The 72,089-nt window shown below is 43.9% G+C and overlaps 1 protein-coding gene across 1 annotated transcript; it reads left to right on the forward strand.

The window, feature by feature from the left end:
• Positions 1-20,209: 20,209 nt before the first annotated feature.
• Positions 20,210-21,223, forward strand: GPR12 (G protein-coupled receptor 12; the record flags this gene model as incomplete). The annotated part of the gene is made up of 1 exon (XM_080798974.1): positions 20,210-21,223. The coding sequence occupies exon 1, from the start codon at positions 20,219-20,221 to the stop codon at positions 21,221-21,223; it is 1,005 nt and encodes a 334-aa protein (XP_080655100.1). The 5' UTR covers positions 20,210-20,218.
• Between the last annotated feature and the right edge of the window lie 50,866 nt (positions 21,224-72,089).

The following is a 72,089-nucleotide window of genomic DNA, read 5'->3' on the forward strand; positions in this document are numbered from 1 at the left end:
GGGATTGTAGAGAATGCATCATGAACTTGTATTCCCAATTGTTTTGACTTGCCCCATAAAAATCAGTTGCTACATCTTCTTTTTCCCTTCTGCTTATGTCTTCCTTTGTTCATGTTATTGGTCTGATGTTGGAATTTTTCCCTTGTCCTCCCCCAGTCTTATCATTCTTAAGTACCTCAGGTCTAACCACCAAACTAGTTTTCACTTGAGAATCTGGTAGTTGCAATCTCCTTTGTGCACAGAGAACATTCTGGCACAGAGACAAGTGGCCTGGACTTGGCTTGGAGGCTTCTTATAAAGCAGATTTCTGTCTTAACACAGCTTTGCAGCCACAACCTGAGCGACTTACTAAAAAATATAGGGCCTCCGGGGTTTGATGAGCTAACACTAAAATTCCAGGTGCTGCTGCTGCCTCATCCCTCATTTATTGGTTAAATCAATGAGGGATTAGCCAACGGTTCCTAAGCAACCGATCTCATAAGGCTGCATGAGAGCTGCGTTCCGGTTGCAGACGACTTTCTGAAGGAGCTTGGAGTTATATACCGTCCTCTGTTTATGCCAGGAGAGAAAATCTTCAGAACACCATCCCGTAGGATGTCATCGGATGTTTCCAACAGCAGGTGTCCATCTTATACCACTCCGGTGTCCTCAGCAGTGGGTCGTGGCTCCAGGTCTCAGGCAATTCACTCTGAAATTAGTAATCTCTTTGTGCAACCAAATAAATAGCATTATTTACAAGAGCCAAAGTGGGGAAGCAACCCAGGTGTCCACTGACATGTGAGAAGATCAACCAAACATGGCATATGCATGCAATAGAACATTACTCAGCCCGAATGAGGATGGAAGTTCCAACCCTGCTACAACATGAATGAATTTGGAGGACATGATGCTAAGTCCTAGAAAGACAAAGAGCATATGGTTCCTCTTATATGGGGTATCCAAAGTCATCAGATTCCCCAAGACAGCAATTCCAATGGTGGCCGCCAGGGGCAGGCGGGAGCAGGGAGCAGGAGCTGTGGCTGAATGGGGATGGAGAGTTTCAGCTTTGCAAGATGGGAGAGTTCAGAGATGCCTTGCACAAGGGGAATATACTTCACACTAGTGAACTGCACACTCAAAGAGGGTTCAGATTGTAAAACTTGTATGTATCTTACCATAGTTAAAAATAAAAACAAAAACTAGCTCCTAAAACAAAAAAAGGCAGGGGGAGGAAAACCTGACACGTTACGACATGCATGAGCCTTGGGGACATATAAATAAGCCAGATCCGAAAGGACTAATACTGTACGGTTCCACTCACAAGAGGAACCCTGAGCAGTCACATTCCCAGAGACAAAGAGTAAAATTGGCCGCCAGGGGCCAGGGAAGGGGCAAGGGAATAATAGGGAACTGTTGTTTCATGGGTGCGGGTTTCTATTTGGGAAGACGAAGGGGTTCTGGAAGTGGGCGGGGAGTGACAGCCTCCCAACAAAGTGAGTACGCACGCTGCTTCTGAACCACACACTTACAAACTGATAAAATGGCCCATGTTGGATTCTATATTTCTACCACAATAAACAAAGAATGGTTAATGCAAATGAAGATAACTCCTGGGTAGCAGAAATGCTTTCTGCTTCAGGTACTAATGGGAGCCCCAAATGACAGAACCAGGCGTTCACATACACCTAAAATTAAAAAGCAAGAGGAACAACAACAACAACAAATGGGAGCAATCCCCTCCACGAAGAAAATCTTCAAAACAGGCTCATCCAGTTTGCTTTTGTGTGTAAACATTCTGAATTTACAGCAGGAATGACTTTGAAAGAGGGACACCAAGTGAATCTCAGCTGTAAGAAAACTAGGACACAGTTATCATTTATAGAAACAGGTGCAACTGGTTTTCTTTGGGATTTTTTTTTTCTTTAGGGTTTTTATTTTTTCCCCTCCACTCTCTTCATGATAAATAAAAGCAGGCGCCATTGTCAAATGAACCAGGAGTCTTTGGTCACAACTGTTGGCAAATTGCTAAATTCCATGAAGGTCAAGTTTCTCTCAAATGCCTGTGCACCCTGATTTCTTGGCCCTATTGATACCTCTGGCCCCAGCGTCGGCATCCACTCCATTGTTGCGCATAGGAGTGAGGGTTCACAATGCACACAATTATTCCTTGGTGGAGTCTCCGCTGAGTCAAATGCAACTGTCAAGCCCTTTCCACCTTTTCCAATGCTGTTTCTCAACCGTGGCCCCACAGAATCACCTGGGAGATTTTTAAAACCCCAATGCCCAGGCCTGCCCTTCAGTCAAACAAAATCAGAATCCCTGGGGCTGAGATCCACAGTGGAGATCACTGTTTTACAGTAACTCTATAATCTTTTATATGGTATCTGTGAGAGTAATAACACTACTTTTCACCTTAAGAATATGTCCTCTGTTTTCTGTCCTCTATTGTGCTCTTTCCTTTGAAAATCCCACCAGTAATACTATGAGAAGCTCATATCCCACTCCCACTTCTCAAAATAATTGGTTGAATTATAAACTAATAATTGGCTTCCAGTAGACATATATTTACTGAGCACCTACTATTCTAGACCCTGGGGATATATTGGTGAACAGACAACTTGCTGACCTTCCTGGGAGCTCACTTTCTAGAGGAGGCAGACGTACCCCTTTTGGCCAGAACATTCATCATTTCCAGCTGGCTGTCTACGACTCACAGTTGAGTTCCTCTTGGGGAGCTGTCTCCCGGAAGGCCAGCCTGCAGCCAGTGATTGGTCCCTGAAGAGTAGTGTGCAAAGACCAGGTCTTCTCCCCTCGATCTGGGGCAATCCGGAGCCATCCAGAACTTCCCCTTGGGATTGGCAGAGGCTTCTGGTACCACTGAACCCAGGGCTCCCTTTGTCCAGGCCTCCTTTCCTTGCCCCCACCCTTGCATATGTTGATTCCAGTAACTGTCCAACATGCAAAACCCCATCTTAGGTAGTTTCCCAGGGAACTCGCCTCAAGTCTGGGATGGATATTAGGACACAGTAGTGGAGGTGGGCGAGTTGGAGTGGTTGCAGGTGTCTGTTGGAGGTAGAGCTATGGATTCAATGTGAGCTGTAAGGAAAAGAGGAAGAAGGGATGCTTCCTGGGGTTGGGACCCAAGCAGGTGATGCTCATGCTATTTTCTGATTCTCTGGGGGAGAAACACTGGCTACAGAATTTTTGGCATGTTCCAAAATAAGGGCTTCCAACTACACTTTGTAAATTAGTAAATGCTCCCTTAGTAATAGCTATTCATTTTTCATGTTCTAAGCAGTTTAGGTATATTGAATACCTTAACTCATTAATTTTCACAGCAGCCCTACAAGGTAGGTATTGTTTCCATGTTCCTGAAAGCCCTCAGATTCCACCTCTCACCATTTGCTTCCTCCAGCTCCAGTCAATAGGCTGCCTTGACTTTCTCCCCTTCTTGGCATGCACCTTATGCTCTGTGACCTGAGTGGACTCAGGCCCTTTGTATGTGCTATCCTCCACATAGAACCTTTTCCCCCCACTGCCACCTCCACCCCTGTGTCACCTTCTTCAGGGATGGCCTCAAAAAATCACTTCCTCAAAGTGGTTTCTCTTGTCCTCCCAATGTTAATCAATTGGGTTTTCCTGGTCTCAAAGAATCTTAAAATATTTTTTATTGATTAACTCTATAGTATTTACTTTATTGAATGAGCCTATGATATTGAATATTTCCACTTTATTAACCCTATAACATTTCTTTGATGATTCACTATAATTATAATTAAATGACTATTTGTGCAATGAATCTCTTTTCTCATATATTTTAAACTTCATGAAAGCAGGTACTGTTTTGCTCTGCTCTTTCCCCTAGCTCAATTCCTGGCACCTATTAAGCTCTAAAGAAATATTTGTTGGATGAATGATGGAAATATTGAGACTTGATGAGATTACAAAAGTTTCCAAGGTTGTTAGTTTGTGGCAGAGCTGAGATGTGAACTCAGGTATGTTTTACTCCAAAGGTCAAAATACATCATAATTTGCTGACCTAAGTTGGGTAGGCTAACCCATCTAACTGGCCAATAATGTGAGTTTGAGCCCCACATTGGGTGTAGAGATTACCTAAATTAAAAAAAAAAAATAGAAGCAATAAACAAAATGTGGTGTATTTATGTAAGAATGCTTCCCCCAAACTAGATTAAAACATGAGTTCCTCTAACTCCCGGGCTTCATTGGGACCTCTCCCAGAATAGCAAGGTAATAGTAATACTCCCTCCACTCAGGCAATTCTAAAACAGATTCAAGTTCACATGTGTACTCAACATGATGCTAAAGAATGGGGGTGGGACGGGTTGGGGTAGAGGGACAGGAAGCCATGAAAATGAATAGTCAACTAGAATTCTCAGAAACTGAGATGGGAGTGTTCTAACAGATACGATCATTCCTAATTGACAAAAATATCCACCAGAAAAACCTCTTTTATTTCAACCCTCACAACAAATCTTTTTAAAATGGGTTAGTCCATGGGGGCATCTGGGTAGCTCAGTCGGTTAAGCATCTGCCTTTGGCTCAGGTCACGATCCCAGGGTCCTGGGATTGAGCACGTATTGGGCTCTCTGCTCATTGGGAAGTCTGCTTCTCCCTCTGCACCTCCCCCTGCTCATGCGCTCTCTTTCTCTCTCACTATCTATCCCTCTCTCAAATAAAAAAATAAAACCTTTTAAAAAATAATACAAAATGAGTTAGCCCACTTTCCTGCAAAAATAAATACTATTTGCTAAACAAAATCCAATTTTTTAGTAAGGATAGAATCTCATGGGGACCCAAGGAGACAGCTCTGCTTTAATGGGAACTTGGAGAAAGCCAGGCACATAGCAGAGAACACCTTGGGTCAGTGAGCTCAGGACAAATTCTGCCTTTTCCTAAGACTCAGCTGGTGAGTGGGACCAGGGCGATTAATCCATGTGGACCTGTGTGTCTTCGTCTGAAAAATGATGATAATGGATTTAATTTAAGTAATCTCTGCACTCAATGTGGGGCTTGAACGCATGACCTTGAGATCATGAGTCACATGCTCTACTGGCTGAGCCAGCCAGACACCCCTTGAGGAAGCATTCCTGAGCTCTCGTACATATTAGCTTAATCCAGATATTATTTTCTAAGAAATTCTGCTCACTGATTTCATGATCCACTAATGGATTGCAAGGGTGGTTTGAAAACCCCCACCCTTGCCCCAGATTAGTGATTCTCAACAAAGAACTGGCTGAGTATGGATAAACCTTTAAAATACACAGGGATTTATTTATTTTGAAAACTAAAGGTCATGTTATCTTTGTCACTTGACTCATTCTTCAAAAAGCTCAGTGAAAACCCCCACTTTCTCATTGAGAATTCTAGAGTGGCGGCCATTCTGGTTGGTTGAGGTTAATTTAAAACTTCCCCTTCCTTTAGGTACCATAGAATTTACATCAGGAGTAATGAGGGATCAGCGCTCAGTAGTACATAATCAAGCCAAAGGCGTGGGCAGTGAAGAGAATGCAGAGGGGAATGAGGAATGAATCCTTTCCTCTTCTGTGACTTAAGGCAGTTGAAGTGGTGGTCTCCATGATTCCTTCCAGTTGCAATTTTCTATGAGTAAATTACTGTGCCTACAACCCTTAGGTCTGAAATGACCTGGCATTTTCAAAGGGTCTGGAACTTCATGGGTGTCAGCAGAGAAAGGTGAAAATGTTCTGCTCATTCAGGAGCAGGAGGTGAGACCTCCTGACCTCTTTGCACCCATCCTGGACAATGAACCCTCCTATCAGTCCAGGGTTACCGGAAATATGGGTGACTCAAGGGCTGGGCTGAACCACAGAAAGACAGCAGAGATCTTGCCTTTGAGACCTTCAAACAAGTGTATTATATGAAAATCTGCCAGCTCATTTTCTTTGTATCTTGGGGACCTAAACAAGCATCAGTGTGCTGGGATTGAAAATCAAGCTCCCTAGCCCAGATCACACCCCAGAATGTCAGCTGTGCCTAGCACCTCCCCAAACCTGGAAAGGCATTGCTGCTCTTATGAACTGGAAAGTTTAAGACTCACACAAAAGGATGAGGGCTAGCTTATCCTCGAGTTAGGGAACAGAATAGGGTCCCTTGGCTCCCAGTCCAATCCTTGGGTACTTATCCTTGTGTCTGAATGGAGGGAAATTCTCAGGAATGAAAAAACAGTATCTTACTATCGAGTCCTTCATGAGCACCTATCACATGCCAGGCTCTGCTCTAAGAGTTTCATGTGCATTAATTAATTCAATTTTAAAATACAAACCCTATGAAACTGATACCATTTTTATCCCCGTTTCCAAGCTAAGTAGACTCAGGGTGGTAGATGGGGTTTTTTCACTCCCTCCAGGCCCAAGGTTACTTTCAAAGTTCGAATTAGGGAGTATGGAGCTAACTGTGTCTTACTGAACAAAACCAAGATGGCCTTTGCCTGGGCTTCTCTGAGTCATGGATAAATACGTTAGAGAAGGAAATGAATTCAATTGAGCTAATTCAAATTTCATGCCATTTAATTTTAATGGGAAGAATATTAGCCCATAAATAACACTTTTAAAGAGTTGGAATATGAATATGCAATTCATTGTTGGGCTGAAGATATTATTTCAACATCATTTAATCTGATTCATCTCAGGGGAAATGAAGGAGACATTTTTAGTGGCCGCAGAGGTAGTTGACTGAAATTCTAATAAAACTGACAATGGATGAATAAAGCATTGTCCCATGACCGAAGACCAGAGATGAAGCACCTTGGAAGCATCTGGGGGCCCAGCTCAAGGCAGATATGTGACCCCTTCTCTTTTCCATGCTTAACGTTCCCAGGAGTCAGGTGGAGAAGTTATGATGCTGATCACAGCAGGTGACTGCTGAAATTGCTGCCTGCTCTTCTTTCTCCCTCACTACTGTGAGCCCTGTGATGGAAGTCATGGCCTTGAGGGTCTTTTAGCCCTCTTGAGGAGCTTCTAGCCCAATGCCTTTGAAGGAATTATTTTCTTAAGAATTTATTTATTTATTTATTTATTTTAGAGTGAGGAGGGGGATGGGCAGAGGGAGAGAGAATCTGAAGCTGACTCTGGGTTGAGCGTGGAGCCTGACTTTGGGCTCGATCTCCCAACCATGAGATGATGACCTGAACTGAAATCAAGAGTTGGACGCCCAACCAACTGAGCTACCCAGGCTCCCCTGAATGAATTATCAATGCTGATGGCCAGCACTGCCGAGTGCAGACACTGACCTCTTCCCTCAGATACATTCCTCAACCTAAAAGGACTTTGGTGTCCTGTGGGTCCACCCATACCTCACCCTGCTCATCCAGCAACATTCATAAAATAAACCAACTACGTATATTTCTGACTTTCACCAACCCCACAGCAGCATTTCCAGATAAATTCTGGGAATGTTCAAGAACATTCCAAGGGAGATAAGGAAAGGTTTCCCTGAGAAGAAAGCTTGTAAAACTCTGGGTTAAATTCAAAGAAATGTTTCTTTATGGAGGATTTATTACAGCCTTTGATATGCTACCAAGTGCTATGATATTCCTAGGAGGGCATGCAGAATTCAGATTTTCTTAGTTTGGGTTTCCTCAGAAGCAGACCCTGAGACAAAGATTTAGTATAAGTAATTTATTTTGGATCTATTCCTAGGAAACACGTAGGGGTGAAATGAGACAAGAAAGAGAAAACTGCAATAAGCAAGTTTTTAAAAGCTCATTACCTGTCATGGACTGAACGTTTGTACCCCCTCAAAATTCATGATTTGAAGCCCCAGCCCTCAGTGTGGCTGAATCTGGAGATAGAGCCTTCATAGTGTAATTAAGGCTAAATGATGTCATAAGGGTGAGGCCCTGGTCCAATAGGATTTGTATCCTTGTAAGAAGAGACACAGAGAACTTGCTCACTCTTTCCACTTGCGTATATGTCCCAAAGAAAGGCCGTGTGAGGACTTAGTGAGAAAACAGCCATCTGCAAGCCAGAGAGAGGATTCTCATCAGAACCCGAACTCAGCAGGAACATTAAACTTCGATTTCCAGCTTCCAGAACTGTGAGAAAGTAAACTTGTATTTCAGTCATCCAGGCATTTCGCTCTGGCAGCCCCAGCTGACTAAGGCGTTCCCACTGTGAGTGTCTGGAGCTTAGGCCTTCCAAGAGTCAGAGGAAAACATGCACCAGAGACATGGTTAAACCACAGGGAAACAAGTCACAGAGCTTGACTTTGAAATCTCCCAACAAGAAGGCGACCCAGAGCAAGCTCTCTGTGCTGGAGGAGTCCCTGACAAACCTGAAACGGAGTGAACAACGCAACCACAGCCATTTACCCGTCATCCCAGCTGTGGTGGCTTCTTCAGTCTGAGGAGATTATGGCGACTGAGTTACCTGAGACCCAGGGAGGAGGGAGCTGGGGTATGTATATCCCAGTCCCTGTCAGTCATCTGCAGATGGCTGCTCCAAGGCCATACACTTCCTGGCACTTCCAGTCTGCAGTGCAGGTGGCAAGGCGGGCTCTAGACCAAAGAAAGTTCTCAGGTAAGAGATGTAGGTACTGCTTGCTGGGAGTTGGCTAGTGGGCCTGAGGGGCAAGGAGACATGTCTAGACATCAACAGCACCTGGATTATTTTCCAAGCATGTACTAGTACCATGTGGAATAGTTAGGCTCCTTGACACCAATCAGAAAGCTCTGCTCTAGACCAATTTCAAACCCTCTGGAAAAACTTGGTTTCCTGTCAGAATCTGTCCATCTGCTTAGACTCATCTATATTAGTCTGCTTGAGCTGCCATGACAAAGTACCCCAGGTTGGGTGGCTGAAACAACAGTAGTTTATTTTCTCATGGTTCTGGAGGCTAGAAGTCCGAGATCAAGGTATCAGTGTGGCTCGTTCCTTCTGTGACCTCTCTCCTTGGCTAGTAGGTAGCCATCTTCTCCCTATCTTCCCTTGGTCTTCCCTCTTTCTGTAACCCTAACGCTAACCCTAACCCTAGTCTCCTTCTCTTGTAAGAAGCCCAGTCAGATTGTGAGGCCCACCTTCATGACCTCACTTGAACTTAATCATCTCTTTAAAGACCCTGTCTCCAAATACAGTCATGTTCTGAAGTACTAGACGTTAGAACTGGAACGTATGAATTTTAGAGGGACACAATCCAACCCATAGCACCATCTTACCCCCACTGGCATCAAGGAAATTCACTTGAAAAAAACCAAAGTCCTCTGAAGACAGCCGGACTTGCCTCAAACCTGATCCCATAGATGGGCATGGCTGAAAAAACACATCACTGTGAGGGGGCGTTTCTCAGTCAGCTGAGGCCCATCCAATAGGCCACGGAGAGGCTTGCTTGGTCATCAGACACTTAGGGTCCCCAATACATTGGGAAGACCTGCCCTGCAGTGAGAGACAAGATCTCAGTCCAACCTTGCAACATCCAAGTCTCCTAACTTCCCCTCCCAATTCCATGATCCATTCGTTGGACATAAGGCCCTTCCATACACCAGGCCACCTTCTAGGCACCAGAGAAACAACAAGGAACCAAATGGAGGAGGTAGTATTGTGGGGAGGGCACAGATAAACAAGATGGAAAGAAAGACAACGCCTAGCATATCAGCGGTCATCAGCGCGAAAGAGAGAAATAAAGTAGGAGGAGGACACTGTGGTGTGTTGGGGGCTCACAGTGTGGACAGAGGGCTGAGGCCTCACTGAAATGTGGCATTTGAGGGAAGACCTGAGGGAGGCAGGGGCCAGTGATGGGGCATTGGGGAAGAGCCTGGTGCTGGCAGGAAGGATGGTGACATGAGGGCTGGGTGGTTAAGGACAGCATGAGGCCCTGGCTTCACTCTGGGTGATAGGGGGCCCCATTGAGGGCTTTGGTGAGGAGGAACATGACTTTACAGAGGTGCATGAAGAACAGGCTGCAAGAGAGTGAGCACACGGGTGGGAAACCAGCTGCAAAGCCCTTGGCAAAATCCAGGTAAGGGATGACAGTCATTTGGATGAAGGTGATGGCAGTGGAAGGAGGAGAAAGTGAGAAGCCATATTTTTTTTCCTTTTTTATAATTTTTATTTGACCACTTAATAGTTAATTCACTATTTGAATTCATCTCCTGTAACATTTCTCTTTTTATTTTTTTTTAAGATTTTATTTATTTATTTGATACAGAGAGAGAGATCACAAGTAGGCAGAGAGGCAGGCAAAGAGAGAGAGAGGAGGAAGCAGGCTCCCTGCCGAGCAGAGAGCGCAATGTCGGACTCAGTCCCAGGACCCTGAGATCATGACCTGAGCTGAAGGCAAAGGCTTAACCCACTGAGCCACCCAGGTGCCCTCTCAGTCTTTTTAAAAATAGACAATTTTTAGAGGTGTTTTAGGTCCACTGCAAAATTGAGCCGAAAGCTCCCATATACCCCTCCCCCCCACATGCACACAGCCTCCCTATTACCAACATCCCTCACCATAGTGGTCCATTCATTACCATCCATGAACCTGCACTGACACGTCATTAACACCTAAAGTCCGTAATGGACATTAGTATTCATTCTTGGTGTTGTACATTCTGTGGGTTTGGACAAATGTACAATAGCATGTATCCCCCATTGCAGGGTCACACAGAGTAGTTTCATTGCCCTAAAAGTCTTCGGGGGGGCACCTGGGTGGCTCAGTGGGTTAAAGCCTCTGCTTTTGGCTCAGGTCATGATCCCAGGGTCCTGGGATCGAGCCCCAAGTCGGGCTCTCTGCTCAGCGGGGAGCCTGCTTCCTCCTCTCTCTCTCTGCCTGCCTCTCTGCCTACCTGTGATCTCTGTCCGTCAAATAAATAAATTTAAAAAAAAAACAAAACTCTTCGGGGCTTCCACCTATTCCTCCCTCCCTCCCCACAAACCCTCGGCAACCACTGATCTTCCTATCGTCTCCGTAATTTTGCCTTTTCCTGAATGTCATATGGCTGCCATGTAGCTTTTTCACACTGATTTCTTTCACTGAGTGACATGCAATGTAAATTTCCCCCTTGTCTTTTTGTGGCCTGGGAGCTTTCTTTCTTTTTTTTTTTTTAAGAGCTAAATAATATTCCACTGTCTGGATGTACACAGCTTATTCATCTCTTCACCCACTGAAGGACATCTCGCTTGCCTTGGAGTTTTGACACTTAGGGATTCTGGAAGTATTCTGAAGGGAGGATCAACACGACTTCCTGACAGGTTGGGGGGGTTTGTGGGTGATGACTCCAAGAAGGCTGCCCCGGTATCTGGCCAGGGCAGCTGAAAGAGAGGAATCACTCAAATCCTTGCTCACACAGGGGACAGGGAGGTGACATACACTGCTGATGGCCACAGCAGTGATCATAACTCTGGTGTGCAGACCCTCAGCTTTGTGCCAGGCTGGGATAAGCATACTGTGTGCTTTATCTCGCATCACACACCAGCCCTAGGAGGTAGATGCTATAAACCTTCTCATTTTACAAATAGATGAGTGGCTTATTTGCTCAAGGTCAAGTGGGTATGTGCACACTTGGCTCCCGAGACAGTAAATATTTATTATACGATAGCTGACATTTAATGCAAGTGCATCAGTCTAGTTAATGTAGATCTCCCCAAACCATGGTACATTCACAGAGAAATTAATATCACTGTGGAAGCCTTTGTGGGAGGCAGCTAGCTGGCCATTTCATTGATGATAACAGAACACGGTGGCAGGGACTGAGTCCTTCTCATTCCCATAAAGTGAAGAGCTCATGACACAGGTTGGGTGTTCCCTAAACACGAGCTATGAGTTTGGAGAGGTCAAGAATGTTCCTGAGTGCCTAAGAGAAAACTGTATAACTGGAAACCTTACCTGTACATTTTCGCTGTGGATGTGACAGAAAGTATTAAAACTCTTCTAGGATTTCTTTGAGTAGATACAAAACCATCACGTCTATCAGTGGTTTTCAAGAGCCATCTTCTGACCAATCTGGGCTGTGATGTTTCCACCCATCTGGAAAATGGGTGTTCTGCAAAAATCAGAAACATGCAGGGAGTTTTCATTAAACCAAATGTATTTCACTTAAAGCACTCTCCTGTTGTTTGAGATTCATCTTTGTGTGTGTATGTGTTTGTGTGTGTGTATGCTTAAAATGTCCGTTTAATATAAAATAATAGTAAAGTTTGCTTACTTAAATGAACTTATTCCAGCAAAATAAAAGTTTGGAAACCCATGTCAGTCTCCCCATTTTGTCATTGTTGCTGCTGGTTGTGAAATTTACCAACCCAAGGAATCCAAAGTTCTGTCGATCTTCCATAATTGACATAAACTCAGTCGACTGCAAAGCAGTCAGAAATGTGAGCCTCCAATGTAGAACGATCAAGAGTTAGGACAAGTCAATTTTGTTGCCAGGCAAAACATGCATTAATTACCCACCACACATTACCCTGAGCTAGGCAGGCCTCATGCAGAGACACCAACTCAGAACGAATCATTTTCCTTCACTGTTACCGAGACCACTGCCAAAGCTGCCCTAGTCACACAGGGTCACACCTGTGTACACACCTTGCAGAAGTCAGCCTGTAAATTTAGCAGCCACAACCTGTTCATGCTGTTGAAGGAATCACATAGCGGGGAAGATACAGTACATTCTACATAAGCTGAGGGCAGGGTGTTGAGCCAGCACCCTGGGACCTGGTTATTTCTTCCTCTCTTCCTGTTCCTTCTCCGGTTTCTTTGACCAGCATTTTAAGCCAGCATTTCAAGAACCACAGGATGGGGGACATGCCAAACAATCATGTTTTGTCTAAGATGTATTGATTATAATTGGCTCCCTGGGCCTCCTGACATAGTAAAAGAAAAATTGGAAACCAAGTAGCACATCAGCAAAATACACTGTTTTTCTACTTCTAGCTACCCACCGAGGATCTTTCCATTACCTCTTTTAAAGAAAGAAGGAGCATTCAGTAGGAGCGTGCCAGCATTTTAAAACCACATTAGAAGAAAAGGCTGCGTCTTTGCTCACAGCATACATTTCCTCCAAACCTCATAGGGAAGTCCATCAGATACAATGAAATGTAGGTCGCAAGAAAAGAGAGAGGCTGAGAACACATGATTCATGAGACATTGAGGGGTAGGTCCCCTAGGAGCGCTTCTTTGCAAAGAAAGTGCATGTTGTCAAGCTTGTCTGCAAAGACGTTTAACTCTTCAGCTCAAATACAAAGCATTTACGTTGTGTGAACAGTGCTCGCTCTTCAATGATTCAAAAAAATCAATACCAAGCCTGATCACTCCATTTCTCTCCTTGAGTTCCTGTGCAAACACAGCCAGAGTGTCAAGGCCCAAGAAAAGAACTTTCCAGGACCTCTGCCCCGTGTTGCAGGACACCGTTGAGTGAGTGACATACGACCGTTCCTGGCTACGAGGTCCAAACTCAGGGTTGGCGGTCCTTGTTACAAGGCTGGAGGAGAGCAATCTCTTTTCTGCCTACAACCTGAATGGGTTGCCCCATGAACACCTCCTCTTTATAGCCAAATAGTAGCCCTCTACTGGCTTGAGTGTTAAAATTAAGATGACCTTAAGGCGTCCTCTAGTGATGTGATGAGTCCCCAAAAACATGTCTCAGGTTCAGCCTCCCTCTCATCCCATGCCCATCTACCTTAGGAGGAAATGCTGGCCCTGTCCCTCAGGGGGTGGACCTGGCACAGACACAGTGCCCGGCTCCTGACCCTCCACGCTTCGCAACTGAGAGAAGGTCTCAGGATTCTACCGAGAGGCGCAGACTCGCCTCCTCCCCAACTCATGGCCAACACCTGTGCCCATGTTACTAAGTGAAAGAAGCGAGTTCAGAAAGGCTCCGTATGGTGGGGTTCCAGCTACATGACATTCTGGAAAAGGCAAACCACAGATAGTGTAAAAAGATCAGTGGTAGACAGGGGTTGGGGAAAGTGGGAGGGAGGGACGGGTGCAGCAAAGGACATTTTCAGGGCTGCTCTGTATGATGCTATGATGATGGAGACATGACATTAAGAATTTGCTAAAACCCGCAGAACATACAACACTGTAAGTGATTGCTAATGGAGACGACAGACTTTAGTTAGTCATGGTGTGTATCAAAAAAAACAAAACAAAACAAAACAAAACAAAACCTAAATTTATTCTGGAAGTAAGAAGTCAAAAGTGGGTCTCTACAACTGTGTTCTTTCTAGACCTCCAGAGAGGATCCATCCCATTGCTCCTTCTAGCTCCCAGAGGCTGTCTACACCCTTTGGCTCCTGGGTTCCTTCCTCTGTCTTCAAAAAAGATCCTTTAAAGGGATGTTTATGGGGCCCCTGGGTGGCTCAGTCGCGTAAGTGTTTGACTGTCAATAATCTCTACTCAGATCTTGATCTCAGGGTCATGAATTCAAGCCCTGTGTTGGGCTCCATGCTGGATGTGAAGCCCACTTAAAAAAAAAAAAAAAGGGAAGTTTGTGATTATATTTAGGGCTCACCTGGATAATCCAGAGTAATCTGCCCATCTGGAGATGCTTAATCACTTCCACATTACAAAATCCCTTTTGCCATATAAGGTAATACTCACAGATTCCAGAGGTCAGGACATGGCTGTCTTTGGGGGCCGCTGTTCAGCTCCCACAGGGACAGAGAGGCAGCAGGAGGCACTGCAGGAAAGGCCGGTGCAGAAGGAGGGTCGATGCACATCTGAGGGTGAACAGGAAGTGTCCCTGCCTGACCATTTACATCATAAGATGTGGAGACCAGACCGACCAGTGGCTCAAAATCCAAAGAACATTTAAAACGATTTCTCCATACAACAATGAGTATAAAATACTTCCAAAAGTAATTCCTTGAGTTACTCTGGGGAAAAAAAATCCAACAGATGCATTAAAAATGTATATTATCAAAAAAAAATTCATAGTATCTCTCTCTGGATTTGAGAGTACAGGTAATTTTACTTTTTAGTTTTAATTGCAGGCAGCAAACTTTCTGTAATAAATGTGTATTATTTTATAATCAGAAAAATACTTCTTTTTTTAATTAATACAATTCTAAAAACATAAAAATATGTGCAGAAATGAGGCGATGTTACTACTGACAACAGAACTCTTCTTTCTCACACAGAATCTCAGACTGAATATTGTCTTTATGGGGTATGTCCTTCCTTTTTTTATCTCCTTGTTACTCCCATAAAATATATTCCTCCTCTATTAAAATGGGAAGTTTGAAGGGTCTTATGAAAGGGAAAGGAGGGGTATATTATGATTTTTCATAGAACCCTCATTGCCCTTAAGTAGCAGTCAGAGTTTGTTTAAATAGAGACTTAAATATTAAAATACACTTTGATCCAGCCTTAGGAACATCCCTAATAGAAATGCACACATATCTGCATTAAATGACATGTACAGGGGAGCCTGGATGACTCAGTGGGTTGAGCCTCTGCCTTCGGCTCAGGTAACGATCTCAAGGTCCTGGGATCGAGCCCCGAATCAGGCTCTCTGCTCAGCAGGGAGCCTGCTTCCCCCTCGTTCTCTGCCTGCCTCTCTGCCTACTTGTGATCTCTGTCAAATAAATAAATAAAATCTTTAAAAAAAATAAATGACATGTACAAGGATGTTCATCATGGTTTTCTTCACGATAGCCAAAACCAGACAGCAACACAGAGTGACCAGTAGGAGAATGGATTAAGAAATTGTGGCACAGTGTGTGATAAATACTACAGAGCAAGGAAAAAGAATCAACTCCTAATCCACATAACAGATCAATAAATCTCACAGAAATAATGTTGAGTGAAAGAAGTCAGACACGGCAGCATACATACTGTGCAATTCCCTTTATGGAGTGTTCATAAACAGGCAAACCCAATCTATGGTGTTAAACTTGAGCACAGTGGTTTCCTTTTCCTAGTGGGGATAATAACAGACGTGGAGGCAGAAGGACTGCTTTGGGGCAGTGGTGATATTCTATTTCTCAGGATGGTTAGAGATGGCATCAATAAGTTCATGTGGGATCCCTGCCCCAACCTGTACGTGTGTGAAACATGCAGTTCCTACATGTAGACTGTACTGTAAAAAAAAGCTTACTTTAAGTTAGAGAAATAAATAAAAATTAAGCTTTAATTTGAAGTCCTGTTTTATTCTCAGGTGTGATATAAGCCTTGGCTGGGCAGAATGAGGCGTAGCTCATCTCAGTTCCGATCAGCGCACCAGTTAATCAAACATAGAAACTGACGTGCAGTCATTAACACAGGCAGTGGAGAAACCAACTAGCAGCATTTTGACAAAGACACCACGTCCTCCATACAGCCCTGGCTCCGTTTATGACTTGCTCCAGCCAGTAATCTGGGACAGCCCACAATCTGTAAATTCATTCGCAAGGAAGGGCCAGGAAATGTGGGTACAAGGTCCAATTTAGCAAAGACCTTGTGTGCATTTAAGATGGGCACAGAGCCTTTCTCACAGAAAACAGTAATTGTTAGTATGGGCTGTGAAAATGCCAGGCTGTGCTTAAGGTTTCTGGCCAAAGCTCCATTAAAAAAAAAACAAAAAAGCAACAAAAAGGTAAATGATGAAAAGACAGGAAACCTCACCTACTGAAGGCATCTGCTCCAGTGTCCTATGATGGAGGGTGGAGGAATTGAGAATGCAGCCTTGCAGACCCATGCAAACCCTCCTGATCTGCCCACCGGATTCCAAGCTGCAGAGGCCCCCTGGCTTCCCACTTCACTTTTCCTGTGGGGAAGTGCCCATTCAGCAAAGTTCAGATGGAGCCCCACCCCTGCAGGACTCTATGTAGGCTCCAGGCTTTGCCAACAGATTCATACCATCCCATCAGCCTCACGGTCGGTTCAGAGCTGGGCACACACAGCAGGCTGGGCCAGAGTTCTCCATAGGAACATCTCTCCCCAGCTAGGAAGACGATCTCAGCTTGCCAGTCAGAGGGCCGCCTGGGGCCACTTTCGCGGCTGCATGGGAGACGCTTGTCTAGGAAAGGTCAGTTTGAGGCTGGTGAGCACAGAGAAACAAAGACAAGAAATAAGCCAGAGATGGGGACTGACCAGGAGCCTCGGCACACAGAGTTCTGTTTCTGTAGCTTCTCCTTCTTTTCCAGGAGTCACTCCAGGCTCTTCCCCCACCACGCCATGCCAGGAAGAATATCCATTTTTGAATTAAGTTAGTTTGAAATGGATTGCTGCCCTCTTGGCAACAAAAGTCCTAACAAATATACAAATAAATGTAGAATTTGCAGTAAAGTTTAAATTCCTTTTTTGTTTGTTTAGTTACAAGTAATCACTCAAGGTGAAGGCATAACAGAGCAGAACTGTGAACGCACAGCTGATGTTGGCAATCTGGAGGACCCAGCCGTAGCCCCTCAGCGCTGCTGTGTGGCCGTATCCAGCCCCGGGTGGAAGGTCCCTCAGTTTCTTCCTTTAACTCCAGATATCACCGCAAGAAAACACAACTACTTCATTACGTTTTCTCTTCCCAATGCTTGCATCTCCTTCCCTCCCCCACCCTTTCCCAAGCACATTAAAGAGGGAGTACATTCCACCACTGTCAGCTCCGGAGGGCAGGGCCTGTCTCCGTGTTACTGACTTGAATAGTGTCTGCCCGGCACTGCACATTTGCCTGCCCTGAGCTGCAGTGCCCGCGTGAGCCTCCAAAGTGTTAGCAGATAGTTTGAACTGTACCATGCTAAAACCGCTATATATATATTCAAACAATGATTTTTCAACACTTCATTCAACACTTCATTCATCATTCATCACTTGATTCATCACGGAGAAACTGACAGGAACACGTCAGGAATACGTCCCTTCATCACAGCATTTGCTGCCTGTATTATTGCTCCTTTCTATGCATCTGTCCCCACCACACATCCAGGCCTGTGAGTAAAAGATCACAGCATACTGAATATGTGCTCCCAGCAATTAGCATGGTTCTTGGCAGGTACAGGTGTCTGATGCCTCCCCACCGGGTACAAGAACCTCGCTTTTCAAAGTGTAGTCCATGGACCAGGAGCGGGATCTCTGGGACAGAGGTTTGGAAGGGCAGGCTGGGCCCCACCCCTGAACTACGGATCTGTAGTTGAGAACTGGCCTGCAGGGGGAGGCAGGAGCTCCTGGATGGGAGGAAAAGGGACAAGAGGAAGTCAAGGGTTGATGAATCTGCAGGGCTGGGGTGAGAAATGACCATGAGCATCAGGGGGAGGCAGGATGGCCAGAGGTTGATACCGCGGTAGGAAGGGTTCCGTGTTCTGTGGCCCATCTCTACTCATACAGGACCCATTCTGTGATCGTGGAGAAAGGCAGTCGGGAAAACCTTCACTGCTGAAAAGAAAAACCCCAACATCATGCTTTGTTTTTTCCCATCTTTAAGCTGGAGATCATTCTTAAACTTAAGATCTCCTAGATGCCCTAGGTTTTGTATCCAGAGGAGACATGAGCTCATAACAGCAGACGGCTATCTGTTTCTTGATCTTAGAACCTACTGATGCGTTAAAATGAAAAAATAAATTAACATTGCCCCTTCAGAACCTAAATGAATGGGTTTTGGCCAGCATCTGCAGGATGCTTCTGCAGGAACTCAGTAAATGATTTCCATTTCAATACACAGCTCAAGGAGCACTTAATAAGTCCAGTTTGATGATAATGATGATTCACATAACAGCACCTTATATGCAGTTAAGCAAATGTTCCAGGGGAACAGTAACAACGAACCAGATCTAAGACACACCTAAGGAAAGGAACCCCTTGGGGATCAAGATGCAGTGTGGTCAATGGCAATTCTAAAATAGCTGGCCAATCATTTTGCTGCGTTAAAGATCAACACCCCCCTCCCCCCTTGCTCACTCTGCATCCCTACTGCTAATCCCGGACGCCACCCTAAGCAGTTCTTTTGGCTATGGATGTGACAGTTTAGGGAAAGGCTTGGAGAAACAGGTCGCTAGAGACTGGGACTCCCCAGGGAGACCTCAGGAATGAAATAGGTCACCGGGTTCGCAGGCGGTGAGCCTCTGCCCCCGCCCCAATGCAAGCCCCAGACCGCCAACTGGGGTGGGACTCGGGGTCGCAGGCAGGGAGCGCGAGGGTGCAGATCTCCGCCTCCAGAAGGGGCGGGGGGCTCTAGCTGCGAGCGGTCTGCCCTCGCCCGCCGGTGCGTCCCGACCCGTGGGGGCGCGCGCCGGCCTCCCGGGGCTCCCGCGGGCCGGCAGCCGGGCGCGCACGGGCGGGCGGGCGCGGGGGCGGGGGCGCGCGCGCGGGGAGCGTGTGGGCCGGGTGGGCGGGCTGGCGGGCGCGCGGCGGGGAGAACCGGGCACGCGAGCCGAGCCCGCCGCTCACCTGCCGCCCGCAGCTCACCTGGCGCCGAGCGCGCGCCCCGCGCCCTCCCGCCTACTCCCGGGCGCGGCCGCCGCCCCTCGCCGCCGCGGGCCCCGGCGCGGACATGCGACACGAGTAGCCCGCGCGCTTCGGAAGCACCGGAGGACCCCCCCTCGGCCTGGGCGCGCCAAGGTGACCCCCTCGATGACCCCCCGCCCCCGTGCGCCGCTTGTCCGGGCGCCGTGTCTGTCCCCTCACGTCCTCCGCCCGTCCCCGCCGGGGAAGCGGCGGCAGTGCATGCGCGTGTCTGTCTGTCTGTCTCCACACCCCTAGTGCACACACCTGCCTTTTGTGACCCTGGCCCGACTGCCCTGTGCACACGGGGGACGTCTGGGACCCCTCTTTGTTCTGGCTGGGTGTGTGTGTGTGTGTGTGTGTGTGTGTGTGTGTGTGTGTGCACGCGCGCGAGGGATTGTTTTGGAGTCGGGGGTGGGGGGGTTCGATGGAAATAGGCGATTTAAATCTTCCATCGAGGATGGCGGCCCCCGGCTTGCGACTTGTCGCTGCGGCGCAGCAGCCCAGATGTCAAACAGTGGTTCGTCTCCAGCATGCAGGATGTGATTTTCAGATGTGCGTTCCCAGCACTTTAGCAAACAGACCGCCGCGGTTCCATGTGTGCCTGTCTCACTCACGCTCGTGTTTTCAAGTCCTATCCTGTGTTGTCCCCAGCGCCAAATGGCATTTGTGGTCGTGGGTTTGAAACCACGGAGACTTTGCCTTTTGTTTTATTCCATAACACTTTATAATTCATGAAGCTCGTGGCGTTTGATGGTAGTGTCTGAGTAGGGGCTGGCTTTCTGTTTGTGTGATTTTTGCATGGTCTTGGATTGTCACTCTGCTGTGTCTAAACATTAAAAAGCCTGTCTTTTTGTTGAAGAGGACGGGGGTTAAAATGAATGAAGACCTGAAGGTCAATTTAAGCGGGCTGCCTCGGGATTATTTAGATGCTGGCGCTTCGGAGAACGTCTCGGCGGCCGTCTCCTCCCAGGTTCCTGTTGTAGAGCCGGAGCCAGAGCTCGTTGTCAACCCCTGGGACATTGTCTTGTGTACCTCAGGAACCCTCATCTCCTGTGAAAATGCCATTGTGGTCCTTATCATCTTCCATAACCCCAGCCTGCGAGCACCCATGTTCCTGCTGATAGGCAGCTTGGCTCTTGCAGACTTGCTGGCCGGCATCGGACTCATCATCAATTTTGTTTTTGCCTACCTGCTTCAGTCAGAAGCCACCAAGCTGGTCACAATCGGACTCATTGTCGCCTCTTTCTCTGCCTCTGTCTGCAGCTTGCTGGCAATCACTGTTGACCGCTACCTCTCCCTGTATTACGCTCTGACATACCACTCTGAGAGGACGGTCACATTCACCTATGTCATGCTCATTATGCTCTGGGGGACCTCCATCTGCCTGGGACTGCTGCCTGTCATGGGCTGGAACTGCCTCAGAGACGAGTCCACCTGCAGCGTGGTCAGACCTCTCACCAAGAACAACGCGGCCATCCTCTCCGTCTCCTTCCTCTTCATGTTTGCGCTCATGCTTCAGCTCTACATCCAGATCTGCAAGATTGTGATGAGGCACGCCCACCAGATAGCCCTACAGCATCACTTCCTGGCCACGTCCCACTACGTGACCACCCGGAAGGGGGTCTCCACCCTGGCCATCATTCTGGGGACCTTTGCTGCTTGCTGGATGCCTTTCACCCTCTATTCCTTGATAGCTGATTACACCTACCCCTCCATCTACACCTACGCCACCCTCCTGCCCGCCACCTACAACTCCATCATCAACCCTGTCATATATGCTTTCAGAAACCAAGAGATCCAGAAAGCCCTCTGTCTTATTTGCTGCGGCTGCGTCCCCTCCAGCCTCTCACAGAGAGCGCGGTCACCCAGCGATGTGTAGCAGCATTCCCCCTTAGGAGGACACCCTGCCCACTCCGTTCTGCATTTACCAAGCACTTCCACTGCCCGGCCAAATGGTTGAGACGCTGTCCTTAAATTCTTTCTCTCAAATTCTCTCTTGAGCCACGGGAGCACTTAGCATTGTAGATGAGTCAAGTGAGTGAAGTGAAAATAATGTCGCCGGTGTTTTCAACCTTAAAAAAAGAAAAAACATGACCGAGTTCCTTGCTCAAGATTATTTTGTTTTGTTTAGGGGTTTTATTTTCTGTTTTACTTGGAGGCAGGTTTCTTGTTTTATACTTTACTTGGACGATTTGGTCGTGGGGTGGGGGAAAAGAAAGTATATGATACGGCCATGATGTTATAAAAAGTAAACTGGTCCTAGAGTTTTTACTTGGACTTTAACATAAAATCGAGCTATTGAGAAAAAGGGAGGAGAAATGACTTTTTCCAGACTTTTTTTTTTTTTAACGCCAAGGGAGATTTTCAACGCTGCATGTACTTTACTGAATATAAATAATCTCTTTCAAGCCTACACCAATAGTTTACATGATTATGTTTGGAAGAGACCTGGTTTTATTAACATGAACTCAGTAATAAGTTCCAACACAGAAACCACGTACCCATTCTTATTCGTTCTTTCTTTGCTTTGGGCAATTACTGCTCACAAGAATTACTTTGGTATTTCTATGAATGTGATAACTTTCTGCATGGTTGCCTGTGTTAGCTCGACCACTAGTTTCAAATGTTGCCATGTAAATCCAGAATCAAAAGAGTCCATTTTCCATATGTGTCTCTAAAATGTGTCTCTAAAATGAATTATGACATTTGTTTGATCTGCATATGAAGTTCGACTGATTAGACACACCAGTCTAGTCTCCACGCCATAGTCTGATTATTTTCACGAAGCAAAAGAAAAAAATTAATAACAGCTCTTAAAAGTAGGTTACATTTATTTTAGTATATTCTGAAAAATAGATCGATGTGAAGCTATCACAAAATATGAAAAACATCACTTTCCTGTCTCTCTATATCTAAGAATGTCTTACTAGTGATTCTTGATTGAGACAAATAGAATTAAATATTGTAGACCAAATATTTCTGGTTCATATTGTCTGTGGTGCAAAGTGCATTTGAAACAGGTGGTCTCTTATTTTAATGATTAAGTTTGTGAGTGCATAACCCGTGTATCTGACTGTGATATATGTTAGCTATATTATGTAAGTTCACAAGCAGAATGACCTTGTGGCTGTTCATGGAAAGCTAACTTTGAATTCCTTTTTCCTCCTTTTCACCAAAAACAACTTACATGCAATAAAAACTGTATTGCCTGTTTTCAGAGAGCAAAGAGTTAGTCAAGAATTGACACTGAAGAATGAATTTTAAATACATTGCAAAGTCCTTGTGTCTGAGCATCATTTCTCTTAGTACGGACAGATGTTCTGTATGCAGAGACCTTCCCTCCATTTGCCGTGGACGTACAGTTCTGTCTGTACAACCAGTGGAAGACTTTCTGGACGGGACATCAACTAAGCCCATTCAGATGGTGGCAAAACCAGTATTTCAGGGTCTGTGGGGGAATCATTTGTCATAATTTAACCTCATCGGTTTGTCCCAAATGTTGTGCTGGTTGCGGTCTCAGGAGCATTCTGGCAACATGCATGCTGATGCCATCTCTCCAAAGCCCCTTCGTACATAGCACAAGTGTGACTAAATCCCATACTTAAATCTGGGTCTCCTCCCCTAGGTTACTTATGGGAGCAGGAGAGGGACTGAAATACTGCAGAAGTGGGAAAGGGTTCTTAATACATACCACCATATGACCAATCTAATCAACTTGATACCTTTAAAAAATGTCTTTTAAACATTTGATGGAGTTGGTAGATTGGAAACGATGGGTCTGTTTGTTTTTAATGACATGAAACTTGATAGCATCTCCTTGTGAGCAATGACTAAGGTAAGTTGGTTTGGACATGGGCTTGTAAAGCAATAATACTGACTTTGTAGAAATGGTAGTCCATTTGCATATTTGCATAATAGTAAGAACTATAATCATTATAATATGTACTGCTTTTCACCCTATATTGTGTGCCAGGCCCCTTTAACTGCTCTGTTGCTGGATTCACAAGAACACACTTTTACAGGTGAGAAAATGAAGGCGAAGAGAGGCTAAGAAATTTGTTCAAGGCTGCGGAGCTCCAGGGTAGAGCCAGGATCCGAACCTGGGTTTTCCCATGCCTAGGCTGTCCCCTTCCCTGCACAGGCTGCCTGCGATCCCTCCCCTGGAGAGGGGGGCTGAGGGAAATGACTTAGAACATGTTATTGTCACCCAGTTTTAGTTCTACGACGAAGACAAAGCTTCCTGTTTAAAATTACACGTGGCGTGACTGTCGCCGTGGTTCTGGGTAACAGAAGTTTGTCTCTAACACACTCTTCTTCACCGAGCATTTCCCTGCTTTGGCACCAAGGCCCGGGGGCACAGCGCAATACTGTAGTGCCGTAAGATGAGGGTACTCGTTTTACAGATTTTTCCTCCATTTATTATTTTAGAATTTCCTATTATATACTTAAAACAGTTTACAATGGTCTTACAAATACTAAAGGGTTGCTTTTGGCCCTGGTTTTTTTTTTTTTTTTTAAGATTTTATTTATTTATTTGACAGAGAGAGCAAGAGAGAGCACAAGCAGTCAGAGCAGCAGAGGGAGAGGGAGAAGCAGACTCCCTGCTAAGCAGGGAGCCCAACACAGGGCTCCTTGGGATCATGACCTGAGCTGAAGGCAGTTGCTTAACCAACTGAGCCATCCAGGCACCCCTTGACCCTGTTTTTAAAACACCTGATTTCAGCTAAGATCTTTTTCAATTCAACTATGACGTGTCCTTACTGTTTAAATTGTGAAGATTTGGGGATGTTTCTGTGGTTTCCTACAAAACTTCTTTGTTTCTGTGAAGTTAATTATTAGGAAATGTGTACCTGTCTCAACATATACATATACATTTCTGTCTGTGTATGAATGTATACATGTATGAATGCATATATGTGTTCAATAACATTAACTTTGCAAAAAACTAGATGCATTATGGAAAACATTCGTATCACCAATAGTCTTAAGCTACCACATAATCTTTTACTCTGTATGATAAACATGTTTAGCTACCAAAGAGATTATGTTAACTAAGACAGTTCAATTACCTTAGCAGAATCCTTAGTCAAGGCTAATTATCCAGGCTGTGATTATCCAGGATTTTGTCTCCTTTCTCCTTTAACTTTTTACTTTATAGCAACAACCTTGTTTCCTGCTGTTAAAAAGGGATGAATGAGTTGGAGTGGGGAGGCAGAGTACCTCTTTCCCTGGGAACCTAAATTAAGAAGCTAAGTTCAGGAAGCAGGGGGATCACTCACTTGACTTGGCAAAGGGGAACGGTCTTAGATCCCTCCGGAATTTAAAGCAGGATTTAAACAAAAAGTTTAAAAGAGCAGATGAGAAATGAACATGTTTATTGCCAATAAAGTATCTGGGAGATTTTTCAAACTTTTTAAATTTTTATTTACTTATTTATTTTAAAAGAGAATTCTCGTGTTTTATTATATTTATTATTCATTCTCTCAAGATTGGAAAGCTCTTGTTCTTTTTTTAATTATTATTTTTATTAACATATAATGTATTATTTACCCCAGGGGTACAGGTCTGTGAATCACCAGGCTTACAAATTTCACAGCACTCACCATATCACATATGCTCCCCAATGTCCATCACCCAGCCACACTATCCCTACCTCCCCACCCCCTCAGCAACCCTCAGTTTGTTTCGTGTGATTAAGAGTCTCTTACTGTTTGTCTCCCTCCCAATAACGTCTTGTTTCATTTTTTTCCTTCCGTATCCCCTACAACCCCCCGCCCTGACTCTCAAATTCCTCATATCAGAGAGATCATATAATTGTCTTTCTCTGATTGACTTATTTCATTCAGCATATAGTTCTGATTGACTTATTTCGCTCAGCTCTAGTTCCATCCACGTCGTCGCAAATGGCAGGATTTCATTTCTTTTGATGGCTGCATAGTATTCCATTGTATATATATACCATATCTTCTTTATCCATTCAAATGTTGATGGACATCTAGGTTCTTTCTATAGTTTGGCTATTGTGGACATTGCTAATATAAACATTCGGGTGCACGTGCCCCTTCGGATCACTACATTTGTATCTTTAGGGTAAATACCCCGTAGTGTGACTGCTGGGTTGTAGGGTAGCTCTGTTTTCAATTTTTGAGGAACCTCTATAGTGTTTTCCAGAGTGGCTGCACCAACTTACATTCCCATCAACATTGTAGGAGGGTTCCTCTTTTTCCTCATCCTCTCCAACATCTGTCGTCCAACTTTTTTAAAAAGAGAAATGTTTAATCCATTATTAAAATAATGATTGACTTTCACAGTTTTATAAATATATCATATGAAATTAAGGTGCCTTACCATTTCAGATTTAAAATACATATTAAATAAGATACTACTATGGTCTTACATTGAACAATGTTTATGTTTTTCTCTTGATTATATGCCTGGTATAATAAAGAGACAAACTGATTCTTGTTCCCTTAAAAATGTTCATGAGTACTGAATAGTTTTGATATCCGATTGGAACCTTAAAATGTGCTTAGAACTTTTAGAACAATCAGATGTAATTTGTATGGATCAAGGAATTAAAACCTGGTTTAAATCAGCAGACAGGTTTACTATCCTCTGGCAAACAATACAGAAAAAAATACTGGTAATTTTGACTAGGGACCCTTAAATTTTCATTATTTAAAAAGCATACAAATTGGGGCACCTAGGTGGCTCAGTCAGTTAAGCATCTGCCTTAGGCTCAGGTCCTGATCCCGGGGTCCTGGGAATGAGCCCCGCATTGGGCTCCCTGCTCAGCGGGGAGCCTGCTTCTCCCTCTGCCTGTCGCTCCCCCTGCTTGTATGCTCCCTTTCTCTCACTCTTTCTCTCAAATAAATAAATAAAATCTTAAAGAAAAAAAAAGCATACAAATCACCCAAGGATCTTGTTAAAATGCAGATTCTGCTTCGGTGGGTCTGAGACATGGCTGAATTTCTAACAAATTCCCAGGCAATGCTGTTGCTGGTGCTGGTGGTCTAAGGCAACACTTTGAGTCACACGGGTAACTGTCACACACTTCCTGTTCTTTTTTTTTTTTTTAAAGATTTTGTTTATTTATTTGACAGACAAAGATCACAAGTAGGCTGAGAGGCAGGCAGGGAGAGAGAGAAAGGGGGAAGCAGGCTCCCCGCTGAGCAGAGAGCCTCACGCGGGCCTCCATCACAGAACCCTGAGTTCATGACCTGAGCTGAAGGCAGAGGCTTTAACCCACTGAGCCACTCAGGAGCCCCCATACTCCCCGTTCTTAAAACAAAACTATACTTATAACAATATATATATTTATATATAAAATATACATATATAGTAATATAATTATGATCTATAATATATTAAGCTCTGATAAGAATAAACACTTTAAAATGCATACATATTATATATATGTATTTTTTTACATATATAAATTAAAAGTGTTTATTCTTGCCAGCAGTTAAGAGATGACTAGTCTGTGTTCAGTGGATATGAACTTTGAACTTTCCCCAAATTTCTCTCATATCTAGTAAAGATCTATAAATATATTTTTCCATGTTAGTGTTCTCACTTTTTCTAAATTCCCAATTACCATTATCTTAAGGCGATTCTTTCAGAGCGTTATAAATCCATGCAATGTGTTTCTGTGTATGTGTGTGAGTACACACAAGGATTTGCGTACTCACACACCCAACAGTAGCAACAAAGATTCATTTTTGTCACCGTCTTTTCAAGAAAGACATTTTTCTCTATGACCTATGTGGTTTGTGTACATGCACAAATTCATCTTGAGATAATTGAAAAGGAAACTTTTGTTCTCTGTGTGGTACAGTTCAGCTGAACTCATCCCAAAGCAACCATTTCCTAGCCAAGTACATCAGAGAATTTTTAAAATATCTCATTTTCACTTTGATGTTTATCTGTAATCTTTTGTTAATTTCTAACACCAAAAATACTATTAATATTTATCATTAACAGTGGTGATTATATCCACTGTGCTTCCTTTCTGCCCAAGAGGGTGAGAGTGTTTTGATCCAATAGAAGCATGTCAAAGTCCATAGTTTTGTGGGTTTTTAAAAGATTTTATTTATTTATTTGAAAGGGGGAGAGAGAGAGCATGAAGGAGAGGAGGAGAGGGGCAGAGGGAGAGGGAGAAGCAGACTCCCTGCGGAGCAGAAAGTCCAATGTGGGACTCCATCCCAGGACCCCAGGGATCATGACCTGAGCCAAAGGCAGATGCTTAGCCAACTGAGCCTCCCAGGTGCCCCATCAAAGTCCATAGCTGAAGTGGATTTTAATATATAACTTAAATATGTCTATAGTATAAAATATTTACGGAAGAAATCTGGGAATGTTTTAATCATTGAAAATCAAACAGTAGCATCAAGCACCTGCGAAAAAACTTTCAACTGGAAATAAGTGTGGAGCAGAAATAAAAACATTTATTATGTCACGGACTTTCCTGCAGTTTACCATTTGAATGGACAATTACAAGCAGACTATTTTAGAAAGTCAAAGAACATCTTTTTTAAAAAAGATCTTATTTATCTATTTGACACAGAGAGAGAGATCACAAGCAGGCAGAGAGGCAGGCAGAGAGAGGGGGGGAAGTAGGCTCCCTGCCGAGCAGAGAGCCTGATGTGGGGCTCGATCCTGGGACCCTGAGATCACGACCTGAGCCGAAGGCAGACTGAGCCACCAAGGAACCCCAGAAGTCAAAGCACATCTTAAGGTACTCTCTGCAAGGCTTGGATTTGTGTTCTTCACCAGACACCATATTTTGAATTGGGATTCTTGATTGGGTTGGTGAAGCTGCCATAACCCATTCACATGAGGAGGGACAATGGCCTGTCTTTCACAGATGTTGTGGTCACTGGGCTACAAGCTAAGGGGGCTCCGGACACAGACACCTGGATTCATGTCTCCTCTCTGTCACTTCAGTGCAGAGCTTTGGGCTTGCTGCTTAACCTCTCTGAACCTCTGTGTCCTGAATCTATAAAATAAGCATGATGGGGAGGCCCAGGGGCTCAGTCGGTTAAGCATCTGCCTTCAGCTCCGGTTGTGATCCTAAGATCATGGGATCAAACCCCACTTTTCCCTCTGCCTGCTGCTCCCCCGCTCATGCTCTCTCTCTCACTCACTCTCCTGCTCTGGCAAATAAATAAGTAAAATCTTTAAAAAAACAAAACAAAACAAAAAACAAGCATGATACCAGAACCTGCCTCTCAGTGCTGGGTAAGAAATGACGTAGGAAGGGTTCAATATGGAGCTTGGCACAAACCTTCTTGGATGTTCCTTTTCATTAGTTTTTTAAAAATTTTATTTATTTATTTGACAGACAGAGATCACAAGTAGGCAGAGAGGCAGGCAGAGAGCAGGGTGGGGGTGGGGAAGCAGGCTCCCTGCTGAGCAGAGAGCCAGATGCGGGGCTCAATCCCAGGACCCTGAGATCATGACCTGAGCTGAAGGCAGAGGCTTAACCCTCTGAGCCACCCAGGCTCCCCTTCATTAGTATTTTTATTCTTCCTACTGCTAATACAACTTCTACTATTTAGTTAGCTAAGTACCGAGATAAAAGCTTTACACATGTTATCTCATGATTTTTTCAGCAATGCATGTACTGATATTCTCCACTATATAAGGAAAATGATGCAGAGAGAGGTTAAGTGACTTACCTAAGATCGCACCATCTTTTTGTGGGTCATGGTGCTAGGAACTGAGGGTACTTAGAAATAGGCAGTGCTTGCTAAGGGACACCCAGATGAGCCAAGAGTGGCCTGTGCATGGGAAGGTCAGATGACTCTGAAGGTAGGCTGGGCTCAGTGGCAGAGGAGTGGCATGCAGAGGCCTGAAGGGCGTGGTCTGCAGTATAGACAGGCTTCATGGAGGCATTTGGAAGCCAATAATAGGTCCCAAAGACTAGGCTGGACCTCCTGGAGTGTAAAGAAGAAAAACAGTTCTCTGAGAGGAGTGACCATGGTGGATTCAAAAGAGCAAAGTGGAAATAATTTGGAGCTGACTACACAGAATTTCTTTTAATGACATTTAACTTAGGGACCAATTCTTTAAAACATTTCTGAGAACTGCACTGAAATGAACTTCTGCATCATCACTCAAAGCTCACATTTGGGTCTTTTGTAAACCTTGTTAAATACAAGATTTTTAAAAATTTATGTTTATTGACATCCATAAAGTGTCCAGGAAAAGAGCTGAGCAGCCAAAAGTTTGCGTTTGTAAACATGCATTTGCATGAATACAAAAATTCTTCAGAAACATTTATGTTTCAAAAAATCAGCTAACTTACATGCAGACTTTTCAAACATAAAACACAGCACAAATTTGTTTTTTGTTTTTTTAAGTCTTTAGATGTCTTAGGAATCATACAGCACGTTCTCAAGCTAAAGACGACTTTGCAAGCACCTCACTTCCCTGACGGGGAAGCTCAGGTTAGGCTGACATCCCAAGGTCATGGGCTTGGAAGCAGCAGGCCCACAACGAGAAACCAGCATCATGATTCTTCATCTAGAGCTTCATTCTGGGGCAGATGTTCATTGCCAAGGAAAAGCTTGAAATGTGAAAAGCCTTGTCTGGTGTTCCCTCCCATGATTGAATAATTTGCTGTTACTACTATTAGAAATTATCATGATAATTTGAAGAATGATTATTGCTACAAAGGCTAACCCTTTCCGGGCACTTGGTTCCAGGCATCATTTTAAGGGCTTTCCGTAGACTGACTTACTTGCTCTTCACATCCTCAAGGTAATATTTGAAAACATACATCCTAACCTTCAAGAGGTTCACAAATGCAAAGTGGAAGCAAGTCTTATGGCCCTTCTTCTGGGTCCCCTAATCCTGTTCTCTACACATCCTGGAGCTTCACACACTTCTGGGCCAACATTCTCTGGTTTATTGGCTTAATAAGCAGTGTTGTATTTCAGAAGTCACTGCATTTTAATACAGATTGTACGACAGTTGCGTACCCAAAATATTGGCACAAGATTCGACAAATACGCTAATCACTGTAAGTCTTCTTCACACGAAGGCTGGCAAGTTTTATAAAGGGATGGGCAGAGGTCTGGAACCTGTTTCTGCCCTGCCAGAAAGTGTGTAGCCACTGCCCACTTTTCCAGCCTTTCTGAGAAGGGGTAAGTCAGTCCCACACGTGATAAGCAGGGTGGCAAGCTTGTGGAAATAATAATGATAGAACTGTTATTAAAGGTGATGGCAAATAACAAAATCTATTGGGTGACTGCAGCTCCAGGCACTGTACTCGGCACTTTCCATAAATTAGCTCTTTCAGTCTTTACAAATGACTCAGAGATAAATAGGCACTTTTATTATATCCATTTCACAGGGGAGGAACTCAAGGATGGGGGGGGCTAAGTAATGTGCCCACAAGCTTCCACCTGCCCAACACCACAAGCGCCCTCTTTATCCATGGACACTCTTCCTTCCCATCTGTCTCAATGGGCCATCTACATGACCCTGAAGGCAAGTGCTGGGAGACAGGGCATCTCAGGGTTTCTTGGTTGTGACATCCCGAGCTACAAGATTGTCTTCTGCCACACACTGGAGGAAGGTTCCTTGCCTCTGCTTGAACCCCCTGAACACAACGTCAGTGAACTGTATTAAATGCTTGGACAGAGGATGGCTCCCCTCCCCACTTCCACCCTGTCACTCTGCTGGGCAGGGGGAGCCCAGGCCCTTTAAATACAAAATTAATTCATGAGTCTCCATTTCTTCAAAGTAAGCACAGACGACATTTGAATTTCTGCCTCTCAGTCCTTTTTACCATTCTACTAGCGTTAAATTAGGCACTATGTCCTGTTTTAAGAAAATCTAACGTGTGCAGGTTATAAATTGATGAAACTAAAACACTAGGAGTAATTATCACTTTGAACAAGAACTTTACTTCCCACAATTCACAATGCTTTACATATAGTATTTTTTCCTGCTGCTTTTAAAATGTAACCCATTTAACCTTTAATTAGTCAGAGTACAAAGTGTCAGTCATACTAAATGAGTAAGTCCTAGAGATCGACCATACAGCATAGAGGCTGTAGTTAACAATACTGTATTATATACCTGAAAATTTGCTGAGAATAAATCTTATGTTGAGTGTTGAAGGAGGAGGAGGAGGGGGAGGGGGAGGAGGGAGAGGAGGAGGAGGAGAAGAAAAAGAATGTGGGAGGAAAACTTTGGGAGGTAATGGATAGATTTAGGGCTCAGATTGGGTGATGGTTTCACAGGTGTATACTTATCTCCAAACTTAATGCATCACGTTGTATGCATTACATATGTACAGATTTTGTGTGTCGATGATATCTCCATAAAGTAGTTTCAAAATGAATGAATAAAATTTATTGTATCAATTCAAGTAAAATTTCAAGAATATAAAAACATATATAATTCCCTATATATGAATTATTTCTCCCGCCCTGCCCTGCCCAGCAAGATGGGCAGGGCAGGAGGAATGCAAGAGAATGAGGATGCATTTTAGTGTTGCTAACTGTGGCTTCAGAAAGAACAAACAGGTCAGTTTTCAGGTGACTTAGATCAGAATTAGAAATAGTGCGGTCAGTCTGAAAGTCCTGTGTTCCAGGACTGGTAGGGGAGCTGGGACCAGTCAGCAAGGCAGGGTAGTCAGGTTCCTGCTTGCCCTGAGGTGGGGGTCGGGGGGGGGCACTGGACACTCAGCAGGTGAAAGAGTGACCATCATCACGAATACAGTCACCTTCAGGTTCACTCACCAGATCACAGGCGACGAGGAATACATTTTCTCAGTTCTAATAGAATACTTTCATCTTTGAAGTTGTGCATTTCCCTCCCCCACAACCATTGATGTTTGAGTAACAGAAGGAGGAAAATGCAAAGTAATTTACAGTGGTCTTCTTTCTGTATGATTCTTCCGACACAGCTTTCCCTAGGGAATTAAATTCACTTTAATCCCAGCTGATCACTTCAGCTTCACCGTACGAGCCGCCACTTTCTAATGAAAGCAAACAGCCTAACCTCTGATGTGTGACCAGGACGGCACTCCAAAGGGGCCCTTTTTCACAGTCATGCTAACTACGGGCTGATGATGTGCAGATGCTGTAATTAACTTTCATCCTGCTTCTTAAAAATTACTGGGACACTCTGAAGCCTAATCTCTAAAATGCTGAACATGGAAAATATATTAAATTCTTCCTTCCATATCCTCAAAGTTTCACCTATGTTTTAAAACCAGTTTCATGTGACTCGCATGATAATGAATGTGCCTTATTTTAATTGTTTTAAGGGGCACAAGTTAATTCTTTGTCAAGCATCACAATTGCACCAGGCTGAATTGAAAACATGCAGTTTTCTGGCTCATGTGGTGATAGCTTAGTGAAAAACAGAACATTGTCTGTGAGGGATGAATGATACATAAATTTGGCTTCATGAAAAGTTGTGTATTTCTTCATATTGAATTGATACATGGGCTGTTTGTTTGCAATTTATCTACAAGGGCCCTTCAGAGACAGGAGATCGCCTATCTCTAGAAAGCAGAGGTGGACTCTGGAAGTTCAGGCTTCAGAAAAGCAAAAGCTTGAAAAGGTGACAAAATTTCATTTCAATACATTTCTACAGAATCCTGCTAAGACGGTTTTGGGTACACTAACTACTTGCAGAATGTACAAGACGTGAAACGGACAAAGACTATGCAGATTGAGCCACAGAATTAAGCGGCAAATAAATAAAATGTACCTGAGTCCCCAAAAATGAATTCTGATTTTGCCTTTGCAGATTTTTGCTGTTTTAGCACTAAGGAAGGTGGTTGTGCGTGCCGTTGGAGAGACCCATCCAAAGCCTGGAGCTCCCACTTTCTGACTGTCTGACCTCAGTGTAAGTCATTTCGTTACTCTAAGCGTAAATGTCCTTGTGCGTAAGGTGCCACTCGTGAGAGCACAGGTGTGCCCAGCATCTCCAAATGGGCTCAAGACGTGGAGCTCTTTTTATTATAATGAATGACACTTCTCCCCAGTGACGGCACAAGCACAGATCCCCTGACCCAAAAAGTCAGACGTTATTCCACAAACGGGTAAACAAAGCCCAGAGATGTAAGCAGAAATATCTCACATCACAGCTTGAGGATGAAGAGTAGGGTTGGCGCTCCTCCCACTCCCCAGCACAGAGCTCTTTGTCGGAGACCTTCTAAAGTGACAGAGATGGGCCATTTTGCAGAATCCTTTGTAACGTGAAAGTGAAAGTACTAGTTCATTACAGACGTTTCAGAAAATTCAGAAAGGCACAAAGGAAGATACATAAATCTGTAAGTCTTCTACCCATTGATAACCACTTGAAGTTATAATGTATTTTCTTCCATTATTTATGAATGCTTCTCTAAAACCTCAGATCACATTGTTACAAATGATGATAGCTCACACTTACAGAGCCACGCAAAGCCCTAAGTGCTTTACCTGCATTCCGTTTTGTAACATAATTTTTTAAATGTGCTGCTTTGTCCCTTGATGTGCAGTGAACGTACTTACCCATAGTGTCGTTTTTAACTACATACTGACTCCACGGAATTATATCAGATGGAAATACTGTTGTTTATTCAGCCAATTTTCTTTTTATTGACTACCCAGACTATTCCCAGTTTTGTTTTTGGCAATACACTTCAAGGAATATCTCTGCATATCTGTTTGCCCACACTTGATTTTTCTTTAAAAATCTGAGAAGAATTTTTATATCATATTTCCAAACTGCCTTCCAGGTAAGAATTTATAACCCTCCCAGAAATGCATGCAAATGTTCTCCATAGGCTTTTGATTCTATTTTAGATGCATTACACAGTTAAGATTTGATGGTTCTGTTGAGTGAGTGGCTGCCCTTGCAGGTCACAACCCAGTGGAAGCTGTTGGGGTCTCAAGCTAGAGCATAGGGAGAGGAGGGTCTAGTGGGGAGTAAGGCTTCAAGTGAAATTGGAAGGAGGGAGGGAAACTCCCTTTCCACTCACCTCCGTACAGGTAATGTTTCTATTCGTCCATTGTGCCCACTCAGGGACACCGTATTTGAACACGGTTGCAGACAAATTGGAATAAATCCTATTTAGAAGGTGATTAAAGGGTCAGGAAATGGAGTCAATGAAGAAGGATAGAAGGAACTGGGGTTATTTGTCTTGAAGAAAAGGAGGCCAGTTGGTGACCTAATTACTATCTTAAAGGTATAAAGAACTTGAGAGTATTTTTTTCTCAGTATGAATGGAGTTTTGACTAGGAAAGTTAGATCATATTAAAACAGGGATTTCCCAGTTGGATACAATGCAAATGCTTTAAACGCCTTCTGTCATTGAACCCCGATGACAACCTATCGATGAAGATACCATGCTTGTACAGGTCATCTCCAGCTTGTAGACAGAACTTTAAAGGAATGACACCTTGCTGAGGAGTCCACAGTCAATATTGCAATTACTGTGGTATGCCCAGACCCCTAGCACGGTGCCTGGAAAAGAATCTGTCACTGAACCTGTATTTATTGACTGTAGACAACAGATGGTAGAACTTGGGCTTAAACCCAAATCTGCTGGACTCTAAAATGCAGGCTCTGAACCCCTGGGGTACACCGTCCCCAGTGTACTGTCAAAGCTTGATCCATGTTAAAGCATCAGTGTAACCCAGATATGAGCTGTTCCTTTGCAAACGTGACATAAATCTTGGTCCCTTCATCAGCCCTCACTCCAAGCATATTGTATGTAGTACACATGATCCCAGGGAAGAGTCCATGGGATCGTGTATTGTCCTTTCCCCAAATGCCCCTTGGGCCTGTCTCTTGTCCAGACCTAATCCCTGCCCTCCCCTGTCCCAACAAAGGAGACTTTCTGGACCCCACGTCCCCTTCCCAGGGAGCAGTCAAGTGACATGGGCCCCTCTCCCACCTCCTTTAGAAGTGAACTCTTCTCTTCACTCCTTCCAGCTCTGCCACCTTGTCCCCGTCATAGGCAGCAGAGGGCGCCAGCAGCCCAGAGCCCAGCCTCTACCCTGACTTCTGTAGATTTTATGGCAGCCTTCCCCTCCCAAAGCAGGTCTCATCAAGGGGAGACTCTCATAGCAGCTGCTGAGAAGGGCATCTATACCCAATAATATTTTTTTTTTAAGATTTTATTTATTTGAGGCACCTGGGTGGCTCAGTGGGTTAAACCTCTTCCTTCAGCTCAGGTCATGATCTCAGGGTCCTGGGATCCAGCTGGCCATTGGGCATCGGGCTCTCTGCTCAGTGGGGAGCCTGCTTCCCCATTCCCCCTGCCTGCTTCTCTGCCTACTTGTGATCTCTGTCTTTCAAATAAATAAATAAAATCTTTAAAAATATATTTTATTTATTTATTTGTCAGAGAGAGAGGGAGAGGAAGCAGCCTCCAAGATCCTGAAGGTCAGCGAGTTCAGCTAAGAAGAATAGGAGGCTGTTTGCCTGGACTGGGAAGCGAAGCTCGGGACCCCCCTCCTTGGTTAGAAATGGCCACAGAAGTGCATACCGTTTCAGGAGAAAAAGAAGGGTTGGTGGAAGAGCAGAACGGCATACCCAAATTAGTTTCTTCATCAGAGAGGTTAAGCAGTTGCATTTTCTAAAGCACCCTCTTTGGCTAAACTCAGCTAGAACTGGGGGTTTTCGAATGAATGTAGGCAGACCCCATGTAATTCTGCAGGTAGTGCGGACCTCTGACAAGTTCCAACGTATGCCACTGGTCGAGGCTGCACTTCTGAGAACACGCGTCCCAGGCAGACTCTGCCACCACGTCACATAAGACACGGGGCACACACGGTCTCAGGTTATCCACAGTCCACACTCGTGGCTGTTTGTCATTTCTTGGTTTGGCCAATAACCACGCCTGCTTGTGGTGGTTGTTGAAGGGGTGACATTTTCTATGTAGAGAACACCAGGTAAGACTGGGTCTTGTGGTCAGAAAGAAATTGAGCACCCTCTCAGCACCCATGGGGGCGGACACTCCTGGGTGACGCCCCAGAGCCCCTGTCACTCACACAGGGTTGTCATTCCTGTTTCAATTTCACCCAAGAAGACACACTGGCGTGATGGTCACTCTGGAGATAACCTGGGATCTGTTTCCATGGGTTTGAAAGAGTAAATATTTCAAGCTCTAGCCCTTTCTTGTCAGGAATAATTTGCTCAAGACACCCAACTGGGATGCCCCCTGTCACTGGGAACTTCTGAAACAGAACACAGGGCTCTCACCAATCTGGAGAAACAGAATTCACACTTTGGTGAAGGCAAGCCCATTCCCACAGGACAAAAATTCGGCAGGCAGAGCAATATGTTGAGGCAAAGAGGTCTGTGGCAGCTGATGGAGGAGTGGGCACTCATGGGATCCACCCCGGGAGGGAAGAAAAGCTGAATGGCATTTTAGGAAAGGTGTGGCCTCTTCTTGGTCAAGATCTACCCAATTTCTGTCTCAAACCCCCCTTCTAAGAAGGTGGAAATGAATGTTTGAGACTCTTATCACTGTGAAACCTTGTGTACATGTAAGTGACAAGGTTGTCTGTGACACTCCACATCCGGCCCCCACTAAAGAGAACGGAACTCAGCTCTGGAGGAGAGTGGGGACAGAGGTCCGGCCATCTTGCCTCCATTCAGGATAACTGAACAGTCACTGTTCCATGACTCAGTGACTGTTTCCTCCAAAGAGTACTTAAGGCTTTAAGAGTGAGCAGCAGCACAAAATACCAAAACTGATGAATTAATCAAAAAGGTCACCATCCATGGCGTGTTTTTATAAAGATGTGACTTCATTTGGCTCTCCTGGTACTTTGGGTCAGCCTCACTTTGAGAATAGATGAACTGAATCTCTTGACATTCTCTATACTTTTTTTTAAATATTAAAGTAAAAATTGTTTAGGACCCTGTGACAAGTTGTTATGGTCTCACAGGACTTCTTCCCTCCTTCTGTTAGCATTATACCCAAACTTTAGGTAGGTATATGACTACCCAAAATAAAACTATACTTACTCACATTCCTTGCACCTTAAAGTAGCCAATGAAATATAAGCGGGATTGGCATCTACAACCACCTAGAAACGTCCTTAAAAGGAAGAAACACACCCTTTCCCACCTTCTTTCTTCCAGCTGGCTGGAATATGTATTAGGTGGCTAGAGCTACAGCTGTTATCTTATCCATGACTTGAAATGCATGTGCTGAGAATCATGGTAGAAAGATCTGGGTCTCCAGAAATGTGGTGTATTATACCAGTCTGTATTGATTATACCAATTGAGTCGATTCCTCTGATTTTGACAAATTGTCCTTCAGATCCCAAATTACGGTTCTACCCGCGATGTAAACACTGCCCTTCAGTGATCCTCTATTTATTTAAACCATTGTCATTTTGTTACCTATCCCTCATACATCGCCTTATTTTAGTCAAAACTAGCCCCACTCAATGTATGAGAGAAAATCTATGCTCTTCCTTCAACCCACCTTCCTTGGCTCTGGAGATGCTCACAAGGTTTCTGTTTCATCAAGTCATCATTGCTCTGATTTCCTGCCTCTGCTGAACTCTTACTCTATGTCTGATCTCAGTATCTTCTTTTTTCCTCTAGAAATCTGGGAGGAAATTCAACAAATCCAGTACTCCTTGAGCAGGAGGCACACGCAACAGCGTTTTATGGATTACACAACCATGAAGTGCTGTTAAGTGGCTAATGATGGGCAGAGCAAAGCAAGTGAGAAATGAGGGGCTAATGCTTTGAAGGTCGGACCTCCCTGCCGTCCACCCAGGCTGGGTATCTTCACGGGCAGGATACATCTCAGCCCCACTGAGTCAAGCCAAGCCCACCCAATTTTGATTCTAGTTTGTTTGAATCAGGATCGCAGTGAAACTTGAACTCAAACGTGAATTCTCAAACTTAGGTGAGGTCCAACACTAAAATATAGTTCCAGACAGGGAGATTAGAATTCAGGGCAAAGAAGTAACTGGAATCCATAGCATCAAGTGAGTGAGAGAGGAGGGGGAAGAGAGAGGTAGTAGATGATATCCACATACAAAAAAATTAATCAAGGCACAGAAGTTACGCCACTCACAAAAATCAACTCAAAGTGGATCGTAGACCTAAATGCAAAATGCAAAACTATAAAACTTTTTAGGAGATCACAGGAGAAAATCTAGGTGAGGTTGGGTTTGGTGATGACCTTTTTGATGCAACGCCAAATGCACAATCCACGAAGGAAAAAAATTAGTAACATGGACTTCATTAAAATGAAAAACTTCTGTTCTGCAAAAGATACTATTAACGAATGAGAAGACAAACCACCTGTATCTCAAATATACAAAGAACTATTAAAACTCAATACAAATAATATGGAGGACAAGGGTAGATGGAGAGGAGAAGGGAGTTGAGGGAAATTGGAAGGGGAGGTGAACCATGAGAGACTATGGACTCTGAAAAACAACCTGATGGTTTTGAAGGGGCGGGGGGTGGGAGGTTGGGGGAACCAGGTGGTGGGTATTAGGGAGGGCACGGATTGCATGGAGCACTGGGTGTGGTGCAAAAACAATGAATACTGTTACGCTGAAAAGAAATAAAAAATTTAAAAAAAAACTCAATAGAAAAACAAACAACTCAATTTAAAAATTGGCAAGAGACATGAATAGACATCACCCCAAAGAAGTCACGCAGGTGGCAAATAACCATACAGAAAAATGTTTAACATCCTATGGCACGAGGGGAATCCAAGTGAAAACAAAAACAAGATACCACTACACACCTATTAGGAGAACGAAATCCACAGCACTGAAAACCTCAAATGCGAGAGAGAATGTAGAGCAACAGGAACTCTCATTTGTTCCAGGTGGGAATGCAAAATAGTACAGCCACGTTGGAAGACAGTTCAGCAATTACTTACAAAGCCAAACGCAGTCTTACCATACGATCTGACAATCATGCTTCAAGGTGTTTTTCCAACAGAGTTGAAAAATTACGTTTACCCAAAAACCTGCACATGAATATTTATAACAACTATGTTAATAATCACCCCAAACTGAAAGCAATTGAGATGTCCCTTAATAGGTAAATGATGAACAAACTGTGACACATCTGTGCAATGGAATGTGATGGTCTCAAGCCACAAAAGAACATGTATACTGCTAAGTGAAAGCAGTCCATCTAAAAGGGCTATGTACTGCGGTGCCTGGGTGGGTCAGTCTGCTGAGCATCCGACTCTTGATTGCTGCTTCGGTCATGATCTCAGGGTCGTGAGATCAAGCCCCACGCCAGGCAGGGAGCCTGCTTGGGATTCTCTCTCCCCTTCTCTCACTGCCTCTCCCTACCACCATTCACATGAACACACACACTCTCTCAAATAAATAAATAAATAAATAAATAAATAAATAAATAAAATTAAAAGGCTACATACTGTATTATCTCAACTAATTGGCTTTCTCAAAAAAGGCAAAACCACAGACAATGAAAAGATGAGTTGTTGCTAGGGGTTAGAGTGGAGGGAGGGATGAATGGGTAGAGCACAGGTCTTTAGAGCAGGAAAACCATTCTGTATGATCCTATCATGGTGGATATATGTGTGTATATTTATCAAAACTCATAGAATGTACAATACTAAGAGTGAACTCTAACGTAAACCATGAATAATTAATAAGAATGTATCAGTATTGGTTCATCAACTCTTACAGATGTAACTGGGCCAATGCAAGGGGAAATTGTGGGTGGAGAGGGGGGTGTATGGGAATTCTCTGTACTTCCTGTGCAATTTTTCTATAAACTTAAAAATGCCCTAAAGGAGAAGGTTATTAAATTAGAAAAAAAAATTTTTAAAAACAAAAGTTGGTGAAAAGATATGGAATCTGGGGGGTGCCTGAGTGGCTCAGTCAGTTAAGCGGCTGCCTTTGGCTCATGTCATGATCCCAGTGTCCAGGGATCAAGTCCTACATCGGGCTCCTTGTTGCACGGGCAGCCTGCTTCTCCCTCTGCCTCTGCCTGCCACACTGCCTTCCTGTGCTCTCTCTCTCTCACTCTAACAAATAAATAAATAAAATCTTTGAAAAGAAAAAAAAAAAAGATATGGAATCTGGTTAAATATATGGAATCTGTCATTTCCAGACAAGTGGGACTGGGGAGGTTCAAACAAGGAAACCAAGAGTATCTTGTGTTCAGAGCTCAACCAGGTATGTTCTTCATGAGAGCAGCAATACCCAGCCCTTGTAAGTGAGGAACACTGGGCTTGGAGCTTTTCTTAACTCGCCCAGGGCCCCACTGATGGTAGGTGGCCGAGCTAGAACTTGAATCCAGATCTTCTTACCATAAAGATCTTTTCCACCACGCACCACCCTCCGAACTCACCTGCCCAGAAGATGGGAGAGGCGCTCATGACCAGCCAGAGACACACAAAGCCAGATACTCTGATAGGACTCGCACACAGTAGGTGCTCAGTAAAAATTACTCTTTTACATCAATTGGAGAAAAATGAAATTTCCCAAGAATAAAGCATTTGGAGTGTTCACATCTCTACCTCTTACAGAGATGAAAATAAAATACAGGGCTGTGAAGGAAGACTAACGACAGCCAAGGTGATCTAAACACTGTGATTAGGGGGAAAGAAAGCATAGTCAAAAATAGTTCCCTCCACCAGCAAGTCCATGGCAGTACAAGCCACCCACCCTTCCCTGACTGCCAGCCCACAATAGCCCCAAGGGTGAGGTCCAATTGTTGAGGACTGATCTCTGCTGTTCGAGCTGTTCTTGGGCACACACGGCTGAAAGGCTCATTACCACTGCGAGAACACAGTCTGCTGTGTTTCTGAACACATGCAATCTGGAGAGAGCCGTTTGAAGCTAACCGTGGGCGCCGGGGGCCAGCAGCTCTGCAAAGGGCCGCCTCCCACCTCCACCCCTGCGCCCTGCTCTTCCTCCGCAAGAAGGAAACGATGCAAGCGGCCCAGGCACAAGGTGACACTTACTGTTGGCACAGGGTGCAGGCCCAGATTGCTTCGAATGTTCAGGGTTGGTTTTTTTGTTTGTTTGTTTGCTTTGTTTTGTTTTGTTTTGCAAAAGAGCGAAATGTCCCTGGCCCAGCAGGAAACATGCAGCAATGGTATTCAGTTAGCACTCTTTGCAAGCAGGCTTTGGGGTGGGGCCAGGCCCTGAATAGCCAATTCCTGGAAACGTCTTAACGCAGTTGGAGGCAAATGGGCCATGTTCCCTTAAATAGCATGAAGGTACCTAAAAGCCCTTGTCCCAGGGATCTGTGTCTCCTGGAAAGTCCTCTGAGGTTGGAGCTGGCTCGTTCTACCTGCTTTGCCTGGTTCACTAAGCTGATTTTGGTACTGATGTGAGAGTGGTATGAAGAGAGATTATGTTCCTCAGGGAGGCCCCCCTTTCCATCCAGGGACTGGTAGAGCCCCTATGGGGACCTCATGGGGCACAGCGGGTCCTCCTGCTGCCTCTCCCGGTCTGTCAGAGGTGACCACATCCTTCCTGCGGGGTGAATTTTTTTTTTTTTTAAGATTTTATTTATTTATTTGGCAGAGAGAGAGAGAGCACAAGCAAGCACAAGCAGAGGGAGCAGCAGGCAGAGGGAGAAGCAGGCTCCCCTCTGAGCAAGGAGCCTGATGCTGGACTCGATTCCACCACCCTGGGATCACGACCTGAGCCAAAGGAAGACACTTAACTGTGAGTGTCCCTCTCTAAAGCACATGTCTGTCATTGCCAAGATCAAGTTCCAGAGCATAGCAGGAAGCGAGCAACACTCGTGAGTAAGAGTTATGCTCTCAGTCTTCATAAAAAATTGCTGAACCAAAGCTGTGATTCCAGAACTGGTCCATTTCACCTACATTTGTAGGTGTATTGTCATAATACTTATTATCTTTTTAAGGAAGGTGGGATCTTCAGCAAAAATCCCCTTTATAATCCCTGATATCAATTTTTTTTACTTTCTTTTTTTCATTAATGGACCTGCCAGAGGCTTTGATGGTATTAGTCCTCTCAAAGAACCAATCTTTGTCTTTCTTGATGCTCTTTTGCTCATTTATTTTTCTCAGTCATTATTTTTGGCTTTTATCCTTATTAAATCCTTACTTCTACTTCCCATGGCTTTATTTTCCTGCTCTTTTTCAAACTTCTTGAGATAGACTCTTAGCTCATTGATCTTCAGCATTTATTCTTGTCAAATAGAATTCAAGCACGGCTTTGGCCGCATCCTTAAAAGTGTTGATACATAGTATTTAATCATAATTTAGTTTAAGGTGCTTTCTAACTTCCATTTTGATGTCTTCTTTGCCCCATAGGGTTTTTGTTCTGTTTTGTTTTGTTTTTTAGAAAAAGTATTGCTTAATTTCCAAACAAATAACAATTACCTTTTGTTGTAGATTCTTAGCCTAACTGCATTGAAGTGAAAAAGGATATCCTCTGTATGATTTTAATCCTTTGAAAATTTGAGCAACCAGATCACTCTCGTCCTCCACAGGGCAGCCATCCCTCAGGACAGACATGACACGGGCGCCTATCCTGGTCCCTAAAGAGGTCTGATGGGCAGGCACTTAGGTCTGCATCTGACTCCAATGCTCTGCTCAGTGGTCTCCAGAACATTCAGAGTACGGAGGCCAACACCTTCCCTTGCTGAATGTCCTCCTGAGGAAGCTGACCACCATCCTGTCTGGCAGCATCTCTCCTACAGGTTAGCCATGGCTTAAGGGAAAACAAAACAAAACAACCCAGCTCTGATCCCACAGACCCAAGAACTGGGGGCTTGTTTGCCCCCAGATGAACTGAAACTCTCCTCTTACATTTCAGCACAGATTAAAGCAAGCACGTCCGGATATTTCTGAAGGTAATTCACAGTAAGAAATACATGACCCACCATAACTGTATATACACATATACTCGTTTATTCTATTTATTCTACCTAACGGTCCTTATAACCTGCCCAATTGATTGCATGCTTTCAAATAGGTTGCAACTCCCATTGTGAAAAATACTAGCCCAGACAATCTATGCCTTAGGAATCCATCCATTCTTTCAATAAATAATGTCAAGTACTTCTGATGTGTCTTGCAGGTAAGACACCTAATTTGTAGGACTGGACTAAACGGAAATAATCCCCGGGATCATGAAGTATACATTTTAGCATGAAGATGGGCATTAGAAAAACAAAGATGGTAATTCTGAGTTGTATTCGGTGCTATGAGAGCAGACAGCAGAAGGGAACGATTTGTTTATTTATTTTTTTAAAGATTTTATTTATTTATTTGACAGGCAGAGATCACAAGTAGGCAGAGAGGCAGGCAGAGAGAGAGGGGGAAGCAGGCTCCCCGCTGAGCAGAGAGCCCGATGCGGGGCTCGATCCCAGAACCCTGGGATCATGACCCGAGCTGAAGGCAGAGGCTTAACCCACTGAGCCACCCAGGCGCCCCAGAAGGGAACGATTTGGATGGTGTGATGAATGATGGCAAGTCCCCCAGAAAAGGGATCCCCGTGTATGAAGGCCATAGGGTGGGAAAGAACTTGATGAGTTTAAGGGTGAAGACCGGAGGCCCAGTGGATCTCAGTGCAGTGAGCCTGGGGGGCGTGGCCGGTGGGTGAACGCCAGAGGTCCTGAGCCATCCTGTCTAGTAAAGGAGCTGCTGTCCCCGGTGACTGTTGAGTATTTAGCAAGAGACCCCCCCTGCACTGAGCTGGGCTGCACATGTACATACATGCAGGCTTATAAAGACTTGGTAGGGAGAAAATAATGTCAAGCAACTCAGCAAGTTTTTATAGTGCTTATATACGAAAATGGTATTATGGTGGATACACTGTGTTGGGTTAAATAAAATACGTCATTAAAATTAATTTCACTTCCTGTTAACTTTCAGCATGGCTACTAGAAAATTATAAAGTTGCACACATGGCTCCCATTTGTGGTTTGCGTTATGAGCCCCTACCCCACCCCGAACAGCACTGTTACTCGTAATGGCTCAGTCTGGAAGGTCCTGTAATCACTCAGCCTCTCTGCGAAAGGCAGACTGCAGGGAGCACAGAGGGAAGAGTGAGACCGGCAGGAAGGCAATGCCTCACCAGAGAGACAGAGAGAGAGGGGGCGGGAGGGAGGGAGGGGGAACACTGACGTGGATAAGGGGGCAGGCCGTGAAGATGGGCAGAAGGGGATGAAGTCCAGACCTGTTTCAGAGGGGGTGTTCACGTGACCCAGTGCAGACCCACATAATTCCGTGCGTCTGAGGAGGAGTCTGTACCCAGCTCCCTGATCCTTCTTCTTTATTTTTATTATTTGTCTTAATGTGTACAGCATGTAAGAATTTCCTCGTGTTCCTCAGCAGCATTACTGTGTAGGTCTCTTAGCTTATTTTGGTATATATATGCCAGAAAAAAATATATATATATAAATATATATTTTGGTATATATATATGCCAACCCTTAAGCCATGGCCAACCTATAGGTTGGTGTATATATATGTGTGTGTATATATATATATGGCGTATATATATATATACTATTCCTATGACTATATACCAATACTTCTAAGAGATGGGCAAATCCCTCATTTCAACATTTATATTAATAATGGGAACGTTCCTATTTTAAGCCAGAGAGCCAGAGATCTAACATCTAATATTTTTTATCATTCCTTTAAAAGCTTAGTTCATTGTGCATGATCAATATTTACTACAAGAAAAGCTCTACTTCTAAAAAAAAATTGCCCTCTCTTGCCATGGAGTTAATGAAGCCCAGAGATACCACGATGCCTGTCATTGCAAAACAATGATAGATTCTCTTCTACTGGGGTTACATTCTTTTCTAAGTAAAATTACGTTTAATTGGCACAAACACATCTACCATGCTTTGTGAAATGACAAGAACTCAGCTTTTAGGAGGAAAAGATCTCAATATAATTATTCTTTGTAATGAGGAGAGACAAGAAAGCTGGGGGTCAAAAAAGTGATTCAAAGGACACAAGGATTTGGGGCAGGCAGAAGGGCCAAGGACTTCCAAAATAAAAGGAGTGCTCAAAGTGCAGATGATAGGATCACCTTTCAACACCATCACTCCCACCAAGGGGACCCAGTTTGGTACCTGTTATGATAAAACTTAAGTGTCAACTTGACTAGGCCTTGGGGTGCCCAGATATTTGGTCAAATATTATTCTGGGTGTGTCTGTGAGAATAATTATGGATGATACTAACATTTGAATTGGTAGATGGGATAAATCAGATTGCTCTCCCCATGTGGATGGGTCTTATCTAATCAGTTGGAGAGCTTAACAGAACAAAAAGGCAGAGTAAGGAGCTCCTCCTACCTGATGGCCTCTCTGCGGAGACATCAGTTTTTTTCTTGCCTTTGGACTCAAACTGAAATGCTGGCTCCTCCCGGTGCTCAAGCGTGCTGGCCTTCAGGCTAGAACTACATTGCCCTCTCTCCTGGGTTTCCAGCTTATTGATTTGCCCCAAAGAACTTGAGACTTCTCAACCTCTATAATCATATGAGCCAATTCCTTACAATAAATTTAAAAATTAATAAATAATAAGTTAATAAATAAATATTGGATGTATTTCTTTGGAGAATCCTGCCTAATACAGATTTGGTATCAAGAAGTAGGGCACTGCTATTAAAAAATATCTAAAAGTGTGGAAGTGGCTTTAGGACCGGGTAATAGGATCAGGCTGAAGGAGTTTTGAGCTGCATACTAGAAAAAACCTAGACTGACATGATGGGACTATTGGTAGATATGGACGGTAAAGGCAATTTTGTTGAGAAAGCAAAAAAGGAGAGCTGGAGATAAAGTCCCCATATTCTCCGAGAATGAATAGCCATGAACAGAACATTGCTGAGAACATGGATAAACATCTGGGAGACCTCAGCTGGAAATAAGGAACAGGTTATTGACAACGGATTACTGAGCACTGGAGGAGGGGCAGTCACTATTATAAAGTGGCAAAAATTTGGCTGAGCTGTATTCTAGTGTTTTGTGGAAGACAGAACTTGTTAAGTGATGAAATGGGAAATTTAGTTGAGATTTTTAAGCAAAATGTGGAAGGTGTTTCTTGGGTCCTTCTGACTGCTCACCATAAACGCAGGAGGAGAAAGAAGACTTGAAGAAGGAAATGTTAAGCAAAAAGGAACCAGAATTTCAAAATTTGGAAAATCCTCACCCTGCCCATCTTGCAAAAAATAAGGAAGCTGGTTCTGAAGAGAAGGGTGTGACTGGACTTTAAAGGGATGATGAGATTATTTGAGCAGAAACACTGGTGGTTTGAGCTGATGTGGAAGGAGATGGAACTGATGAAGGGAGGCTGTGAGTTGGGCTCTTGGATTCTATGTGGTGGGATCTGAGCTGTGGAGGTGTGAATGTGTGCTGCTTAGAGAGAGGAGAAGAACCCAAAGACAATTCAGGGGTCGTTTGAGCTGCCCACCCCGTTTCAAAGGATGGGGTCTCTGCCTGAAGCCTTGGGGACAGGACCACCCCTTAGAGCCATGAGGCAGGACCCCTGCCTCAGTGGATCCAGGACACGAGGCATCAAGCCAAAGTGGATGACTCTTGAGCTTTAAGATCTAAGGAGATTTGTCTTGTTAGATCTGGGACTTGCTTGGGATCTGTCACCTCTTTGTCCCTTTGAATTTTTTTTGGAGTGGGACTATCTATCCTATGCCTACTCCATACTATATTTTGGAAGCACACAGTACACAAGTATCTGGTTTCACAGGTTCACAGCTAGAATCTTACCTTAAGTCTCTTCCATAGATGACTTGGACTTTAGATCTTTGAGTTGATGTTGGCATGAGTTAAGATTTGGGGAGATGTTGGGGTGGAATGAATGTGTTTTGCATGCAAGAAAAAACACAGATTTGAGAGGAGGCGTGGCAGAGATATTATGGACTGAATGTTTCTGTCCCCTCAAAATTCTTATGTTGAAGCCCTAACCCCCCAGTGTGATTGTATTTGGAGATGGGGGCTCTGAGGATGTAAGCAAGGTTAAATGAGATCCTAAGAGTGGGGCCTGGGTTTTATAGGAATAGTGTTCTTCTAAGAAGAGACAGCAGAGAACTTTCTCTCTCTCCTCTCACTCTCTGTCTCTGCATGCTCACACCATGGAAGGGCCACGTGAGGACACAGCAAGGATGCGGCCCTGCAGTGTGAGCAGAGAACTCTCACCAGGCACTATCCCTGCTGGCACTTTGATCTTGGACTTCCATGCTCCAAAACAGTGAAAAAAATAAATTCCTATTGTTTAAGCCACCTAAGCTGGGGTATTTTGTTATGGGGACTCATACAGTCCCCTCTAGCTCAATCCCTTATTTGACAGATGAAGACACTGAGGTTCAGAGTAGGGAAGTGGGATGTAACTCCTTAGAGGGACACCTGGTGTTGCCTGAATTTGCTGGTCCGACTTTTCCTGGTGCTCTTTCCACTATAACACACTACACATCTTCATTTCCTCATAACCTTCCCTTTGGCACATCGAATAAATAAATTACAGCCAACCACAACATCAAGAGCTTCACGCTGTTACAACAAACCTAGGCCCTTAATCCGATTTCATAGAGAAGATTCCCAAACTTTCCTCATGCTGTTAGATAGTAATACTTTTATTGTTTTTTTTTTTAAAAAGGACTAATCCATTTTTATCAACATCTTTCTATTCAATAAACATATATTCTGCTTGTAAGAATGTATGCTCTTTTCACTGATGGAACTATAGTATTTTGATTTTGAATCAAGAAAAATGTGCCTGTAGGAAAGAGGACTATGACTATCTCCACTTTGACCTCTATCTTTACTTTCTCAGTGATTAGGTTCTTCTTTCCACTTATCTCTTAACTCAGACAAAGACTCTGCAGGGAAAACATCCCATGGTGGGAACCAAAAGGACCCCCTCAAGCAATAAGGACTGCTTGGAGCCCACAAGATCCTGCCCATGACAGACCCCAAGACAATGATGACTTGACCTTCACTGCCCACCTGCACATAATCACTGACCTTTGTCCCATATTTATCTAATATAAACCTGGAAGCATTTTCAGCACTTTGGAGACTGTCTTTGAGACACTAGCTCACTGCTTCCCTGTGTTGACCTCACTGAGATCAGTTCCTTTATTGTGTCACCACCACTAGACTCTCTGCCTCTGGATTTTGTCAGCATCGAGTGGGGCTTAACCTGGTCTGTTGGGGACCCCCAAAGCCAGGAGCTCTTGCACCCTTCAGTCCCGGCTACCTGTAGACACTTTTTTCTTGAATTGGACATTATACAAAAAATTTAAAGATAAGTCAACAAATATAACAGCTTCCTACCATTCTAGAGTCACTGGCCTCAGGGAAAATGCATTGCTTTGAAGACTCTGTGTACGAGAATTTAGTTCTTAGCCTTGCAACAATAATCCCACTTCCAGGAATTTGCCGTGATACAAATCCAGGGATGATCGTGGCAAGCATTGTTTAAGACAATGAGGTGAAGGAATCTTCCATGTATGTCAAGGACACACTGGTGGAATGTCCTGTAACTCCTTTCAGTATCTATAGCTGTTTACATGAAGATGCCAGAAGAGCATCGTGTGATAAGGTACATGATCATATTCATTGAAATATTTAATAAATATAAAATTGTGTGTGTGCATGTGCAACCACATAGAAAAGAAATAACCTGGGCAGCTATTTGTCAGAACAGTAACAGAGAAATATTGTATATCCCACTTCGATGAGGGAACTAGAATAGGTGAATTCCTAGAGACAGAAAGTAGCATAGAAGTTACAAAACCTGGGAAGATGGGAACAGTGAGGAGTTGGTGATTAACGGATATGGGGTTTTTCTTTGGGATGACAAAAAAGTTCTGGACATGAATAGCGGTGATGGCTGCACAACACTGTGAATGTACTTGATGCCATTAAATAGTATACTTTAAAATAATAAATTTGATGTTATGCATATTTTATCACCATAAAAAAAACTGAAAAATTTAATTGGACCCCTTTACTGTTCCCAATTTTATTTAATTTAATGTTCCTTTTTGCTATTAAAAACTCTTAAACATCGCTCAACGTTTAAAAAATTGTGAACATGGGACACCTGAGTGGCTCAGTCAGTTAAGCAACTGCTTTCAGCTCAGGTCATGATCCCACGATCCCCACATTGGCCTCCCTGCTCAGCAAGGGGCCTGCTTCTTCCTCTCCCTCTGCCACTCCCCCTGCCTGTGCTCTCCTGCTCTCTCTGTCAAAAATAAATAAAACCTTCAAAAAAAAAAATTATGAACAGTGGCTGCCTCTGGATGGTATATACGAGATCATTTTATTTTTGTTCTTTATAGTCTTCCGTACTGCTGGTAGCATCTTTATAATCAGAAAACAAGTAATGAAACTATTTCGTACAAATGAAAAAAAAAAAAAAAACAAACAGTGTAGGTTGTGTGTGTTCTATCCTGTTTAATGTTGTACCTACATCACAGACACTCAATGAATGAGTGTAGCATGAAAGAAAGTATGATTACTGACAGATAGAGCCTATCAACAAACTAAGTCCCCCACACACAGACACAGACACACACACACACACACACATGCAAATTGAGTGGGTGATGGCTTTGGTTCAGCCTATGGGAGACATCATGTGAGTGGAGGCAAAACTACATGTGGCCTCAGCAAACTAGGGAGAAAAGTGAACTTCCTCATCTTGATGCAGAACATCTACAAAAAACCTACAGCTAACATTATACTTAATGGTGAGAAACCCATGATCTCATGCTAAGGTCAGGAACAAAACAAGGATATCTCCACTGACCACTGCTTTTCAACATCGTATAGTGTGTCCCAAATAATGCAATAGGACAAGAAAAGGGAGGCAGAGCATAAAGATTGTGAAGGAAGAAATAAAATTGTCCTTATTCACAGAAGACATGATTGTCCATGTAGAAATCTGAAAGAATTGTCAAAAAAGAAAAAAAAAATACTACTGAAAGTAATAAACAGAGCAAGGTTGTAGGATACAAGGTTAATACACAAAAGCCAATCACTTTCTTATGTATCAGCAATGAACAAGTGAAATTAAAGACACAATACAATTTAAATTAACCCTCCCCCCAAATTAAGTACTTAGGTATGAATCTAACAAAATATGTACAAGATCTGTATGAGGAGGACTATAAAAGGACATCCGGAGGAAAGGCAAGTATGTTACTACCAGGGGTTGAGCAGGGTTCTCAACAGTGGCTGCAGGTTGGAATGGCGTGGAGACTTAAAAACAACACAGATTCCTGGATCCAATCTCTCCTCCCTGGAATTCTGGTGTAACTGCACTATATGGGCATGTGAGATTTTCAAAATCCCCTCAGGCGTTTCTCATGGGTAGCCAACATTAGGAACCATGGCCTCAGAGCACCCAGGACACTCTTTTCCCATTAACTAGAGCCTTACAAACAGGGAAACAACCACAGATGGCTTTAAATGATCATAACATCAAGTTTGCACTATGCTAAGAAAATTCTGCTATCTTGCTATTTTGCCTATCCTAATCATCATAAAAATTGTACTGCGTGGCATAATTTGGAATCTTAATGAGAACTGCTTTCTTAGTCTTAATAGGATTCCAAGTTACGTTAATCCTTTATAAAAATCTTTCAATATATTATGCTTACTATGCCAAAAATATTTTGTTAGCACTGCATTTTAAACACAAGGGTGGGGGGGGGGGTGGAGAACAGAGCAGATAGCTCATTTTAAAATACTCCAAAAGGCAAAAGCAGTTCTTCACACACGCCAGCCTTGCAGACATGGGTGTTGTCCAAGCTCACTTTGTAGAAACAAGACTTCAGCCTTGCAGGAAACAGAAAACACAAGCCCAGGAAGCAGCCGCACTCAGGATGTGACCTGCTGATCTGTAGCCACTCCCCTGCCTGGCCTGCTAACCTTGTGGAGCTTGTGTTTCGCTGGGCTGGGAAAGAGAAGGAACCTAGTTAGCTCTCACTACCAACATGTGTCAGGCCAGGTGTTTTATATTTGCTGTCTCTCAGTCCTCCCAGCTACTTTATGAAATAAATATCATTAGTCTTGTTTTAGGCTTAGGGAAACTGAGGCCCCAGCGTATTAAGTAAATCATCCAAAGCCACACAACCAGAAAAGGCAGAGATAAGACTCAAAGCCGGGTCTCTCTGAGTCCAGTCTTTTCCCTCTGCTCCATTCTGGTAGAACAATTCTGGCTGAGATCAAAAAAACAGTTTAGACTTGATGACATCATGCCAAGTGAAATAAGCCAGGCACAAAAGGACAAGTACTATATGATTCCACTTATATGAGCTACGTGGAGTAGTCAAATTCATAGAGACAAAAAGTAGAATGGTGATTTCCAGGGGTGGGTTGGGGGGGGTTGGCGAGGAAGTTAGTTTTTAGTGGATACAGCACTTCCATTTGGGAAGATGAACAAGTTCTAGAAATGTTGATGGCTGCACAGGAGTGTGGATGTGCTTCGTGTCATTGACCTGTAAGCTTAAAAATGATTGAGATTGCAAATCTTATGTATACTTTATCACAATAAAAATATATTTAAAAAAATTAAAGTCACCTCCGGAGCCATGAGCAAATAAAGGGATTGTGACCCACTCTACAGCATGAAAAGCAATGGAATTCCCAAGCCTGTGACTACCAACCCTTCAGCTCTCTCCTCCCACCAAAGACTGAGACCAGGGATTCATCCTCCACAGAGGGAAAACCCAGAGCTCCTGATGTCACATGCCAAGTAATTGCGACAGCTGCTCAAGAATTTTTCCAAACTCCATGAGAAAGGAGATTGCCTTCATTACGATAAGATGGTTTAAAATGGGGGCTCTATTTCAGGTTGCCCCGCTCACCTCATGGGGAGGGACTCATCTTTTCCCGGGCTGAGGACAAATACAGTGACTGAGGACAGAAATGCTTCATCGAATAAAGCAATGGTTCCTCCTGTGCAGGACCAACCCGGCCGCATCTGCAGCACCTGGGAACTTATGGGTAATGGCCCCACCCCGCCAAAATTCAGGGAGTGGTCCCTAGCAATCTTTTTTAACATGCCATCCAGGTGATTCTGATGCCTGCTAAAATTTAAGAACTACCTGCATGTATCACTCCCCACGAGGAAAATACAATCACCTTTTTACTCACAGAAATTTTTGCCCAAAGGAAGGAAAAAAAAAAAAAAAGAGGTAGTTTTCTCAATCCTTGGCTGCATATTAGGATCACCAGCAGAGCTTTTAGAAGTTCCACCACTTAAAAAAAAAAGAAAAAAAAAAAAAAAAAAGACGGTCCACCCTCTGAATCTTGACTCAATGGCTGTAGAGTGGGTGTTCTAATGGGCATGAGGGATTCCCAGGCCACTTGCTAACTTGCTTAATTCTGGGCTAAATTCCACCCCAGCCACAACTCTTCTTCTGACCCTTTTCTGGAGAGAGAAATGCCTGCCTAGTTTCATTGACTAATAATAGAAGAGTGGGCATCTTGGTGGTTTTCCCTCACTGTTACTGTACAACGCTGGGCACAATGTAGGACACTTGACCTGCTGACCTAAGAATCAGCTTCTTTAGAGTCAGAGTTCAGAATGAGGTATTTATGCACCAAAGGAAGGATGAACACACATAAGCATTTGGCTGCAAAGATAATTATGAGCTCAGAAGAGCACAGGAAAAGTCTTGAAGGAAAATTAGAAAGACTGTTGGTTTCCAGATAGAAGAGTCTCCCAAATGGATCCCTTAGACTTTTGTTTATTCCACAAAGACATGGACATTCTCAAGGGGTAAGTAAATAGACCCTTCACTACTCACTGCGAGAAGTCGGAGAAACAGAGAGATGTGAGAGGTATAATGATAAATCCAACCTCAATGTGAATGGTCTTAGTGACACTGGTAACTTGCCAGGGTGGCCAGGACGGTCAATGTGGCCAGCAGTCAGCAAGACAGATATGACTAGTAATGTCATTGACTATATCTGAAAGCCCGGAAAACCAGGGTCTGTCCTTAGAGACCAGGGCAGATAAGGGGGGAGTATGACCTTGACCAAGGGTTGATTGAGCAGCATAGAGAGCACATACGAGGGAAATGAAGAGCAATGCGAGATCACAGGGCACACAGCTCGGAGAAGGCAGGGAGAGAGGGCAACAGCAGCAATAATGAGAACCAAAACAGTAGCTCTTCCCAGGAAGTACAGCAAGCCCAGGTACTAGTGTTATCAGACTTGAGCAACAAGTCAGGAACTCCTGCACATAGTCCTATGTCCACAGCCAGGTGGGTCTCTAGTAGAACCACTCTCAGTGAGCCAACTCTTGGGTTCTGTTAATTGTCCTATTGTGGTCTTACCCTACACATCTGTTCTGCTGCTCCTATAAGAAAGGACAGAACATTTACACTGTCTTCATACAGAATGTTAAACTCAAAACGTAGGATTTATGTGACTGAGACTTGGGTATTTAGGAGTTGTAGGGTGTTATTCAATGTAAAGGTGGACTAAAGCATCTTGGGTTGCTCCTCTGGTCACATTTTTATAGGAGTCACTGAAGGGTCACTGAAGGGCTCTTTTCACATTAAAGCAGGTGTTCCAGGAACTGGGCAGAGAAATATGTGAGATAAATAAGAAGAGGTCATGGGTGCCTGGGTGACTCCGTCAGTTAAGCATTTAGCTCTTAATTTTGGCTCTGGTCATGATCTCAGGTTTGTGAGATCAAGCCCTGCATTAGGCTCCATGCTCAGCAGGGAGCCTACTTCTCTCCCTCTCCCTCTGCCCCTCCCTGCTTACACTCTCTCATGCTCTCTTACTCTCAAATAAATAAATAAATAAATATTTAAAAAAGAAAAAGAACCAGGTCATATTTTGTAATCCAGAAAGTCCATTTTCATGCTGCTCTCTCTTTTTACCTTTTTTTTTTCTTTTCTTAATCTTCTCTAGGCTTAGATAAAGTCTTCTTTAAAACCCAGCCCAGTCTCAGTCACACTCTGGGAATATGAAGATAATAGTCATAAGTATGTGCTTGGTAGAATGAGGAAGAGTAACTTCCCATAAATCCAACAAAGTCTAGCAGTGTAAACAAGCAAAAGAACCCTAAGGGGAATGGAAATCTACAAGGCCTAGACACCCTCCCTTGGAGACTCTCCCTCTGTTATTAATCTCGGCAGATCAGGGTTGGACTTTTATTAGTGAAAGCTAGTTTCATTAGTGGAACCCCAAGAAGGAGACAACTAGGAAAAAGAAAAGAGAGAGTGATGAAAAGCCCTCAAGGATCAGAAACTGGCATGAAACCCTGGCTCTAGACACTTAGGGATACATGGGACTTGTGAATTTTACTATACCTCTGGGTTTAAGCTTATATGTTCTTTCCCAACTAATTCTATATTTTCTGTTTTTAAAGTCCCACCAGTGTTATTTAAAAACATGAAAAAACATATAAAGAAGTGTGAGTTGAATAGAGATTCTGGAGGTCACATAGTGCTGAGAGACATCACAGATTTGACCATTCAAAATGCAGACACCTCATTAAACACTAAAAGCATTCAGGTCTAACTAAAAAAGGAAATGATCTATATCAGGCCAAGAGTAAGAGTTCCTGTATAAGGCCCCAAACCAAGTCTTGAAAAATCAAGATGATTTGCTCATGAATAAATAGCCTGCCAGGGCAAAATGCAGCACTCTTTAAAGAAAGAAAACAAATCCAGACTTTTAACACAATGCCTAGCACAATGTCAAAAATAATTATGCAAAGAAGTAAAAGAAGTAGGAAATATGACATGTAATCAGAAAAAAAAATATTCAATATAAACAGACTCAGAAATGACACAAAAGTTGGAAATAGCCAATGGGAACTTTTTTTTTTTTTTTAATTTTTTATTTTAATAAACATATAATGTATTTTTATCCCCAGGGGTACAGGTCTGTGAATCATCTGGTTTACACATTTCACAGCACTCATCATAGCCCATACCCTCCCCAATGTCCATTTCCCCACCACCCTCTCCCGTCCCCCTTCCCCCCCGCAACCCTCAGTCTGTTTCTTGAGATTGAGTCTTTTATGGTTTGTCTCCCTCCCAATCCCATCTTTTCATTTTTTCTTTTCCTACCTCTCCCCAAACCCCCCCACCTTGCATCTCCCCTTCCTCATATCAAAGAGATCATATGATAGTTATATTTCTCCGATTGACTTATTTCGCTAAGCATGATACCCTCTAGTTCCATCCACGTCGTCGCAAATGGCAAGATTTCATGTCTTTTGATGGCTGCATAGTATTCCATTGTGTATATATACCACATCTTCTTTATCCATTCATCTGTTGATGGACATCTAGGCGCTTTCCACAGTTTGGCTATTGTGGACATTGCTGCTATAAACATTCGGGTGCACGTGCCCCTTCGGAGCACCACGTTTGTATCTTTAGGATATATACCCAGGAGTGCAATTGCTGGGTCGTAGGGTAGCTCTATTTTCAGTTTTTTGAGGAACCTCCACACTGTTTTCCAGAGTGGTTGCACCAGCTTGCATTCCCACCAACAGTGTAGGAGGGTTCCCCTCTCTCCGCATCCTCGCCAGCATCTGTCATTTCTTGACTTGTTAATTTTAGCCATTCTGACTGGTGTGAGGTGGTATCTCATTGTGGTTTTGATTTGTATTTCCCTGATGCCGAGTGATGTGGAGCATTTTTTCATGTGTCTGTTGGCCATCTGGATGTCTTCCTTGCAGAAATGTCTGTTCATGTCCTCTGCCCATTTCTTGACTGGATTATTTGTTCTTTGGGTATTGAGTTTGATAAGCTCTTTATAGATTTTGGATACGAGCCCTTTATCTGATATGTCGTTTGCAAATATCTTCTCCCATTCTGTCAGTTGTCTTTTGGTTTTGTTTACTGTTTCCTTTGCTGTGCAAAAGCTTTTGATCTTTTTTTTTTTTTTTTTTTTAATTTTTTATTTTAATAAACATATAATGTATTTTTATCCCCAGGGGTACAGGTCTGTGAATCATCTGGTTTACACATTTCACAGCACTCATCATAGCCCATACCCTCCCCAATGTCCATTTCCCCACCACCCTCTCCCGTCCCCCTTCCCCCCCGCAACCCTCAGTCTGTTTCTTGAGATTGAGTCTTTTATGGTTTGTCTCCCTCCCAATCCCATCTTTTCATTTTTTCTTTTCCTACCTCCCCCCAAACCCCCCCACCTTGCATCTCCCCTTCCTCATATCAAAGAGATCATATGATAGTTATATTTCTCCGATTGACTTATTTCGCTAAGCATGATACCCTCTAGTTCCATCCACGTCGTCGCAAATGGCAAGATTTCATGTCTTTTGATGGCTGCATAGTATTCCATTGTGTATATATACCACATCTTCTTTATCCATTCATCTGTTGATGGACATCTAGGCGCTTTCCACAGTTTGGCTATTGTGGACATTGCTGCTATAAACATTCGGGTGCACGTGCCCCTTCGGAGCACCACGTTTGTATCTTTAGGATATATACCCAGTAGTGCAATTGCTGGGTCGTAGGGTAGCTCTATTTTCAGTTTTTTGAGGAACCTCCACACTGTTTTCCAGAGTGGTTGCACCAGTTTGCATTCCCACCAACAGTGTAGGAGGGTTCCCCTCTCTCCGCATCCTCGCCAGCATCTGTCATTTCTTGACTTGTTAATTTTAGCCATTCTGACTGGTGTGAGGTGGTATCTCATTGTGGTTTTGATTTGTATTTCCCTGATGCCGAGTGATGTGGAGCATTTTTTCATGTGTCTGTTGGCCATCTGGATGTCTTCCTTGCAGAAATGTCTGTTCATGTCCTCTGCCCATTTCTTGACTGGATTATTTGTTCTTTGGGTATTGAGTTTGATAAGCTCTTTATAGATTTTGGATACGAGCCCTTTATCTGATATGTCATTTGCAAATATCTTCTCCCATTCTGTCAGTTGTCTTTTGGTTTTGTTTACTGTTTCCTTTGCTGTGCAAAAGCTTTTAATCTTGATGAAATCCCAATAGTTCATTTTTGCCCTTGCTTCTGTTGCCTTTGGCGATGTTCCTAGGAAGAAGTTGCTGCGGTTGAGGTCAAAGAGGTTGCTGCCTGCATTGTCCTCAAGGATTTTGATAGATTCCTTTCGCACATTGAGGTCCTTCATCCACTTTGAGTCTATTTTCGTGTGTGGTGTAAGGAAATAGTCCAATTTCATTTTTCTGCATGTGGCTGTCCAATTTTCCCAGCACCATTTGTTGAAGAGGCTGTCTTTTTTCCATTGGATATTCTTTCCTGCTTTGTCGAAGATTAGTTGACCATAGAGTTGAGGGTCTATCTCTGGGCTCTCTATTCTGTTCCATTGATCTATATGTCTGTTTTTGTGCCAGTACCATACTGTCTTGATGATGACAGCTTTGTAATAGAGCTTGAAGTCTGGAATTGTGATGCCACCGACTTTGGCTTTCTTTTTCAATATTCCTTTGGCTATTCGAGGTCTTTTCTGGTTCCATATAAATTTTAGGATTATTTGTTCTATTTCTTTAAAAAAAATGGATGGGATTTTGATAGGGATTGCATTAAATGTGTAGATTGCTTTAGGTAGAATAGACATTTTCACAATATTTGTTCTTCCAATCCATGAGCATGGAATATTTTTCCATTTCTTTGTGTCTTCCTCAATTTCTTTTATGAGTACTTTATAGTTTTCTGAGTATAGATTCTTTGCCTCTTTGGTTAGATTTATTCCTAGGTATCTTATGGTTTTGGGTACGATTGTAAATGGGACTGACTCCTCAATTTCTCTTTCTTCTGTCTTGTTGTTAGTGTAAAGAAATGCGACTGATTTCTGTGCATTGACTTTATATCCTGACACTTTACTGAATTCCTGTATAAGTTCTAGCAGTTTTGGAGTGGAGCCTTTTGGGTTTTCCACATATAGTATCATATCATCTGCAAAGAGTGATAGTTTGACTTCTTCTTTGCCGATTTGGATGCCTTTAATTTCTTTTTGTTGTCTGATTGCTGAGGCTAGGACTTCTAGTACTATATTGAACAGCAGTGGTGATAACGGACATCCCTGCCGTGTTCCTGACCTTAGCGGAAAAGCTTTCAGTTTTTCTCCATTGAGAATGATATTTGCGGTGGGTTTTTCATAGATGGCTTTGATAATATTGAGGTATGTGCCTTCTATCCCTGTACTTTGAAGAGTTTTAATCAGGAAGGGATGCTGCACTTTGTCAAACGCTTTTTCAGCATCTATTGAGAGTATCATATGGTTCTTACTCTTTCTTTTATTAATGTATTGTATCACATTGATGGATTTGCGGATGTTGAACCAACCTTGCAGCCCTGGAATAAATCCCACTTGGTCGTGGTGAATAATCCTTTTAATGTACTGTTGGATCCTATTGGCCAGTATTTTGGTGAGAATTTTCGCATCTGTGTTCATCAAGGATATTGGTCTGTAATTCTCTTTTTTGGTGGGATCCTTGTCTGGTTTTGGGATCAAGGTGATGCTGGCCTCATAGAATGAGTTTGGAAGTTTTCCTTCCATTTCTATTTTTTGGAACAGTTTCAGGAGAATAGGAATTAATTCTTCTTTAAATGTTTGGTAGAATTCCCCTGGGAAGCCGTCTGGTCCTGGACTTTTGTTTGTTTGAAGATTTTTGATGACTGTTTCAATCTCCTTACTGGTTATGGGTCTGTTCAGGTTATCTATTTCTTCCTGGTTCAGTTGTGGTAGTTTATACATCTCTAGAAATGTATCCATTTCTTCCAGGTTGTCAAATTTGTTGCCATAGAGTTGCTCGTAGTATGTTCTTATAATTGTTTGTATTTCTTTGGTGTTGGTTGTGATCTCTCCTCTTTCATTCATGATTTTATTTATTTGCGTCCTTTCTCTTTTCTTTTTGATAAGTCTGGCCAGGGGCTTATCAATCTTATTAATTCTTTCAAAGAACCAGCTCCTAGTTTTGTTGATTTGTTCTATTGTTTTTTTAGTTTCTATTTCATTGATTTCTGCTCTGATCTTTATGATTTCTCTTCTCCTGCTGGGTTTAGGCTTTCTTTGTTGTTCTCTCTCCAGCTCCTTTAGGTGTAGGGTTAGGTTGTGTATTTGAGACCTTTCTTGTTTCTTGAGAAAGGCTTGCACTGCTATATATTTTCCTCTCAGGACTGCCTTTGTTGTATCCCACAGATTTTGAACTGTTGTGTTTTCATTATCATTTGTTTCCATGAATTTTTTCAATTCTTCTTTAATTTCCTGGTTGACCCATTCATTTTTTAGAAGGATGCTGTTTAGTCTCCATGTATTTGCGTTCTTTCCAAATTTCCTCTTGTGATTGAGTTCGAGCTTCAGAGCATTGTGGTCTGAAAATATGCAGGGAATGATCTCGATCTTTTGGTACCGATTGAGACCTGATTTATGACCCAGGATGTGGTCTATTCTGGAGAATGTTCCATGTGCACTAGAGAAGAATGTATATTCTGTTGCTTTGGGATGGAATGTTCTGAAAATATCTGTGATGTCCATCTGGTCCAGTGTGTCATTTAAGGCCTTTATTTCCTTGTTGATCTTTTGCTTAGATGATCTGTCCATTTCAGTGAGGGGAGTGTTAAAGTCCCCTGCTATTATTGTATTACTGTCGATGTATTTCTTTGATTTTGTTATTAATTGGTTTATATAGTTGGCTGCTCCCATGTTAGGGGCATAGATATTTAAGATTGTTAGATCTTCTTGTTGGACAGACCCTTTGAGTATGATATAGTGTCCTTCCTCATCTCTTATTATAGTCTTTGGCTTAAAATCTAATTGATCTGATATAAGGATTGCCACCCCAGCTTTCTTCTGATGTCCATTAGCATGGTACATTGTTTTCCACCCCCTCACTTTAAATCTGGAGGTGTCTTCGGGTCTAAAATGAGTTTCTTGTAGGCAGCATATTGATGGGTTTTGTTTTTTTATCCATTCTGATACCCTGTGTCTTTTGATTGGGGCATTTAGCCCATTAACATTCAGGGTAACTATTGAGAGATATGAATTTAGTGCCATTGTATTGCCTGTAAGGTGATTGTTACTGTATATTGTTTCTGCTTCTTTCTGATCTACTACTTTTAGGGTCTCTCTTTGCTTAGAGGACCCCTTTCAATATTTCCTGTAGAGCTGGTTTGGTGTTTGCAAATTCTTTCAGCTTTTGTTTGTCCTGGAAGCTCTTTATCTCTCCTTCTATTTTCAATGATAGCCTAGCCGGATATAGTATTCTTGGCTGCATGTTTTTCTCGTTTAGTGCTCTGAATATGTCATGCCAGTTCTTTCTGGCCTGCCAGGTCTCTGTGGATAGGTCTGCTGCCAATCTAATGTTTTTACCCTTGTATGTTACAGACTTCTTTTCCCGGGCTGCTTTCAGGATTTTCTCTTTGTCGCTAAGACTTGTAAATTTTACTATCAGGTGACGAGGTGTGGACCTATTTTTATTGATTTTGAGGGGCGTTCTTAGCATCTCCTGGATTTTGATGTTTGTTCCCTTTGCCATATTAGGGAAATTCTCTCCAATAATTGTCTCCAATATACCTTCTGCTCCCCTCTCTCTTTCTTCTTCTTCTGGAATCCCAATTATTCTAATGTTGTGTCGTCTTATGGTGTCACTTATCTCTCGAATCCTCTCCTCGTGTTCCAGTAGTTGTTTGTCTCTCTTTTGCTCAGCTTCTTTATTCTCTGTCATTTGGTCTTCTATGTCACTAATTCTTTCTTCTGCCTCATTTATCCTGGCAGTGAGAGCTTCCATTTTTGATTGCACCTCATGAATAGCTTTTTTGATTTCAACTTGGTTAGATTTTAGTTCTTTTATTTCTCCAGAAAGGGCTTTTATCTCTCCGGAGAGGGTTTCTCTAATATCTTCTATGCCTTTTTCGAGCCCGGCTAGAACCTTGAGAATTGTCATTCTGAACTCTAGATCTGTCATGCTACCTATGTCTGTATTGATTAGGTCTCCAGCCTTCGGTACGGCCTCTTGTTCTTTTTTTTGAGGTGAGTTTTTCCGCCTTGTCATTTTGTCCAGGTAGGATTTGCTTTCTCCTGCTGTGGAATTCCGCTGTTCTTGGTGACTGAAGTTGGTTTTGGATCGGTTTCTTGTTGATCTTCTGGGGGAGGGGCCTGTTGTAGTGATTTTCAAGTGTCCTTGCCGCAGGCGGAATTGCACCGCCCTTGCCAGGGGCCGGGCTAAGGAATCCGCTCGGGTTTGCTTTCGGGAGCTTTTGTTCCCTGAGCGCTTTCCGTAGAGTTCCGGAGGACGGGAATGAAGATGGCGGCCTCCCAATCTCTCGGCCCGGAGGAGCCGAGAGCTTGGGGTTCCGCTCCTCAGTGCGCTCTCAGAGCAAAGCGCCCAACAGTCCCGCCTCCCTGGCTTGCGGTCGCGCCTCGAGGAAAGCAGTCAATTGTTGGAGCTGGAGAAAAGCGCCGGGTCGCTTTTGTCTCCGTGGCCTCCAGCCGCGCTCCGAGCCCACCCAGCCTGCGACCGGCACAAGGTAACCCTGGGCTTAGAGCTCACTCCTCGGCTTTGTCGCTATAGCCGGCTTCCCCGCTCCAATACCTGCGAGCTCTGCGGCACTCAGACACCCCCAGTCCTTCTGTGACCCCGCGGGTCCTGGGGTTATGCTGACCCCGCCTGGGTTTCCCCCCAGTTTAGCCTCTGGAGCGATGTCTCCCAGTGGAGCCGACTTTTAAAAGTCCCGATTTTGTGCTCCGTCGCTCCGCCGCTTGCCGGGTGCCGGCCCCTCCCCCCGGGGTCTATCTTCCCGTCGCTTTGGATTCACTTCTCCGCAGGTCCTACCTTTCAGAAAGTGATCGATTTTCTGTTTCTGGGATTGTTGCTCTTCTTCTCTTTGATTTCCCGTTGGATTTGTAGGTGTTCACAATGGTTAGATAAGCTATCTAGCTGATCTCCTGCTACCTGATGTCGTCTCAGCCTGCTACTTCTCCGCCATCTTGACTCCTCCCTCTCAGCCAATGGGAACTTTAAAACAGCTCTTATAAGTAAAAAAAAAGAGATACATAATGAGTGGAGAGATAAAGAATCAGTAGGAAAAATGGAAACAATTTAAAAAAAAAACAAATGAAGAAGGTTGCCGGGGTGGCTCAGTCGGTTAAGTATCTGACTCTTGATCTCAGCTCAGGTCTCAATCTCAGGGTTGTGAGTTCAAGCCTTGTGTTGGGCTCCATGCTGGGCATGGAGCGTACTTTAAAAAAGTAAAGATTCTAGAGACAAAAAAATATATTTGAAATGAAAAAGTCACCCAGTGGGCTAATAGCAGCTATAACACTGCAGAAGGAAAAATCAGTAAACATGAAGATATGTCACTATCAAAACAGAAGAACATAGAGGAAAGAACATTAAAAATATCAACAGAATTTCAGTGAAACAATATTAAGCAGTCTCTCAAATATGTAATTAGAGTGCAACAAAAAGAAAAGAAAGACCCTGGGGTAAAAAAATAGAATCAAAGAACTAATGGCTATTTTTCTTTCCAAATTTAAGGAAAATTACCAACCTACATACACAAAAAGCTCAACAAATCCCAAAGAAGATGAACACACAAAAAACTACACTTAGATATATCATCACCAAGCTGCTGCAAATGAAAGAGAAATTCTTAACCATCTCTAAAGAAAGAAGACATGGTACATACAGCAAAATAGCGATAATAAGAACTGCTGGTTTCTCCTGAGAAACAAAGCCAAACTGTGCTAAAAGAAAAAAAAGAAGTCAACCCAGAATTCTTTTTTTTTTTTTTAATATGAACTGCTCCACACATTTGCATGTCATCCTTCTTCAGGGGCTGTGCTAATATTCTCCGCATGTTCCAATTTTAGTCTATTCTGCTGCCGAAGGGAGCACACAGCCTTAGAATTCTTTACCTAGCAAAAACATTCTTTCCTTTTTAATAATGAAGGTGAAGTAAATGTACTTCCAGAAAAACAAAGACAACAACAACAAGAAAATAAACAAAAATACAACACAAAGTCCTGCAATACAAGAAAGGTTAAAAGAAGTTCTTCAGGCCAAAGAGAATAGCACAGAAGTCAGAAGAGAGATAAATAGAAGTGCGCATTGCTGTAAAGTTCTCGTATGGGAAGAAGTGTATTAATTCAAAGTACACTATAGGAGAATATATATGGTATCCCTCGGTTCTAGGGCCAAGATCAAAAATAAACAAAACAAATAGGTATAGTTAGAAAGCCAACAGAAGATAGAAAATGGAATACCTAAAAATACTTGACCAATTTAAAGGTGGGGAAAGAGAAAAAAGAAAGATAGATGGGATAAATAAAATAATAGCAAGACAGTGGACATAAAGCCAACTATAGCAACAATTACACTGAAGGACGGAATAACACTCCGAGTAAATATTAAGTATAAATAGACTAAATGCTCCAATTAGAAGACAGAAATGATCAGATTGGACCCAACTGTGTTGTCTAGAAGATAAGTCCTTTGAAGTATAAAAGTACATACAGGCTAAAAGTAAAAGGGTGGGGAAAGATATGATATAAAGTCCAGTCATAAAAGAACTGGAATGACTATCTTCATAGTAGACAAAGTAGGCTTCAAAACAAGGATTAAATAAGAACATTTTATAATGATAAAAGGGTCACTTGGACAAGAAGACAATGTTCCTAAACCTGTATACATCTACCAAAGAGCTCCAAAACACATGAAGCAAAATTTGGAAGTGCAAGAGGGAAAATGAACAGATACAAAATTCGAGTTAAAAGACGTTAACACTGTGTTTAAAAAAGACAGGCGTAATATTTTGGCTACACATTACTTACTGCACAACATACCAGTGACCAGAATGGAGAGTTAATGCAGAGTTCTTACCATACAGACCATTACATACTCTGTCTCTGAAAGAAAAGAAAAAAAAACAAAAACAAAAAACGAGATCTCTCAGCTTTGGAAGGTCTTTATAAGTTTGTAGAGGCAAAAACCATAAAGGAAAATTTTGGCAGATTTTACATTTAAAAAAATTTGTACTTGGGGCGCCTGGGAGGTTCAGTTGGTTAAGTGTCCAACTCTTGATTTCGGCTCAGGTTATGACCTTAGGGTCCTTTTTAAAGATTTTATTTATTTATTTGACAGAGATCACAAGTAGGCAGAGAGGCAGGCAGAGAGAGAGGGGGAAGCAGGCTCCCTGCTGAGCAGAGAGCCCGATGCAGGGCTTGATCCCAGGACCCTGAGATCATGACCTGAACCAAAGGCAGAGGCTTAACCCACTGAGCCACATAGGTGCCCCGTGATCTTAGGGTATTGAGCCTGAGCCCCACATTGAGCTCCATGCTGGGCATGGAGCCCGCTTACTATTCTCTGCCTCCCTCTCCTTCTGCTCCTCAGCCCCCTGCAAAAAGAAAAAGCAAACCTCAAAAACCCTTAAGAAAATGGAAAAGTAAGGAAGAGAAGAGTAATAATAAACTATCTGGGACTATACTAAAATAAAAAGCTTTTGCACAGTGAAAGAAACCATTGACAATATGAAAAGGCAACCTACTGAATGGGGAAAGATTTCACAAATGACATAGCCAACAAGGGGTTAATAACCAAAATATATGAAAAGAACATATACAACGCAACACCAAAAATACAAATAATCCAATTTAAAATGGGCAAAAGACCTGAGTAGATGTTTTTCCAAAGACATACAGATGACAGATCCATGAAAAGGTACATGCTCAGCATCACTCATCATCAGGGAAATGCAAGTCAAAACCACAGTGAGATATCACCGTACACCTGTCAGAATGTCTAGAATAAAAAACAGAACAAAACAAAAGAAAAGAACAAGAAATAACAAGTGTTGGTGAAGATGGGGAGAAACAGGAACCTTCGTGCCCTGCTGGTGGGAGTACGAACTGGTGCGGCCACTGTGGAAAACAGTATGGAGGTTCCTCAAAAAAATCAAAAATAGAAATACCATATAATCCAGTAATTCCACTACTGGATATTTACCCAAACAAAATGAAGACATTGATTAGAAAAGATATATACACCCTCATATTCATTGTAGCAGCATTATTTTACAATAGTCAAGATACAGAAACCACAGTGTCCATCCATAGACGAATGGATAAAGAGATGTGGTGTAGTCCACGCAACTATCACTCAGCCCCTAAAAGAAAGAGACCTTGTCATTTGCAGCAACATGGAGGGACCCGCCTACAGGATACTACGCTCAGTGAAATAAGTAAGCCAGAGAAAGACAAATACTACATGGTTTCACTTACATGTGAACTCAAAGAAAGCAAACCAGACTAATAAAACAAAGCTCATAGGTACACAGAACAGACCGGTGGTTGCCATAAGGGAGGGGAGTTCGGGGTGTGTGTGAAATGGGTGAAGGGGATCAGGAGGTACAAACTTCCAATTACAAAATAATACAAATTATGGGGATTGATGTACACCATTTTTCCAAGGCTGTATTAATTTTGTTTCTCTGGAGAATCCTGACTAGTACAAAGGACATGGGGAGACTAGCAATGATCCTGTGTGGGGCAGGTTCCCGTGCGGTTACACACCTATTTCTCCGGGTGGTGGAAAGTGGGTTGCTCAGATCCCATCGCAGCCACCAGGGTCTTGGGACTTGAGAGATCTGGCCCTGCGGGAGCTCTGTGGGGACCTTCCTTCAGCAGGGTTGCTACTCACACTGCAAATGCTGACCTTGCCTGCTAGAGGATCATGGTCAGCTCTGTGGGGTCAGCTGGTGCCCCACCGCAGGAGAGAAGCCCGTCTCCTCGCAGCGAAGCGAGTGCATTCACCTGCCCCGGCTGTCTTACCAAGCACGGACAGAAAGCTAAGGCTTCTCACACCTGAAGAATGTTCTGGAAGCTTCTGCTGGGAGCGGTGCGCTTCACTTCCTCGGGGGGGATTTACTGCTCAGAATGAATGTGCTCAGGCTCCCAGGATGCAGAGAGCTGGCCCGGGCCATCAGGGGCTGCTTAGCCAGAAAGAAGGCCAGACCTCGGGGAGGCTTCGTGTGCTGAGTATAAGACCATGTTCAGGGGCAGAAAGGAACGTCCGCTCCCTAGAAGCCAGCCCAGAGAAAGCCGCAGAACTCACGGACCCACGCAGGGCAACTTCCTGTTGATGTGGGTTGACTTCCATTGGTGGGTTTCAGCTTCGAAAAAAGAGGCTAGATCTTGCAAATCGCTAAGCGAGTCTCAGTCCACTTTGCTCTTGACAGAGCTGTGTCGTTACCGAACAAACTCACTTGGGATGTCCGCCATGTAACGTGTTTAGAATCAAAACTGCTGATACAGGGGGGGAAAAAATCCTCCCAAACCAACAGTCACCCTGCTGGCTGCGTCCATGTTCATAAATTGAGCCTGTCTCCAGCATCGGCTCCCTGTTAGCCTGGGTGGCTCAGTCAGTCAAGCATCTGCCTTTGGCTCCTTGTGAACCTGGGGTCCTGGGATGAAGCCCTACATTGGGCTCCCTGCTCAGAGGGGAGTCTGGTTTTCTCTCTCCCCCCTCCCCACTCATTTTCTCTCTCTCTCTCTCTCAAATAAATAAATAAACGTCTTCTTAAAAAATCTGTGACTTTTCACCTTCACTTGACACTCCTCAGCCCCAGTCTGTGGCCAGGGCGCCCCCCCCCCCCCGCCCACCGCTGCTCTGCTTCCTCTTGCCTCAGTTTCTGTGTCTACAAGAAGCCAGCAGCTCCGACACTGGACTGCCTGTGTTTTCTGTGATTTCTCCTGGGTCCGCAGCAATCCCCCAGTTCATGGCACAGAGAGGATGCTGTGAGACTGCTGGCAAGGATGGAGAGGCCACTCTACAACCCGGCCACCTTGTTCCAGTTGTCAGGCACACCCTGTTTCCCATTCATGCAGTACTGCATGCCACGGGTCTTGCAAAGGACCCTTCGTGCCCTATCAGCCAGCCTTCAGAGAGCACCCATGAGATGCCGATGTCATGTGATACGCCCAGGGACACAGCATCCTGCTTCCGAGGAGTCACCTGATCCTGTAGTAAGGACTCCTCACCCTTCCATGTGTCAGCACCAATGCAAGCACGGGACACGCTAACTCCCACAATTCCCACTCCACAAACAGGAGCCAACCACCCTGCCCATCCCTTGGGGATGATGGCTTGGGATGAAGTTATTTGCCCACGATTGCAAAACAAGTGAGTGGCCGAGCAGAGTTCCACCCCAGAGAGTCCTGGCTCTAGAGGAATGTGACTCTGGAGGGGGAGATGATCCTGTAGACGCACGGTAGACCATACAACAGAAGAGGGTGCCAGCAGGAGGGAGAGAGAAAGCATAGGGCCCGAAGGAGACCCCAGCCAGGAGAGGCTGGGGATGGAGGAGAAGATGGCAGAAGTCGTTCTGGCAGCATGAGCCGCAAGAGTTCCCATTTCTTTCACACTGAATGCCAGACATTGTGCCAGGGCGTTGCTTGGTGCTCTCACATGCCCGCCGAGCAGGAGGGGTGATGATCCGTGCTGGGTTTCAGTTACCAGGAGCTCGGGGCAGCGCGGGCTCCAGCCTACCCCCTCGTGGGCACGTCTCCTCTCTGCACTGGGTGATGCCGTGTTGATGGTATCAGGGCTTTCTAAATCCTCTGTTTTAAGACTCAGTCGTTAACTGTAACCCAGAGCACCTCGGGGGCCAGTTGGCCCGGTCACCCAATGAGCAAGTAGCCTCTGCCTCCAGAGTGGGCTCTTCATGGAGGAAGTCAATGGCATCTGAGCCCATTAAGATCCAGAACACAAGGCCTTTCATGTGTGTGTGGTGGGGGCGGGGGGACAATTTGTTAAGTTCCTGCTCCTCTCAAGGAGGAATGAAGACCCAGGTAGGATAGGTAAAGAGAATCAAAAAGCTTCTACTGCTCCCCACTGCCACTGGCCCCCCTTTCCCACAGTCCATCAGGTAGACATCCCAAGTGTTAAGAAGAACCTATGTTCAGAGAGAAAGCCTTGGGAAACAGAAGTTTTAGGTTGATTCACCCTAACTGTGTGCCCTTCACTTAGAAGGTTTTGCTGATGGGAGTTGGAACCCCGGGCAGGGGGCAGGCTCTGTGAGGGTGGGCCGTGTGCTACTGGCCACCTGGCGGGGTCAGGGCTGCCAGGTAACTTGGGGGCAGGGAGGTGCCGAGGCAGGGAGGAGGGCTCCAAGCAAAAGAGAGCATGAGCAGGGGTGAGGGGCAGAGGGACAAGCAGACTCCCCACAGAGTGCAGAGCCAGACCTGGGGCTTGATCCCAGGACCCCAAGATCATGACCTGAGCTGAAGTCAGAGGCTTAGCTGACTGAGCCATCCAGGTGCCCAGACCTCCTAGACCTTTTAAACACAGACACTGGAAAGCTTCAGAGGTGCTCTGAGACACCACTGACACCCTGTGGAAAGCCTGTGAACTTCTCTGCAGATTAGCTTCTCAGAAAGGCCTGCCTGTGATCTAAGCTCACAGTAACAAGCAGAATGACAGAGCTAAAGTAATGTCTAGCATTTGTAGGGCCCTCTCTTGTCACCAAATTCAGGCTCACTGATGCTCACAAGCTACACCGTGGGGTAGGTATCATTCTCAACACCTTACAGGTGAGGACACCGAGCCTCAGTCATGGGCCAGGGTCGTGCAGTCAGTGAAGGCCAAGGAGTGACTGGAGCTCTGTCCAAGGTCAGGGCCCTTCACTCTGCATGGTGCTCCCTTCACAGTCCCTGGTGCCACCCCGAAGGGCCTTTGTGCCAAGTGATGTATACATATACCCACTCAGGGCTTGCACCTTTGCTGGACTTGGGGCTTCGCTTGAACCCTCCTCTCTGGGTAGCCTTGGGCCAGACTCTCAACCAAGACCATCTTGGCTTTCCCATGCCAAGCAAACCTGACTTCCTTGCAGGTGTGGCCCAGAGCAAGAGAGCCATAGCATAGACCATCTGCGAGTAGCTGTGGAAAAGGAAACGTCAATGGTACATTAGTACAGTGCCCAGACCTTTAGGAGAAGGGGCCAGCATGACCCTTCTCAGCCCCCCAAGGCTGTGAGAGTGACGGCCCCCCTTCTCCCCTGTGCAGAGTTACTAGTGCTCTCCAGCTCCCCAACCCCCACCAGCCCAGGGGTGGGAGGATCTTCATCTTCCTCCTCTCTGGTCAGGAACCTTCATAGCTCCACGTGGGGACTTGCTCCCAGGGGTTTCCTCAGGCCTAGCCTAATGCTGGCAACACAAAAACAATGCACTGATACTTGTGGGAGGAAGGCAGGCAGGAAGTCTGAATGAACAATGCCAAGATCTAAGTGTGGGAAGAATAACAAACTTCTGCCCATCACAGAAGACGTGCATTCCTTCCAAGAGTCAGAGCTCCCCTAGCTTTGCTCCCAGGTCCCCAGCCACAACGGAAAGCAAATTTTCAAATATTTGACTAACACACGGCAAATATGACTATACACTATCTTCCAAATCCTTTGTCGAGTATGTGTTTTGCAAACATTTTCTCCCAGTCTGTGTCTTGTCTTTTAATTCTCTTAACAGTGTAGTTCTCAGAGCAAAAGTTTTTGTATTTTAATGGAGACCAACTTACCAAATGTTCTTACATGGATGGTGCTTTTGGTGTTGAATCTGAAAAGTCATCACCAAACCCAAGGTCACCTTGTTCTCTTCAGTGTGATCTCCTATGAGTTTAACTGTTTTGCTTTTGACAGTTAGGTCTATGATCCATGTCATGCCAATTTTTGTGAAAGGGATAACTTCTGAGTCTAGATTCATTTGTTTTTGGTTTTGGTTTTGGTTTTGTTTTTTTGGGTTTTTGGGGGGTTTTTTGCATGTGATTTTCCAGTTGTTCCAGCAGCATTTGTTGAAAAGACTATCTTTGCCCCAGTGTATTGCCTTTGCTCCTTTGTCAAAGATCAACTGACTATTCTGTGCCGTTGACTGAATGTGTCCCACCAGATTAGGTGAAACCTGATCTTCAGTATGGTAATTTGGGGGGGGAGAACTCTGGGTTATGTGTGTGATTAGATCAGAAGGGTAGAGTCCTCTTGCATGGAATTCCTGCCCTTATCAGAGAAACCCCAGAGAACTCTCTTGCCCCTTCGGCTGTATGAGGACACACTGAGAAGACCGCCATCTATGAACAAAGAAGAGGGGTCTCACCAGACCATGCACCTGCCACGTGCCTTGACCTTGGACTAACCAGCTTCCAGAACTCTGAGAACTTGACTGGATCCATTTTGGCACTCTCTTTTTTGTTCCATTGATCTATGTGCCTGTTCTTTCCCCAACAGCACACTGTCTTGATTACTGTACCTGTGTAGTAAGTCTTGAAGTTGAATGCCATCAGTCCGACCTTGTTCTTTTTCTTCAACCTTGTGCTGGCTGTTCTGGGTCTTTTGCTTCTGGACCTATGCAGACCAGCACTATGCCATTCACACCCTCTACCAAAGTGGGCTGCTTCTAGAACAGCCCCACCAGTTCTGCATCCTCTAGCTGGGTCAGGCCATGTCTACAGACAAGCTCCAACCTGCCCACATCCTCCAGGAATGGTGGGCTGCCTCTATGGACCAGCGCCAGCTCACACTCTGGCAAGTTTTTTTGTTTTTGCCACAGAAACCCTGCATGTTTCTGGGGTCATCATTCCCTCTTGGCCTTGGAAGGGTCCCTGTCCTGTCCTCGGTTCCCCCAGTGTCCTCTCTTTCTCACCCTAGAAATAGTAGCTGTTCTTTTGCCCCTTCTACCTCCAGACTCCCTGCCTAACTCCTGTTAGCAAAGAACCACCTTGTCTTGCTCTACTTCATAATTCCTTATGCTAAAATATACCCAAAATATCCTTCATAACTCCTTATGCTAAAATATCCCTGTTCTAATAACCGGCGAAGTTTCTGTCTCTGTTCCTGAAGAACCCTGTCTAATAGAGCCCCCCCCCCGGCAGAGACAAACAAGAAGTCAGCTGGCAAAAAGCAGGGACATTGCTGGCCAAGTCACAGTTCCAGTGGGATGTATGTGTGCTGGGGGGAGAAGGGTGGTGTTTGGAGTTGACAGACAGTCCCTCATTAACTAGAACAGAGGGTGAAATAAAGATATTTTCAGATGAACATAACAGCTTTCCATGAGCAGATCCTCATGAAAGAGAATTCTAAAACAACAGCCTTCCAGAAAAAAAAAAAAAAAAAAGAGAGATCCCAAATGGAAGACCTGAATATATAAAGAAATGATGAGCCAAGATAATAATGATAAATACTGGGATAAATCTAAAAGACCATTGATTGCATGAAACAATAGTATCTTATGAGGTTAAAAAAAAAAAAAAAAGAACACTGGAGTCAGACAGGGGCTGCTAGACTGAACTGGGTTCCCCTGAACTTCACACGTTGAGGTCGTAACCCCCACTGCCATGGTATTTGGAGATGATGCCTTTAAGAACGAGTGATGAAGCTGAGACAAGGCCATGAGGGTGGGGCCCTCAGGATGGATTAGTATCCTTAGAAGAAGAGGCAACAGGGGCACATGTGAGAAGGCAGCCATCTGCAAGCCGAAAGAGGGCGCTCGCCCATACCTGAGCTCACTGGAACACTTTGGAACCACAAGAAACTGAACTTCTATTGTTTGAGCTGCCCAGTCGATGGTATTTTGTGGTGGCACAAAATACCCCAGCAGACTAAGACAGAGGTACATGGATTGCAGGCTCCTGCACAGTCCCTGGGGAGTGGATAGATGGAGCTCACATCTAGGCAGTATGTATTTGAACGTTGTCTAGAATGAATCAGCCATCATGTGCGCTGACTAGACCACGTGCATGTCACACTGGCTGTTTGAAAAGATACCTTTTAATTACCTCTGAGAAAAATCATTGCT

Source organism: Martes martes (assembly GCF_963455335.1).
Source record: "Martes martes genome assembly, chromosome: 3".
Taxonomy (NCBI): Eukaryota; Metazoa; Chordata; class Mammalia; order Carnivora; family Mustelidae; genus Martes; species Martes martes.